We start from the raw sequence: 72,089 nt of genomic DNA, 5'->3' as shown, positions 1-72,089 counted from the left end.
GGGGAAAACAGGAAAAAGAGGAGGAGAAGATGTGAAGCAGCTGAGCGGGGGGCAGAGAGGGGGAGGCGCGAGCCTCATGGGCCTTGCAGGCCTCACCCTCTGGCCTCCCGCCGGGCAGCCGACTGGGCCCAACTCGGCCCGGCCTGGCTGCAAGAAGTGGAGAGGAGATGAGAAGTGAATAAGATGTAAAAAGGATCCTGAGAGGCGTCTGCCAGCCTGTTGTGAGGAACGGCTGCAGACGCCAAGGTCAGTGAAGAAGGAGGGGGAGGAGTAATACGGCTTCTGGCCAAGATTCCTCTGCAACTCGTGGTGAAGACCATGGTGGAGCGGGTTGTCCCCCTGCAGCCCATGGAGGTCCACGGAGGGGCAGAGATCCACCTGCAGCCCGTGGAGGACCCCACGCCGGAGCAGGTGGAGGCCTGAAGGAGGCTGTGGCCCGTGGAGGGCCCGCTGGGACAGCTGTTCTAGAGGGACTGCACCCCGTGGAAGAGATGACCCACGCCGGAGCAGTTTCCCAAAGGACTGTGGCCCGTGGGAGGGACCCCACGCTGGAGCAGAGGAGGAATGCGAGGAGTTCTTCCCCCGACGATGATACAGCGGCGTAAAACAACGCGTGATGAACTGACCGCGACCCCCATTCCCTTTTCCCCCCCTGTGCCGCTCGGGAGGGGAAGGTAGTATAGATAATGTTAAGCCCGGGAAGAGGGAGGGGTGGGGGGAGGTTATCTTGTTCCCTGTCTCATTCTCCTGCTAATTTTAGAAATAAATGAATAGTTTTCCCCAAGTCGAGTCTGTTTTGCCCGTGACGGTAACTTTAAGGATTTCTCCCCGTCCTTATCTCAAACCTTGAGCCGTTTTTCTTATATCATCTCCCCCTATTCTCTTGGAGGGTGGGGGGAGCGAGAGAGAGAGACTGCATAGTCTGGTCCCGATCGGGGCTGAACTACGACAGAAGGTCCTTGTACACATCCAGAGGAGGGCAGCAAAGCTGGTAACAGGGCTGGACGGCATGTTCTGTGAGGAGTGACTGAGGACTCTGGGTTTGTCTAGTTTGGAGAAAAGGAGGCTGAGGGGTGACCTCATTGCTCGCTGCAGCCTCCTGAGGAGGGGAAGTGAAGAGGGAGATGATGAGCTCTTCTCCCCGGGACACATGGGAATGGCTCAAAGCTGCACCAGAGGAGGTTCAGACTTGACGTTAGCAAACATTTCTTTAGAGACTGGGTGGTCAAATGCTGGAACAGACTTCCTGGAGAGGTGGTCGATGCCCCAAGCCTGATAGTGTTTAAGAGGCATTTGGACAACACCCTTAATAAAAGGCTTTAACTTTTGGTGAGCCCTGAAGTGGTCAGGCAGTTGGAACAGATGATCATTGCAGGTACCTTCCAACTGAAATACTTCTATTCTATTCTATTCTATTCTATTCTATTCTATTCTATTCTATTCTATTCTATTCTATTCTATTCTATTCTATCCTAGTCTAGTCTAGTCTAGTCTAGTCTAGTCTAATCTGCTCTACTCTACTCTACTGTACTCCACTCTACTGTATTATCCCAACATGGCCAGCAGCAGCATTCTTGATATATCATGCTTCTGGCCCTTAAATTAAATTTCAGAGACAGAATGTCTTTCTGAAAAGTAACTGGCCTTCACTTAAAGATTTTGTTTAGTATAAAATTCACATTTGCATCACAGAACACTAATTAATTATTGAGAGCAGCCCTGAGGAGAAGGACTTGGGGGTGATGGTGGATGAGAAGCTCAATATGAGCCAGTAATGTGTGCTTGCAGCCCAGAAAGCCAAGCACATCCTGGGCTGCATCAAAAGAAGTGTGGCCAGCAGGTCGAGGGAGGTGATTCTGCCCCTCTACTCCACTCTCGTGAGACCCCACCTGCAGTACTGTGTCCAGCTCTGGAGCCCCCAACATAAGAAGGACATGGACCAGTTGGAGAAGGTCCAGAGGAGGGCCACAAAGATGATCAGAGGGCTGGAGCACCTCTCCTATGAGGACAGACTGAGAGACTTTGGGCTATTTAGCTGGGAGAAGAGAAGGTTCCAGGGAGACCTTATAGCGGTCTTCCAGTACCTAAAGGAGGTTTATAGGAAAGATAGGGAATAACTCTTTAGGAGAGCCTGTTGTGATAGGACAAGGGGTAATGGTTTTAGAATAGAAAAAGGTAAATCCAGAATAGATATCAGGAATAAAATTTTAACGATGAGCGTGGTGGAACACTGGAACAGGTTGCCCAGAGAGGTGGTGGATGCCCCATCCCTGGAAACGTTCATGGCCAGGCTGGATGGGCCTCTGAGCAACCTGATCCAGTTGAAGATGTCTCTGTTCCTTGCAGGGGAGTCGGACTGGATGACCTTTAAAGGTCCCTTCCAACCCAAACTGTTCAAGATTCTAATTACCCTAATTCTTGGATGAAAATTTGCCCAGCTGCAGCCCATAGACCCTGGGTCATGGGATAAACATTTCTGGCTGGTCAAAGAGCCATCATGTGTTAGAAAGCTCTCTTTTTTTTTCCTTTTTGAGTTTTCTAGGTGGTGACTTCACATCTTAACCTTTTAGCAGACCCATCTCTCACCATCAAGCTGACAAGGTTACACGTGAAGCAATGATGTGCAAGATGTATTCAAGCCCCGAGCTTTATGTTCTCGCTAACACACTGATGTGTCGTGTTTGCCCTGGTACCACAGTTGGGCTTAAGTTCTCTTAGTTACTTATTCTTACCCTCAAGGTCTAACTAGCAAGGCACCGTTCCTGTCTTGGAAAAGGGATGGATAGTTGCTTTTAGACAACTTTTTTTTTCCCTACCAAATCCAAGCAGAAACTGTTGAAATGAGATAATCTTCCTGAACAAGCAGTCATATGCAACTTTCTGATTGCTTAACAGTCCTCTGTCATCCTAAAAATGTTGGTTTAACACATTTGCCTAGGCTTTTGTTGCTTTTTACTTTTTTTTTTACAAGTTTTACTTTTTCCACTTTTTTTTTTTTTTTTTTTTTACATTTGTTATGGTAATTCTCAGGGTGAGTCCCAATTCCAATTTATTTATTATCATCATCTGCATCAGTCAATATGGTACTAACTCATATTGAGTCTTTTAGAATAGTGGAGGAGGAGAGTAGTGGGGAATATGTCAACTCTCTTAGAAATTCAATATCATACCAATGATTTCTGTAGCATCTACATTTGAAATTTTGCCTTAGGAATCATAGGAATCATAGAAACTCACAAAATCACATTGCCTTAACATTAAACGATTCTCTATTAACTCTTTGCTGTATTAATTTTTTCATCAACTCATTTAGGAATGTAAAAATAATTTGACTATAGTTTTACACACTATTGAGTTAGTTATTTTTCCAAGTTAAAAAAAGAGTTTTTTTTTTCCCAGAAATCTTGGACTTACTGTGTTGTCCAAGTCAGACAACACAGTCAAATAGAATCAGCTGGAACCACTCTGACACATTAGAAAGTTGGCGTGAAAAATGAACAAAATTTGCAGAATTTGAAGCAGCTATTGGTGAGTTTTCTTTCAAAAATTCCTCTGTAAGTTGTTTCTTTGTGTTCTGACTGAGCAGTTCTTGCAAGTAGTAATGCTTTGCCAGTGTATGGGCCAGAAATCCTGTGCAAAATTCAGACATGGCATCTCTTTCTCATTCATTACTATTACCATTCTATTTGTTGTAAAGTGTTACAAAACTCTAAAGAAAAGTTACGTATTGGTGTCTAGAGGGACCCATCGTGACAGATTCTTTCATCTTCATCTGTACATTCACAGATTGTCTCAGGACTATGAAGTAATTACAAATCTGGCATGTATAGTTGCAATAAGAATATGTCATTGTACACACATAGTGAAGAAAATGCAAATTTCACTGAGGATAATGCAGGTCAGTTTGATTACCACTCTCTACCAACTGCTGTTCTTAAATCTACGTCTCTCCAATGCACAGAGACAACTAGAGAAGGAGATTCAACTGTTCTTCACAGCAATCATTTCATGTTTCCAGGCTTTTAATGTATTTGACGCATGCACTACGGGCATTGCCATGGGAATCCTGCTCCCCAGGTAACAGCCATCTAAACAAAGTGGAGATAAGAAAATGAAGGATCAGGGTAAATTAGGTTCCACAGAAGTGCCAGAAGTCTAAGATATAAGGTAGAGGACCTGGAATGACTAACTTGTAATGAGGACATCAATGCAATTTACATACTGGCAATTTAAAGACTGTAGATGGGGCATTGTGAGACCAGCGATATAAAGTGTGCAGGAAAGACTGAAAATGCAAGTGCAGTGCTCCGAGGAAAGGACAAGCAGATCAAGTGGGATTAGAAGCCTGTTTATACTGATGAGTAATGTGGAAATCCAGCGGGCTGAAGTTCTTGGCCTCAGCAGAGTGCTAGGTCATACATTACTAACAGGTCCTCCAGGATATGAAACTGATGTCAGTGTGCTAAGGAAGACCAAGAAAGCTACATGGCAGAAAATGCAAAAATAACAGATTCACATAGCTACCCCCAATTTATAGGCCAAGATCACCACTGAGCAAGATGTCAAAATTCTCGTGTCAGTGTCTCCCTCCCACCCGAGTGCTGGCAGCTCTGCTCTCCAGCTACCTATTTACTCCGACCATGTTTCCGGAGCAACAAAATAGTCCTTCCCCAGGGCTGTCCTTGTTGCAGCAGTTCTCATTCATTCCACAGCAAGCCATGGCTATAAATACTTGACTGTCCAACCCTGCTTTAGCACGATTATTGTACATACCATAAGCACTTTACATTTTTAGTGTACTGCCCACAGATTTGGTCAAGATGCTAGCTATAAAAAAAAGAACAAAAAAAAGAATCTTCCATCCTGCTCCCACTCATTACAAAACTTTTGAGAGAAGGAGTTAAAGAAATTTTAGTAGATATGGCATTGATTAATTATTGCTGTGCATCCTAAGGAATCAAGTTGATAAATAGTGCTTAATGTTTTGCTAACTACTTGCTTAATAATTTGCTAACCATTGTGCAAACTATTTGAAGCAGAAAGTCTTGCAATTCTTCAGGAAAGACAGTTCCTGGTAAGGACTAGGGGGGTCGCTTCAAGAACCGGCTAAAACCGACCCTGCAGCTTGAATGAAAGCCAAGGGATAACTGAGTTTGCGCAAGAACAGAAGGTTACTAGTGGTGGCGAAGAGGAGTCACCTGCCTTCATCCCCACGACCCCCAACGACCACCACCAGGAGGCACTGCGCAAGCCCAGATGGGAGGAGTTTATGAAAATGACCCCTTGGGACTAATTTTAATATGAAGCCGGGATAGGTCATGCATATGTATAGGCGTATTGCGAAACTTTATGTATATGTAACACTTGGCTGTATAAATTTAAAGTGAGTTACCGCGTCACGCGTGCATGGTTTTGGTGGGACTACCCCCCCGTGCTGCCCAGCGCTGAATAAACATACCTACTTTACAATCTTTATAGATTGTGGAGTCCGTTTTCCGCTCGCCACTTTTGAGTTGGCATCTAACTAGCCAGCATTTTGTTTATAGCTATGCTTAGTGGGGGAGAGGCAAAGTCCCAGTGAACGTATGTTTGAAGGTGTATTGATAGGTTAGAAATAGTTTTATGTTGGATAATGTATCTGTTTTGGATGGAGGTAAGCATACACTGATTTTCTTGGATTCACGGTCAAGTGATGGCTGGATGCTGGATGGCGGATGCCTCTTGACACAAGGGCTCGTGATGAGGAGATGTACAGCTGTCGGGAGCAGAATGCACAGCTATGTTCTGATGCTGGTGTGGTGCTGCAAAAAGTGCCGTGTGAGTAAGACGAAAATTAAATTATCTGCTCAGCTGAGGGCAACAGAGTAGCATGGCAAAACAGGTGCCTCAAACTCCCTTTGGAGCCAGTATCAGGATAATCAAGAACACAGAGACATAAAAGGAAGCTGTCACTACAACAAGCAGCAAAGTGGCTCTTCAGACACACTCTTTCTAAGCAGCTGAGAGCACAGAGATCATCTAAATTATGACCACAAGATAACTGCTTGCAAATTCATCCTTGCTCTTCACTTTACCTTAAAAGTCACCACTCTTAATTCTGCCTACTCCCTTGTGAAGTTTGGAGCCAGTCTTGACATGCAGGAGAAGTCAAATTGTGCATAAGAGACCAAAAAAGAGGGACATGAGATGCAGTTTGAGCAGATAGGTAGATCCAGGTAATGTCCCTATTAGGCAGCCAAGCACCCAGTTCATCAGTGGCCATTTTGAAGAGTGTGCATACTGAAATACAGCCTTCTCAGTATATTGAGGGGAGATGCAAAAAGATTGACCAGAAAAACCTCCAACGGACTTACCTCACGCCTGTGGTCTGAACTCACTCTTTTATCTATTAAAGGTAGCAGCACAAACAACACCATCTCTAGGAATCAAGCAGAGATCACAAAAGCAGACCACAATTTCCTAATGCAGTCAGGATTTTCCCAAAATGTTTTTTTTTTTTTCCTCCCAGAGTCAACCTGAGTCACAGTCTCTCCTCAGTTTCAGGACATCTGATAGGAAATTTGGCACCTGGCTCAAGTGGCAGCTTTTGCAGGGCCCTATGCAGGACTGTCCATGGACACATCTGTTGAGTCTAAAATTGATCATCGAACATAGTTTGCAACTGCAAAGAAATTTTGGGTATAACCAGGCTACAGGTAAGAATTTATATGAGAACACTGCCTTCTAGACATTATGGTGAAGATCATGATGACATAGGTTTACTCTCTGGAGTCCATGGAGGACCAACAGATATCCACAATGCAGCCTGTGGAGAAGGACCCCACACCAGAGTGGATGGAGATACTGTGAAGGAAGCCATGAGTTTGTGGAGAGTCAACAATGGAGCAGGCTCCCGGCAGGAGTTGTGGCCTGTGGAAAGGAGCCCACACTAGAGCAGGTTTGCTGGAAGGACCTGTCACCCTGTGGGGGACCCACGCTGGACTGAAGGAGTGCATCCCATGAAAATGTCCCATGCTGGAGCAATTTGTGAAGAACTGCAGCCCGTGGGAAGGACTCACACTGGAGAAGTTCATGAAGGACTGTCTCCCATGGGATGGACCCCACAATGGAGCAGGGGAAGAGGGTGAGGAGGAAGTAGCAGCAGAGACAACATGTAATGAACTGACTGCAACCCTCATTCCCTGTCCCCCTGTGCCACTTCAGCAGAGGAGGCAGAGAAATTGGGGGTGAAGCTGAGCTCAGGAAGAAAGGAGAGGTGTTGGGGAGGTATTTTCAGATTTGTCTTATTTCTCATTATCCTGCTCTGTTTAATTAGCAATAAATTAAATTAATATCCTCATGCTAAGTCTGTTTTGCCTGTGACAGTAATTGGTGAGTGATCTTCCCATCCTTATCTTGACACACGAGCCTTTTGTCATATTTTTTTTTGCCCATCCTATTGAGAAAGGGGAGAGATAGAACGGCCGGATGGGGACCTAGCAGCCAGCAAGGTCAACCCACCACAGAATGCCACACTATCCATACACACTCATCAGGTTTCCAGGCATTTCTATTAAACCTGAAGTCTAAACAAGTCTTGCCAGATTTAATGGTTTAGCCACTTTGTTACAAAACACAGAGGCTCACAAGATTAACAAATAATACTGTTTCCAAATCTTGATGACATGCACATACCCACCATTCTTCAGTGGAATTTTTTTTATTTTTTAATGTTATGATTCCAGTTCTGCAGATCTTAATGTAAGCTTTATTTTCTTTGAGTATGCATCTTGAAGCTCAGGAAACATCAAAGCTGGAAAGTGTATGTGCGTTTGTGCAAATAAAAACCTATTTCAAGTCATGTATCTTCTCCAGCATTATTCATACACAGAATACCAATAAGGGCTTTCCAGTTTTTTTTTTTTTTGGAGGAGGGGGCAGGGGGAGGGTGTGCTGTTAGAAATCTAAATGGAAACCAGACATTCTACTGTTCTTTTCATATCTCAAAGAATTAATGATTTTTAGGAACATCTGAAAAGTCAGTGATGTTTTGAACCACCTCAGCAGGTTTGTCAAAGAAATTACAGCTGGGATCTTCTTAAACTGCTGTCTTGTTTCAAAGCTCCCAATCCATACAACCCACAGGAACAGAATAAACAGGAGAGTGGAAGGGAAGAGGCCTTGGGAAGACGGAAGCATATCTGGAGAAGTGAGTAAGCAGTACCATGCAAACACTGGATGCACAGAAAACCTCAGGCTAGTGTCATAGGGCAGAACAGGAGGTACCTGAACAATACAACATTCTCCCCACAATGCAAAATCACCCTGTTGTACAGTTGTTGCATAAATATGGTTCTTTTTTATATCATTTTTTTAAAATGTATTCTAGGTTACTTAATTTCAGCATTAAAATTTGTTATGTAATCAATCACCAAGGCTACATTACTTTTAAATCAAATTACTACTAGCCATTTCATAATTAACCAGAAACAGTTGCACCCAAATTATCAGTGTAGCAGCATTATAAAGTTGCTTTGCTTGGCCTGGTTAGTCGATTTGATAATACAATTATAGGCCTTCTGGTAATTTTCCAGCAGTGATTTAGCGTGAACAAAATGCTCCGCTAATGGTGAAAGACTGCTTCTGGTGCTTGAAGAGCAGCCAGCTGCAAGGTGTTAAGCCAGAACTCCAGTGGGAAAAAGAGAAACGGACACAGAGGACAGAAAACTGCCTCAGCAAAGCCAAGAACAAAAGTCACCTGTGACCACACTGCAAGCAGCAGTAAGCCAAAAGAGACTCTGTACTAAATACAGTCATTAACAAAGATGCCCCTGCAAGAAAGTCTCATAGACCTCAAAAAGTAACTGGGAACCAAAAAAATTCTTAGCATTCTAGCTCTTCTCAACCACATGGTTGTCTTTCACAGGTGCAGTGACACAAGAAGTAACTGTTCATCCTTCTGTTGATCTTAGGAGTAAAATCTAAGTGCAATAACTTCCGGCAAATGAGAACTTTTATCTTCACCACTGAGAGCACAGTAAATATTGCTATGCCACAGCCAGTTTTTTTTCATAATCCCAGGTGTGAATCTCTTCCTGTGATGGCTACATGCCAGTTTTTGGAACGCTATTTCTCTTCCTAATTAGCAGTTCTTTTGCTCCAGCTACTAAAGTAAAAATGATTGCAGAGAAACACTGTAAATACAGAAAGTTAGGCACCTTTTAGAAAACTGCCTCAAGAACTACAAAGTATGAGAAATAAACTTTCTACGTTTCAACATCTACACACACTTACTACAGTTACTACACAGTTACTATATTTATACATATTTTCTGTTATAGTTCTAATGTATCTAGATATGTACATAAAAATATAACAAGAACTGCCAACAGAACATCATTTCAGAGAGAGTACACAGCAGGGACAAGGGAGAAAATGTAGGGTTTGTATAAACTCTAGGAAAGATATATTCTCCTTCCTGTAGTAGTTCTGCCTCACTGGGAGAGTCACCTCACCTCATCCTCCACATCACACAGCTCTGTTACATCATCAGGAAATCTCCCCAACTCTCCCAATGTCATTTTATTGATGACTATGAAACCTGTAACAATCCTGACCTGCTAATTCTCTACACAATCTGCACAGAGTTTGAAAATCTGAGAAGCAGATATTGACACTTTATTTGATAGAGGGGGGAAAAAACCTGATAGACGACTGAAAACTTGCAGCTACAGAGAGGACAGAGGAACGCACACGTCAGAGGAGAACCATCATGCTTTGTATACCCTTTTGCCTCCAGATAAAATAGGACTGCAATGCTTATGTCTGTCCTACTGTGGGAGCAGCAGCACTGGTTTCCTAAGCAGCGTCAGTTACAGAGCTCACCAGTTAGCCCCTAAGTATGATTCCAGCTTTTTATATTGCACTCTGTGAAGTTTTCCTGATAGTGTAGTTTTTAATAGAACAAGCTCACACAGATCAGTTTAGGAAGCTCAAAAATTTTTAACTTGTTACATGTCTGCAGTATGTTTCCTTGTGTCCTAAAACATCTGCTTAGCATTTCCATTGAGAAAAATGTTGAAATTGTATTTAAATACACATTTATTTTCCTTTTTATGGAGTAATTGGAACCATTTTTCAAGAGTAGTCTGTTTGTGAAGATTAAAGGGCATTATGTTGAGGAAACGTCATGATTAGAGAGCACTCATCACACACAAAAAGTATTAGAGGGAAAAAACACACAAGTGAGTTCCTATAGGATACATTATGTTGGTAAATCAATGAAATTAAATGTCCAAAGAGGACACGACCAATTCATTTTCTTGGTTAAAGCAGGCTTTATAAAGTGATTAGTAGCTGCTTTTTATTTTTTTTTTAAAAGCATTAGCCAAACTGAATGTAATTTTGTACATTTCAAAGCATCTCAGAATGCTTACGCAATAGTTATCTGCATCACAGCACCCTTTTTGCCAGGTATTTTTTTGTTTTTTTTTTTTTCGCTTGTAACGGAAAGAAAAAAAGTCCTTACCCCCTTACCCCCTATGCCACTATAGGCATTTTTAACCTCCTGAAACACATGCAGCTACATAAGAAATCACCCACTTCCCTCCACAGTGCTCAAATAGCTGTTAAAGTGATAGGTACCTCCTTGTCAAGGTGCTCACATTGGTAAGTGCATACTTAATTTCAAGAATCCTCTTCCCTATTGCCTTTGTTTGTTTTTTTCTCCTGCCTCATTTTGCATAGATAAAGTTAGGCCATGGGTAAGAATCTCTGAAAATCCTGCCTGATCTTGTATTTTGCAACAGGCTTAGACTGATACCTGTAGAGATCATAAAACACATCAGTGGTCCGTATGGACAACAAAGGTGTCACAGGCATTTTGAATGGTACCAGCTAGGAGTCAGGAATCAAGGCAACTCTGTGTATTATTGCTTCTTCCTACACAACGTGCTTGAAGGCTCACATATTACATAAATTCAGATTCCATTTCAGGGATCAAAAACTTCAGTGAGTTACACTCACTGTGCAGTAAAGGCAAACTTATTGTTTTTCTTTCCTGTAGGCAACTGAAAACCAAGAATCAGGAACATCAATTTATAAGCCTGTTGCCTCTAGAAATTCACTTCAGGCAAAGGCATGAATCGCCTATACAGAACAGAGTCAAGTCCTGTCCAACAAGTCGTTTTATTCTGGACTTGCCTTAGTGCCAAGCTCAAGGCTGTGAAATAAGAGCAAGACTCAGAATTTCAGGTAACAACTAAATTATCCCTTCTGATTACTTTGCTGGCCACAAGTCATATTCTGTCTGTACACTCCGACAACAAGAGAAGAGTGATACAGTATCTTACCCAGATCAAGCTGCGACAGGCAACCTATACTGCAGCCAACTCATTAGCAGTTTGAATAATAATAATAAAAAAAAAATCTGTAACTGCAGTATTAAACTGCTGTATGATGGTACTTATATCCATTGAAAGGGTGCCTTGATTTGAAGGAAAGATGTAGATGGGTTTTTTTCTTCCTATTGAAGAAGCTGAAAGAATAATTGGCTTTTTGGTTGAGTTAGTTTCCAAGGATGAGGGGAATAAAAGGCTTAAAACATTTTTTTTTATTTTAATTTATCTTTAAAAACACCTTTTGAAAGACAGAAACAGACTTCTAGATCAAACTCTCCATAAATACTAACAATTGGACATTTCTACTTTATTTTATTAATTTGTTGCAATTCAGAATATTAATAATTGACTTTTGTTTATCTGCATTTTTTGGCAATTTCTACATTCTATTTTCAATATTGCTTCTTTCCCACCCTCAAATTTTGTTCACAATTTGCTATACTGGCTGTGGAGAGGCTGGAGTGCTGAAAGTAAAGAGAAGTAAAGAGTAAATCATCTTTATTCCATCAAAAAAATCTGAAAATAGTTTTATCCAACTCCTTAAAATCAGATTGTTTTAAAAAGTTGAATATGACCAGTTTGTGATTAAAGACCTCACCTTCTTCTGCCTCTGTTGGAGATATGTATTATATCTTCTAAAACAAAACTAGACAAATGGTTTATTCGCATTTTGCTACCATCTCTCTTCCCATACAGGTGAGGAAATGCTGCTGTTACATGCTGCTCTCAAACCTCTCAGCAACAACCACTTAGTAAAAAAATTTAGTGTGTGAACCTCTTCTCCTCAGATATCACTGAAAGGGTGCACAGTTTGAAAGTGACCACTGCTAGCCCTGAATTATACCAACAAAAGTCTTAGAACACAGCAAGAACTTGTATATTAATGTAGAGACAGGACTCATTTACATCACATGCATTCAGTATTTTGTAGCTTTCAGTGGTACATCCGTGTGAAAACCACCTATTGACTTGAGAGAAAAAGTGAATACCTAGATTTAAGATCCAGATGAAAACCAAGCACATTAACAGTACACTTATGATTAAAAAGGTTAAAAAGGATTTTGTTCAGCTGACATTAATTCACTTACTTTTTTACATGGACAAAAAAAAGCAACTCTGGACAAAGTAGAGTACTACCTCTTTTGGAAGGTAAAGAAAGTATACATGAAGAATCAAAATATGTTCCTTCTAACTGATGGGAAGAGAATCTAAAAAGAACAGCCCAAAGCAAAGGGCTTTTCTACTGCAGAACAGTTGCTGTAAGTTGACAGTGTTCTTTCTGACCCTGCTTAAAGTTACAGATCTGACACTGTGGCATAGACTAGAACTGTAAAACACTCAGCAACAAAAGTAAGAGTTTTTGACACAAGCTAATATTCTAGCGCAATTATATAGTGCTGTTCCGAGAACTCACTATCTTCCCTCTTGCAGAATATATAAAGGCATGTTCTCCATTTTTGTGCGACAAAATGCCTTCCTTAAAATTTTATTCCTAGAAAAACATTATTGTCCAATTTCCCTGATACATCTGCAAGTGTTGGTCTCTAGTGTGCACTTAGCTACTGCTTCAAGGCAACTGTGATGGAGTAGTTCGCTTCAGCTGAATTCAACACCTTTGAAGAGGCTAGTTTTATCCATTAAAAGTTGGAATTAAAATCTTGACAGAACAAGGGCCTGTACAATCTGGTCTGAAGTCTATGCTGTCGCTGCTTAGAGCGGGAATTTGGACTAGATGACCTGCCAAGATCCTTTCCAATATGGATGATTCTCTGATATGGTTCTGTTCATACTCTTAGAAACTTAAAAAATATAAACCAGAAATTGAATATTTTACCCAAATTCTTGCATGTAGTTTAATCCAACATGTCTGGGCACTTAGGAAAGTTGAGGAACTTGAAAAAGCCCGTCTGAAGTCTATACAATATAACACAGAAATTGTTATTCTGATACCATGTTTCGATATCAAATCAAATATTTGATATCACAAATCCGATTCCTTTAACAATTCCTTCAGTGAATTACTTCAAAATATTTACAGTGAATTCTCATTTTATTTCATTGCTTCCATTCTATACACCATATTTGCAATTAACAATATCTCAAAATAAAACCAGTTCCCAAGTTCACTATACTTTTCATTTCAACATTTATGCATTTGTAATACAGGAAAGTTACATTAATAATAGCAAAGTAGACCTGCAAATGATTTAAAGTCAGAACTTATGAACAGCAACACCTTTTCATTATTTTGCCATGACTACATTCTGTGATAACTACTAAATAATAATTAATTATTAAAATCCACACTGATTTACAGTATTCACAAAGACAAACTTGCCACATGAAAGTGTGAAAAAGGCAGCAGCCTCTCATATAATTTAAAAGCAATTCTCCACATGCTTGTTTTACTTGCTAAAAATAATTGTGTCCCCCCCTTCATATTTACTGATGAAACCAAGCACTAAATTACTTAGAATGCACTAAATTACTTAGAATGATCAGAACTCATTTTCAGACTGAAAGTCTTGATTTAACAGGGGCAGAGAGCAAAAATGGTACATTGCAGTAGTTTGCTTGCGCATAAACAGACTTGATTCTGCTCCACAAAATATCTATCCAGCATAGATTTTAAATGAAGAACATCAGTGCTAAATAGTAAGTAGATAACTGTGTATATAACACTGATCTAGCAAAAGAGAAATTCTAGAAATATCCATTTATTTTTTTATGCTTTCTATACACTTTGAACACTGATACTACATGGAGTGGTAAGATTATTCTACTCTTCTATGAAGTGGTAGAGTAAAACTAAAGTCTGAAGTTATGAGTAGAAAGTCTACTAAAAATGGCACTTACACATGCACATTTCAGTGTCTAATTTGCTTTATTCACACACATTAGTTACTGTAAGCCTTGGAACAAACTGTAAGACAGCCAAATTTGCATTCTGTGCAACTTTGCCCAAATCCAAGTTTTTGTTATTTTGTACAAAGCAAAAGATTCCTCTTCGTCATAATCTGCCACACTGCAGCAAAGTAAGAAGTCTTCTATGTACCTGTAAATTATGACATTTATGTCTACAAGTTACTCTTACAGTTTCTATTTTGCTCAGAGCTCCATTAGCAGTGAAGTTGAAAACATTTTTAAAAGACCAATAAACCCATCAGTTTCCCACTTGCAAGTTCTTACAAGTTATGAAAATAAATTCCTTTGAACTGGCTAGCAGTCCAAATTAAATATCAAATGTGATGTTTATAAAGCAGATATTAAGAATTCATATCCATTCCTTAAGTCAGTTAACTGGTAAGAGGAAAGGCAAATCCTCGCTCCAAACACATTTGAAATCCTATTCCCTTCTGTATGACTGCACATTATATATTCAGCTTGTGTCTATAATTCTAAATTTCAACAGTACTTTTTAAATTACACTTAGGAAGCTATATCCCCATTTTTAAAACAAGTTATTTCACAGTGTAAGGAGAATCTACAGAGTAGATTCTTCAAACTTTATTTTCTAAGCCATTTTAAACAACTAGGTTAGTAAATCAATTATGTCCACTGTGATAAATCCACACCTGAACAGATTAAGAAACATTTTGAAGCAGTGTTGAGTAAATAATTTTGGTAAGCTGTAAAACTGCCACATGCAAGGTATATTGCACTACAACAGCTCCAAATCCTTTATAAAACCCCAGCATTCCTTCTTCCCGTTTTATAGTATTTATGCAGTCTCTCATTCCCTCATACTGAGTATTGATCGGAAGCACTTCATAGCCAAGGTCTGTATTGTCAATTATTGTGCGTGTCCCTTGAATATGAAGGCGGTGTAAAACTGTCTCCAGTGGGTAAAGCATGACATCAGCACAGAGGCTAGCAGCAAAGCTAGCAATAAGTTCTGGAAAATACGCATCCAGCATGCTCTGCACAGAAGTAGAGCTCTCAGTTGGAAGATTGTGGGAATTATCCCTTTTCAGAACAAACAAAACAAGCTTCTGGATGATGGAACTGATGATGTAGTGAAGAACTCCATGTAGAGCAGTAGGAAAAGTCAAGACCATCAGAGGAAGGAGACGCTTGCTATGTGGTACTCCCATGCCCACAACTCTGCCGATTCCTTCTTTCACGCAGTCCAGGATGCCAGGATTATCTCGAATTATTTCACTCTACAATCACAAAGGAATAGTTACATCTTGTGCCGTGCATTTTACAACCATGCTGACATCCACTTTGACACTTCATCACTGCTGAACTTTATGAGAGGTAAAGATTTGCAGGCTGTCATATCTATACAGGTATATTGATATAAATTTTTTGCTCTAACACTCTTGATAGCATTCAAGTAAACTTGCTTTTAAAAAATGAACCCATCTTAAAGAGTCTTTATTTAATGTACATTCCTGTTATTTGTGCTGCTACCAAAGAAATTCAACTTTCAGTCTACTGCTGAAAATATCAGTCTGCAAAACAGTCATGTACTGAAAACGCCTCATTCCAAAGCAAAATGCCAGGGACTATTTATCTGATTTTGAAGTCCTTTCCTTTAAGGACTATAACTATAGTCTTTGAACTTGAATGTGCATAATAAACACTTCCATAACTAAAGTTGAGTTGAAAGACAATTTTAACTTTTAATTTAATAGGTTCAGCTCTGAATGTTTCCATTCCCTTACGTGCATCTAAAGTAGCACTCTTTACCCATGCTGCTTCTTTGACAAGAAATAATTACTTTGCTCATGTAGTGAAAATAAAGAATTCACTCAGTAACTGTTTCCTCTGCTGTACTCCACCTGTGACTACAGGATTAAGCTAAAGACATTGTTTCCCCTCCTAATGCTTATTTAAACTCAGTGTTTTATAGTCTCTGTCACATCCAAAATTCAGGATTTGGGAGTTCTCCTCAATGCCCAAGTCTGAGTCCATGCTGGCTGTGTCCTGACTTCATGCCAGGATAAACCACCAGAACATTCCTCAGTACTCTGAGGAAAGCCTAACAGCCTGCAAAGCCTTCATCATCAGAAGAGAAACTTTACAGAAGAGAAACTAGTTCAAATACTTCAGAATATAACACTCCAGACTTTAAGTTAAGCATCATAACCCCTACTGAATCCCCTTCTCCCCCACATTATTATAGCCACTGCACTTCAAAAATGTGCTTGCTTTTGTCAAACACGCCACCGTGTGGTTTGAAAAGTTAAAGACAACAGCAGTAACGAGACAGCTACAAATTTGTACCATTTACAGTTATTTTGATTACATATATTTACTTGGAGAAGTGTGTCAAACTAATACTGGTTTATCAGAATTAAGACAACCAAAGTTAATGTAAAACTGTGAGTAACAAATCCCACAACCTTGAACTTTTATAGTTTGTTACTGGTCATTGTCCTCTTGCGGCACTGGAAGGTAACGTAAACCTGGTAAGCCAAGTTACCTCCCTGCATCAGTTAATATAGCATAAATAAAATCTTCACAAATGCTGCCACTATCTCTGTTGTGTTTCTAATGATAAAGCTCATGACAATATTTCTGGGAACTGGAGAATACATTTCGTACAGCATGTATACACCTATTCAGTAAAATACTTGCATACAGCTGAACCTACCAAATCTAAACTCCTCAGATCTCAGTGGAATTATTTTCATAAGCAACGCTTTATAGATATGATCACCAGTCTAAAAGGCTGGGGGAGATGCTCTTTTGGCTTTTTGTTTGTTTTCCTACTAAGTTGCTTTCTAGCAAAGAAATTTTATTACTTATTTTGCAAACAGAAGACAGGCTCTATATCATGTTCTATCATGTATGTTCCCATGTCCAACAACACAGATAACATCCTTTCAGACAAAAAATACAAGCAGTAAGATACTTTAATAAAACATTCCATTTTGTGGCCTGCTATAAACTCAAGAAACATGAACAGTGTTCTGCCACTGTTTCTAGTTCTAGGATTACGGCATGCTCAGGGTAAAGCTGTTCCCCAGGACATAAAAGAGGTTCCTAAGTCAGTTTCCCAGTATGTGTCCAGTTAAATCTTCCCAATCTTCCAGTTAAACTCAGAGATCCACTCAGCCTGGATTTATGGAACATTATTTTCAAAATAATTCAACAGGAGAAAGTAAGAGGGCTTCTTAAGTAGAGCAACTTTAAAGAATGTGAGTTTGTTGCTGGGAGTCTTAACTACGTACCCCCATGCATAGATGTTTAATCTCACCTCCTGTTAGTCCACAATATGGCCAGTTCACACAGAACAGCCTTCCCAGTACCTTCTGATTTCTTTAAGTCTGGATTCTCTGCACAGAGCAGAATCCTGTTCCTTGAGAGTACCTGCCTCTAAAGTACATGCTGAAACTAAGAAGTCAGTCTTGTTTCCCTCTTCTTCACAGAAAAAGCACCATTTTGTAGACACAGACCAGCAGTTGAACTGGATTTAAACAGCTGGATCTAAATCAGTCTTGACAGTACTTAAAAGTTGTCTATGTTATGAATGAAAATTATTATTTTTATGACTGAATGACATGAAAGTGACTATCATGCACCACCCTCCACACAAAAGCTCACTTTACCGTAAGAGTTCCATTAGCTGCACAAAGATACTTTCATGTTAATTAAGAGCAACTCATTATCTAGAGAGAGCTAGCAGAATTACCCTGGACTACCTCTGCTTAGCTAAACTACTTCTCTTTCCCCAGAAACAGATGCAACAACTAATGAAAATCTGCAATACAGTGCTATAAGTTACTCTGTTCAGCTGTAGAACAAGTTAAGCTATATCCTAAGTGACAGGTCCAAATATTTATTTTCATGGCTAAAGAAGAACTAGATTAAAATTTAAAAGCAAAAAGTTCATAGAATCACCGAATGGTTCGGGTCGGAAGGGACCTTAAAGATCACCTAGTTCCAACGTCCCTGCTCTGGGCAGGGACACCTTCCACTAGACCAGGTTGCTCAAAGAGGGAGAGAGAGAGAATCATCTCCCTCAACCTGCTGGTCATGCTTCTTCTGATGCAGCCCAGAACATGGCTGGCCTTCTGGGCTGCAAGCATACATTGTCGGCTCATGTTAAGATTCTCACCAATCAACACCCCTTAGTTTGTCTCCTCAGGGCTGCTCTCAATACATTCTCTACCCAGCCTGTATTTGTGCTTGGGACTACCCCAGCCCATGTGCAGGACCTTGCACTTGGCCTTATTGAACTTCATGAGGTTGGCACAGGCCCACCTCTCCAGCCTGTCAAGGTCACCCTGGATGGTATCCCATCCCTCCAGCATGTCAACTGCATCACACAGCTTGATGTCATTGACAAACTTGCTGAGGGTGCACTCAATCCCACTGTCCGTGTTGCTAACAAAGACGTGAAACAGGGCTGGTCCCAATACCAATCCCTGAGGAACACCACACTTGTCACCAGCCTCCACTTGGACATTGAGCTGTTGACCACTACTTTTTTCAGTGCCATTATCCAGTCAATTCCTTATCCACCAAGTGGTCCATCTATGAAGTCCATGTTTCTCCAGTTTAGAGACAAGGATGCCATGTGGGACAGTGTCAAATGCTTTGCACAAGTCCAAGTAGATGATGTCAGTTGCTCTTCCTCTATCCACCAATGCTGTAACCCCATTGTAGAAAGCCACCAAATTTGTCAGGCATGATTTGTTCTTATGAATCCATGTTGGCTGTCATCAATCACCTCCTTATTTTCCATGTGACTTATTATAGCTTCCAAGAGGATCTGCTCCATGATCTTGCTAGGTACAGAGGTGAGAATGACAGGCCTGCAGTCCCCTGGCTCTTCTTTCTTTCACCTTTTCAAAAATGGGGGTTCTGTTCCCCATTTCCAGTCACTGGGAACTTCATTGGACTGCCATGACTTCTCAAATGTGATGGATAGTGGCTTAGCAACTTCATCTACCAGTTTCCTCAGGACCCATGAAGCTGTGCACATTCAGGTTCCTTAAATGGTCTTGAACCTGATCTTCTCCTACAGTGGGTGGTTTTCCTTTCTGCCAGTCTCTGCCTTTGCCTTCTGTGACTTGGGTGGCATGGCTAGAACACTTGCAGTGAAGACTGAGGCAAAAAAGTTTTTGAGTACCTCAGCCTTCTCCATGTCCCAGGTAACCAGCTGTGCAGTTTCCTTCCAGAGAAGGCCCGCATTCTCCCTGGTATTCATTTTATCCCCAAGGTACCTACAGAAGCTTCCTTGTTGTCTTTGATGTCCTTGGCCAGATTTAATTCTATCAGGACTTTAGCTTTCCTACCCTGATCCCTAGCTGCTCAGACAATTCCCTTGTATTCCTCCCAGGCTACCTGTCCTTGCTTCCACCCTCTGTAGGCTTCTTTTTTGTCTTTGAGTTTGTCCAGGAGCTCCTTGTTCATCCCTGCAGGCATCCTGGTGTTTTTGCCTGACTTCCTCTATATTGGGATGCATCACTCCTGCGCTTGGAAAAGGTGATCCTTGATCACTAATAAGTTTTCTTGGGCCCCTCTTCCCTTCAGGGCTTTATCCCATGGTACACTACCAAGCAGATCCCTGAAGAGGCCAAAAGCTACTCTTCTGAAGTCCAGAGTCATAAGCTTGCTGTGCGCCCTCCTCACTGCCCTAAAGATCTCGAACTCCAACATTTCATGGTCACTGGGGCCAAGGCTGCCCTTCAGCCCCACATTCTCCACCAGCCCCTCCTAAGTTGAATTACTGAAAAAGCTTTATAGTTGTTATTGGGGAAGGGGTGACTGCAACAACTTGCTTAGCAAGCCTTTTAAAACCTTTATGTGGGAAAAACTTCTTTATGGTTTATCTAATAGAACATACAGTTGTAACTCGTCCTTATTTCATAGATAATATATTCCAACTATCTATATTAGATGTCTTTTCTAATCCTAGATCTAGACTTAAGATAGTACAACTGATATACCCATCATAGTAAATACTTTTTATCTCTGTTGATAAGTCATACAGCCTCAAACAAAACAAATGCAAATACTGCAACACAAACCTGAATCAAAAGCGAAAGACTCACTTCTCCACATAATCTAATCTATAAAGAGAATAACAATATCTTTTTAAACGTTGTAAATATATATAAGTTACCTGTACAGTTTCAATCAGGCTTGCAGAATAAAAAGGCATTGCTATCACATGTGTTAAACTGTAGAAATTAACAAGATAAGAATTAATATCATGATACTACTATAATCTTAGACAAATATGCACATCAAAGTTGATAGTTATATACCAAGACAAGCTGAAAGAAAAGTAACAAACCGTAACTCAATTATTAAAATGCACATCAACAAGTTTAGATGAACTTCAGTCTTAAGTTCTGTTAAATTCTATTTCCATGTGACTAGATTGATTCAGGTCTATCACATACCATAATTTAATCACAAAAAGAATAAAATCTTTTAAATTAGTCAAGTTCCATAGAGACAAAGGGATCTAGTATGATAAAATAGTCAAGATTGTATATGCAATTAAGATTGTCTAAAAAAAAAAAAAAAGCAAAATTTGAAAATTACTATTAGCACCCTGTCAAGTAACCATAGCTGCAGATTAAACTAATGTACATTTAGTAGTTTTATTACTGTTTAGATAGTAAGACACAAAGTAATAACACATGCTATACTTACCCTTTGAGTAGAAGGTGTCCACCTATCTGCTTGAAATTCCACTTACGTGAAAGCTCCCTAAAAACAAAAGTATTTACCTTAAAATGTATAAGAACATGTTATTCTCAAGCATTTCTTCCATGGGTGTCAACATCCAATTTTCATATTGGTGTCTGATTATCAGTTTACATTGCAGGATTTCCCTCGATGGAAAGAAAATCAGCTACACATTTAATAAATCATGCCTAACTTTTAGAACTTATTTGGGCCTATTAGATATTCTCTCAAAAAAGCTTTCTATTATTACTAAGGTGCCTGTCACTCTCACAGCTACTGGCTTTAGTGGTTTGCATTTATTTTGCATCCTTATGTACTAACTCTTAAATCTATTTTCAGGGAATATTGTATTATTTTAAAATCTCCATAGTTTTCCTTTATCAATATACTTTTAAAACTATGTTTTTGTTTAGTTACGCTTTTTCTGTTCTTTCAGGTTACGTTTATCCCATTTTTGTTTCTTTACTGAAAACCTAAATCACACTGACATAGTTAGACAAGACCAAATCAAGTACAATAGGTCAGACTAGGTCAGCTGCATAGTAATTCTGTACAGACTTAACTCATTTCTTTTGGCTTATGACCAGTCTTTAGCATATCCTGGTAAAACAAAAGAAAACCCATGTGTTTCACTCAAAGGTGACTTTAAAAAAATCTCCTTAAAGTAGTATTTTCTAATTACATACTTCAAAATATGAACAATAAGTGTTAACTACACTCCACTTGTCAGGAAATGTAATCCCACTTAGCTCAAGATAACATTCAAATACCAAATGTATTTACCATACATTTGGTACATACTCCAGCTATCAGGTAAAAGTATTTCTGTTTGAAACGTTGAACACAATAGACTATGCATTTTTAATAATAAGCTATAAAGTGTTCAACTTCAACTCTTGTCTGGGAATCACACTCACCCACTGCCTGTAGCTACAGCTCTAATCCAAGAAAGGAAACTCTTCACTATTTCTGAAGAATTGTGTGTTACTAGTAGCCATCACTTTTCTAAATACATAAGTCAGTCACTAAAGAGGAAGGAAGATCATTAACCATTATGTATTTTGCACACTTGGATCACATCCACTGAGCCATAATACTTAAAAGATATGGAAAATGAAACCAAACTGAGGTGTGAAGCCTAACCTGCCAATCCACTATGTGTAACTACTGTTGCAGTGGAAGAACAATTATGGAATGAGTTAGCGTGGTACGGAACCACATTCAACTTGCCACAAAAATGTTAACATCCATTTCTGGGCCCCTCTCCTAAAACAGGATGATTCTTTTATGATATGGTGATATAGAATTGGAACGGACATCTCACTTCCTTGTGTCCTTTGGAGCTTCACAATGTATTTAAACAACCTTTTAAATCAGATTCGCTGGCACTGCTGCTATAAGCAATAGCCTTCACCTCCCTGTGACAGCCCAAACATGCATGATGGCACTAAAAAGGAAAGGAGAGCATCCAGTAGAAAACTGCATGGGGTGGTGCATGTACAAGACCATCATTTTAGCCAGATCACTTCCTCAATTCAGTTCATTTTGTGACTGTTCACATACTGCGTTGGCACAAGGATGGGGGTAGCACCGAGGAAGGAATGAGCAGGTGCTAGTGGAAAGGATTGCTTCTCTTAGCAGCAGCACCAGCTCACTTTTCAAACTACTGAACAACTAGCCCACAAGAAGAAAATCCTTGCTCACGTTGGACAGAAATCAGAAATATGAACATATAAATTCTGTATCACATCTCACAAACTTAAGCATATCCTACAGCAGTATTTAAAAACAAGAACAAGTCACACTTGGGGGAAAGTGTACCCGGAAATTTCAGTTACATATGAGATAGAGTTGACCAAAAAGCTTAAATACACACTCAACACAATTTAAGTATGAAATGCTTTTGCTAATGCTTTTGACAAATGCCAGAACTTGCAAAGACTTACTTTTATTAGTATGCATGCATAATAACAGTAGTTTGATTCAGCCTGCCTACATTCTGTTCACACATTAAAAACAGGCACTTGTTTCTTCTGAAAGCTAATATGGTTCTCAAGCCTATTGGTTCATTCAAACTTAACCAGCCTGAAACCCAGCTCCTTGCCGGCCTCCTTAACATGTCTTCCAAGACAGGTCTTTATCACTTTACTGGCTTCAGTGTGTGCCGTGGAACAGTTAATACCTTTTGCTAACTTTTTATTATTCCACAATCTCGTTGCAATTCACTAAAGGTTATAATTACTTTATAGAATAAACTGTTCTATACAACCTGCTTACTCTTAAAATATCTGTAACAAAACTGACAATATATATTACAGTTGTCAGCCCTTACTGTTAGCTCCAGACCATTATCAAACAAAACACTGATAAAAACCCTTCAGACAAAAATTAGTTATCAGACTTGTATCTCAAAGCAGAAAGACATCACAACATTATACCATAATCCTAGAGTTATAGTTCAGCACAAAAAGTAGCCTGTCACAAATCAAAATAAAAAATTATTACTAAACTACTGCAGTCAAAAACGGACACAGTGAACTAAAATGGTGCATATCTCTTTAAATTAACTCACTTATTTTTAGTTGTAATCTCTTTATTATGAGAATACTGAACAATGTACCTATAGTTGTTGGTAAAGGAAGACAGAAGACAAAACTGACAGCCACATACAACTCTTATTTACCATGTCTTCTCATTTATTTATGCAGGCCATTCTGTTCTCTCACCTACCAAAGACAGCGAAAATGTTCAGCAAGATGTCAGTGCTGTCTCATCAGCCATGTAAATTTTCTGTATTTAGATTAACGAAATCAGGACTTTTTACTTTAGACACAGTATTTGCTAGTACCACACAATACAAACCAAAATACAAATGAAACTTATGAATTCTGTTGTTACAGCAGAACTATAAGAAGACCAATTTGCTACATTATTTCTATACTCAGACAAGTAGGCAGACATACCAAACATACAAAGAGACATCTGTCTGTCACTATTTATTAATTACAAGGTTGTCTTTGCCAAGACAATCATACTGTGCTGAAAACACCTATTAAATGTCTGACTGTTCTAATAAAGTGAATTTTTTCAGCCTTACATTTCTAACACTTTGAATATAAGACAACAACTGATGACCAATTTGCTAGAAGCAGTAAAAAACCCATATAATACCTTGGTAAAGGCGTAAATTCACTGATGATGCCTTCTGTTCCCAGGGTTATGCCCTGAACAATGAAAGTGCTGCCCATTCCTTTCCAGAGAGCTCTTGGACCCTGTGTTTTGAAATATGCAACATATTTTGATTCATGCAACATAAAACACAGAAATCTTTTAATCTTACTAATTTATATAAAAATTCAGCAAATTCGGAATGCACCCAGCTACAATTCTACCATTAAACTTCACTATCACTAAATTCAGGGGACAACTAACTTTTCAGCTCTGAAGAAACTTCTGTTCTTCAATAATTTCAAATAGTTGTCACAAATTTTGGAGGCGTATTTCCCACTGTTAATACTCTGTACTATAAATTCAACATCATTTTCTGTGGACAAAATGAACTTGAGATGTTAAAGCACATCTCCAAGAAATCCAGAAAGTCTTTCTTTACTGTCTTCTGATCTGAGTTGCAGGATTGCCATTCCCAGACAGACTGGAAATTCACACAATACTATCTTTGGAAGTAGCCACCTGGATAATCTCCTTATCCACATAAAGATTAATTATTTTTTAGAATCCTTTTGTTTTCTAACATTTGCAAATCCTCTTTACTAAATACTACACTACTTAAAAAAAACGCTTACAATTCTTCTTGAAACATTTCTGCAACTCTAAAAACAACAGACCCTTACACTGGCCATGTTTTTAATCACCAGTTAGGTAAGGAGTTAAATATGTCAATGTACAGAAGTGCTACAGTAACCTTCACTGCTCAGATACAGTCTGACACCAAATACTGACCTGTGTCTTATTGATGCTGTACATAATGTTGACAATAGTAAATGGAGTGAGATGGTAATTCCGAGCATGATAGTTAACCTGTTAAAAATACAAATAATGGCAGTTTTATAAACACACTCACAGAAGTTAAAACTCTAAAGGAAAAAGCACTTCCAAACCAAGGACTTTATCTTTGTAAAGGTCAGCTAAAGTGACAAAAATATGAATAAATTCTCACTAAAACTTATGGAAATAGGCAGAACTTAAGTATTTGTATGCTGCAGATGTAAGCACTAAAGCAAACATAAATCAGAAAATATTGGAAATAAAGCATCCTGTTCGTAAATGGGGACCTGGAAGTTGCTCTGCAGACTAAAACACTTGCTATAATTCACTTTCCACTGCCCAAACAAAAATGAGTAAGAATATTAAAGATAAGTTAAATTTCAGAATGGAAAATACGTATCCTACAAATAAAAATTTGTCAATGTAGCAGTGTCTCCCTAAGAATCGTAAAGCTTCCTTTACCCTACAGAGCATGAAAACACAGAAATACCAGGAGCTCTGACTGGAAGAAGTAATATAAAACACATACCTGACACTGACGGCGTAGAACAATGCAAGGATGTGCCAATACATTTTCTGTAAATAGGCTTTAAAAGAAAAGTGTATTTAAATCATGAGAAGTCACAGTAAATTTACTATAAAAGGTTCGTTATTTTTTTTCTAACAACATCAGATCAGTATTTGGAACAAACTATATCTTACCTAGTGAATTAACAAGGCATTTTGGATGGCTACTTGATAGCCATCCAATACTATAAAGGAACAAGTATGAAAAAACCTCACACATAAATTCACTAGAAATAAGCCCTACATACGTATTTTTATAGGCAAAACAGTGTACAGAATGTCTTAAACTTTCCCTCTGCAAAATATTAGGGAACAAAACAGGCCAGAGACAAAATTACAGAAGGATTAGTTTGCAGTTTTATGTTAATTCTATGTACCACACTATTAATCATGACTCTCCTTAGCAGGGCCAGAGCATTGGTACTAATGGCTGACATTTTTTTTTAATCAGAAAATGGCCCAAAACTAACTCTCCCTCCACCCCAAGAAATGTTATTTCAATAAAACCTTCATAGGAGAGTTCTCTCAGTTCTAACAGCCATGCAGAGAAGCTTTTCATTTTATCTCAAAGTGCCTGAGTGATCACAGTACTTACCTGTATGTGATTCAAACCTGGGATATGGATTAGAAAAGTAAAACCTCCAGGCCTCATCTAAGCATCCCAAGTAACAGCTCTGACCACCAACCTATAGGATCATTCGGGTTAAGTCTCTTACGGGGATTTTACTCTGGATAAATAAGTACCAAGTACTGTCTGGCACAGGAAAGTACTGAGCCTGCAGTTCAAAAACTATTAAGCTAATAAGTAGTTTGCTACTACCAAAAGAGGTGACACTTTCCCCGTACTGCAGTTGCTATCTATTAAGTCCTCCTGGTAGTCAACTCAACTAACTTCACAAAAACGAACCTTTTCTTTTGGGTATTTCCTACAAGATTTCTGACTTGAACCATGTGTATCTGACAAGTGACCTGGTACAAATGCAAAAGCAGAACCAGGAATTGCCCTCAGCAATGATAAAGTGTTGATCACTCTTTGCCAAAACCACATGCTCATTTTAGTCCTAGTGGCCATGGTGCTCAGGATGTGGAAAACTGTTATGCTTGATTAAATCAAAGCATATAAGTCAAAGAGCAACTGAGCCAAGCTAACATCTCTCTGTTCCTGAAAGAGATCAACATGTTCCTGCCATATGGCTCCACTCCTTTGCTAGTACTCTCCTGAGCTCATTCAGCTTGATAAGGTTGGAAAGAAATCAGATTATTCTTTACATGTCTGGGGGGGCCAGCTCTTTCCCCTCCCCCCATCAGCTCTATTGTAACAAACTGAACAGGCTCATCAAGGGGTCTGAATGAGCAACCTGAGCCACTGCAATGGAAGCAGTGGGAGAAGAAGGACAGGTAATTTCATGAGATGAGATGATCTAACTTAAGCAACTCAATACTTGCTTACTAGCTCATTACTAATCCTTTTTATTTTTCCCCTCTCTGGTCTAGTTAGCTGTTGTCTCCTGGGTTTCAAAGCTAGTCAACTCCTAGGTAAATCAACCTAACTGAAAGAATAAAAAATAATTCAGCTCTTTCATTGACTTTGTCTTCTGTTTTAGTGAGTCAAACTGTTAAAAGAGGGTTGGGTCAGCATTAAGGGTGATAACAACAGGGTAAGGAGTAGGACAGGCTGGTGGTCAAGCAAAAGGCCCTCCTCTAAGTAGAAGTACACTGTAAGAACCTCAACTGACATCTTCCCACATTGGTCTAACTGGGTAAGTGACACAAGTACTCTCATGTTGCAAAGAGAAAAGCACTCTTCTCTGAGAAGTCTCACATTCAGGTCAACAAGGAGTAAAAGAAGTTTTACTCCTAACTTTTCCAAGACAAAAAAAACACCTCCCACTCTTTCATAATTTACATCAGTACATTGACCAACAGAAACCTAACCAGTGGTGTGTGACTGAGCAGGCATCCTACAAAAAATGCCAAGTTTATAATGATCCTTACACTTGACAGTTTAAGCTCTGAAAATGCTATTAAGCATGTTAAAGTCCATCACTTTCTCAAAAATATTATCAATATTGGGCCACTTGTCTAGAGCAACATTACTAGTCCAAGATACTTTGGAAATATACTTGAAGACATTCCCACCTTCTTAGGAAACGTTCGCATTACCCAAAAATATTAACAAAAGTGGCAAATGTGAAAACAGCTTTCTAGTGTTATTTTCAGATTGCTCTGATAGGTTATGCATATCCTGAGCACACCGTATGAAACACTGGTTCTTATATTCACTGCTGATAAAGTAATTTTGATAAACATCTCGTTTAAAGAGAACGGAAACCCACATGGATTTCAGGCAGTAGGTTTCAAAAAGCATTTCAACTGTGTAAGTCTACCAGCATAAGAATACAACACAAAAGTGTACATAGGGATCATAAGACAACTATGGCTTTATGACCTCATTATCACTGAAAATTATTACATAACTCTTACCTTGCAAGGCCAATACCAAAGCCTGCAAATCTATTCAACTGCTCTGAAAAAAAATGAAAACAGATTATATAGCAGTGATAATCATACAGTGGGAGAAAATGCCACGCAGATGATCTGCAAAACTAGCTTTATACTGTACTTGCTTCAGAAAATTACAAGCATTTAACCACAATATTTGTGTCAACTCAGCAAGAGAGGATATAAAAACTTATTCCCCCAGAAATATTTGCACTTCAGACTGCATTTGAGTTTGCACATATTTTTATAAATAAAATTATTCTTCTCTTACAACAGCTATAGGGAAAAAACAAACAAAAAAAAGAGACAAAGTGAACAGTAAACCAGAGAGTATTTTAGTACTTAAAAACTCTAACTCAAACCATCCACTGAAAAAGTTAGTATGCATGACAGTTTACAGTAATTCTGAAACATAATTTAGATATCTGAGGTGAAATTAGTTTTAAAAACAGTAAAAAGAGATAAATTGGGGGAAAAGTAACACAAAACATCACTGATGATGTAACAAACATCAACATGATGTGAATTTTCAAGTCTATTGTTTATCTCTACTCCTTTGCAAGAATCTACTTGAGAAACGTTAAAACTGCAACAAGAGTAATGGGTTCAATTCTCCATTGTCTGCTACCAGGCAGACATCTACACCTTGGGAATTATCAGAAGAGATTTTAAGGAGAGTCTCAGAACTCTAAAGACAACTGAAAATTAATGCTCAGCCCTACAATCTAAAGGGTGCAAGCAGGCTGTAAGCACGGGCAATGCCAGTAACTTCAGTGGAGCTCTACAGAGATGTGGCAGCCCTCCTGATAGGAATAAGTCTTTCTCCACTTGCAGAAGCTGGACTCAGTGATACAGAAACTCCTTATGAGTTCTCCAAAATGCAGAAAAGACATACCCTCCATGAGTAGACAGGATGACAAAAACACCCCATGGAGTCCAAGCATCTATGAATATTTAAGTAGTACTTGCACGGATGAAAGTCTAACTAAGGGCTGTACTCATTATAAGACCTGAACAAAAACGCTGCACTACAGGTTAAAAAAAAGAAGACTCACCCATTAATTCAATTCAATTTGAAACAAATTAGTCTTTCATAAGACTCTGATAGGCCAGTGTGCACAAACTGCTCCAGAACATTCTTTTAATTAAAGGAGATAGTGTTTAGTAGCCTAGATGTAGCATGTTTCTCCTAATTCACCTCAATTTCCCAAAGATATAAAATGATTTGGTACTTCTGAGGGTTTCTGTTTAGTTTCCCAACATTACTAGAAAAGTTCCTTCCTCAAATCTACCAGTTCCACTGTTCCTTCACTATCACGCATGGAGGGAGGTTTTACTTCTGCAGCTAGTGCTGTACCCCTCCTACTTTTTCAACACAACAATAAAGCAATGCGAAGACACAGAGTGTGAAACATCAACACCAACTAAATAACAAATTAGATCGTAAGACCCAAAGGTACTTCCCGCCCTTACAGGAGACGGAGCACTTCTGCGGGATACCGTTTACGTGGGCAATGGGGAGCTGACCACAGGCTGCTTAACCAGAATCGCAGGGTGCGTTCTGGCACTCTCAGCCGTATTTGCGTGTAACTACGTGGTGCTACACAGCGGAACGGGCGCTGGAGCGCAACAGGCGGCGGAGCAAGTTCTCTCTCTTCTAAAGGACTTTTTTTTTTTTTTTTTTTTTTTCCGCTGGTGCTTCAGAACCGCCAGCCCATAGCTGCAACTCGTCCCCGGGCCCGGTTAGCGCCAGCAAACCCAGGCCGCGGCACACCCCTTGGCCACCGCCTGCCCGCCCTTGCCCGCCTCAGCGGGTCACCCGCTAACGGGCGGAGCCGGAGACAAGCCAGGGACAGGCGGAACGGCGAGAAGCCGGCTGCCCGGCTGGGCCGGGCCCTCCCTTACCGGCGCCGGGGCCGCCCGCCCCGAGGTTGGGCTCCTCGTTGAGGCCGGCGCCCCCCAGGGGGGTCCCTGCCCCGTATGGCGGCGTCTTCTCCCCCCAGTGCAGGTTGCGGCTGCCGGGGATGTCGGGCGGGCTGGTCACCCAGTGGCCCAGCTCCGAGGCGCTGCCAAATGGCCTGGCGCCGGGGCCCGGTTCCTCCCGGCCGTCCCCCCGGTAGCCCAGGCCGTCGAAGCCCTCGGGGCGCCGCGGGTGCATGGCGGCAGGCGAGAGGGCGAGTGGGGGCCGCGCACAGGCCGGTACCAACGGCAACGGAGCCCGCACTCAACCGTCCCTATCCCCGCTTCCGGTCGCGGAACGGGTGAGCCGCGCCCTGCTGAAGCCGAGGGCAAGGCCACGTGATAGGGAAGAAGGCGGGGCCGGCGGCCAGCTGGGCCAATAGCGTTCCTCCTTCTGCCCGGCTCGGGGCGGAGGGAGGTGGGCGGTGGGCTCAGAGCGGAAGGACGCGATCCCGGGCCGGCGGCAGAGGGCGGGGGAGGGCGCCCCCTGCCGCTCCGGCGGGCTGGCACCGGCCAGGGGGGCCGGGTGGAGTCGGGGAGCGGAGGGGGAAAGGAGCTGTGCTCGATCCGGGGCTGGGCTTGCCCTTTGCGGGGCGGGTGCGGCTCCGGAGAGCGTTGTACGCTCCTGGGTTGCAGAGGACGTGTCTGCCAGCACAGCTCTCAGCCCTTTTCCCTGGTCGACTCTCACCCCGGCTGAAATCGGTGACACCCAAGCACAGGGGCCACCCCACCCGGCTGCCTGCTTGCAAACTGGGTGGTGGGACTGGGAGCTGGGGCTGGTAATGGTGCTCACAATGCTGACGGGCCTGAGCAAACCCCGCAGGGGAGACAGGCCAGGATGGGTCAGAGTGCCATGTCTGCCTGGCGTGGTCCCACTGCTCCTGTTCCCTCTGCTTCCCCTTCTCTCTTTTAAGCTCCTTCCTCCTAAAATGCTGTTTGCTGCACAGCTGCCTGCCTGTGGAGAAGTGGGCACGACGCGGCTGGGACTGCAGGTATTTCCCCTTCACCAGCCAGAGAGGTGTTTGACGTGAGCCAATCCATGTCTGACACCAGCTGAACACCTTCCCTGTGGGCTTGGTGCTCTCTCAGCTCCTCCCTCTCTGAGAAGCCCCTCAAGGTGTCCCACAACTAGGTCTCGGTCTGACACAGAGCTTTTCCTTTTTTCACAGACCAGGTTAAGCTAGCATTAGTCCATTCGAGTCTAAATATAGCACAGGTGGCAGGAGTTATCCACTGCTTTGTGCTTTCCCACTCTTACAGCCCCATCTGGCTCCATACATTGTGCTTGGGGATGGTTTCTTCTTCTGCCCTCAACTGCTAGTGTCATTTTACCAGCAGAGCTTCAGGTGTTCTGCAGTAACCAGGTAAAGAGCCGGCATCCATATTTGATGTGGGAAGAGCAGAGCCTCAGACAGCAAAGAGCACTTTTGTCCAGTAAGGTAAAATCCACACAGAGCTTCTCTACTACCATTTTTAATTGGACCATGGCATTTTCCCTGTTAACTGAAAGTCCTTTGGGAATGTTGTGTTTTAATGTCATAATCTCAAAAATATGGGCAGAAGAAACCACTGCCTCTAGAGGCAGAGGTCAAAGCACTGCAGCTCTTTTTTTTTTTTTTTTTCCGGTAAAGATAATTGTACGTGTTAAAACCAACCAGGTTACTTTTGTTTCTAAAGCAGGTTCAACCTGAACCAGGTCAGCATATATTGGAATAAGCATGTCTTTAAGGATATGTGTGATCTGATCATGTAGCCTTACACATGACGGAGGTGGCTCTGGATCTTACAGAAATGATGGATTTGAGAGAAAATGCTGCCCATTAAAGAGCAGAGTAGTGTATTATAGGTAACACAGCTTGCAGTAGGAAGGTAACAGCATGAACAATGAAAATGTCTTACATACAGAAATAAAGGTACAACATAGCTGCACTCTTGTTTGTTACACACTTTTAGTACCCTGTAAAGCTGTGTAAATCATAGAATTGTAGAGTTGTTTGGGTTGGAAGGGACTTTTAAAGGTTATCTAGTCCAGCCCCCTGGCAAGGAGCAGGGATGTCTCAAACCAGAGACATGAGGCTCAGAGCCTCATCCTACCTGGCCTTGAATGTTTCCAGGGATGGGGCGTCCACCACCTCTCTGGGCAACCTGTTTCCCTGTTCCACCATCCTCAGTGTAAAAATTTCTTTCCTTATATCCAGTCTGAATCTCCTTCCTTCTATTTTAAAACCATTACCCCTCGTCCTATCATAACAGGCCCTACTAAAGAGTTTCTCCCCTTCTTTCCTGTAGGCCCCCTTCAGGTACTGGAAGGCCAGTATAATGTCTTCCTGGAGTCTTCTCTTCTCCAGACTGAACAGCCCCAGCTCTCTCAGCCTGTCCTCATAGGAGAGGTGCTCCAGCCCTCTCATCCTCTTTGTGGCCCTCCTCTGGACCCTCTCCAACAGGTCCATGTCCTTCTTATGGTGGGGGCTCCAGAGCCGGATGCAGTACTGCACATGGGGTCTCATGAGAACGGTTGGCTTTCTGGGCTGCGAGCACACATGTTGGCTCTTGTCCAGCTTGTCATCAACCAACATTGCTCAGGGCTGCTGTCAATCCATTCTCTGCCCAGCCTGTACTTGGGATTGCTCCAACCCATGTGCAGGATCTTGGACTTGGTCTTGTTGAACTTCATGAAGTTTACCTGATCCCATGTCTCAAGTTTGTTCACCTCCTTCTGGATGGGATCCCTTCCCTCCGGCATGTCAACTCCACCCCTCAGCTTGGTGTTGTCAGCAAACTTGCTGAGGGCACACTCTATCCCACTGTCTATGTCATTGATGAAGATATTACATACTATTGAGCAAGATATCAAACAGTACTATTAAGCAGAAAGGCAGCAGTGGGATCTATGCCTTCTACACCGCGTGGCCAGAACAGCCCTTGGTGTTCATCTGACCATGCTCCCATGGCACAGAACTTATTTTCAAATGATTCAGCAGAAATTTGGTCTGATTTCTTCTGTTTAAAATAAAACACAAAGAAAAGTGAACAATTAGGAGTTTTGCTTTTGCAGTAAGAACAAACTGGCAGCAGGCTAAGTGCATTGAGCGGTAATTACAGTAAGACACAGATCTTTTGTGCTAATGATCCCTTAAATTCCCATGTAACCTAATATAGGGCTAGGCGTGCAGCTTCTGTGCTTGTTTGCTGCCATCTCTTGGTGGCATGACTAGCCTCCAGGAGACAAAACAGAATGAAGATTGTCAGGAAGAGAAAACTACACTCACTCAAAGAATGTGGGAGAAAGAATGTTGTTCCAAAAGAAAATGCAATCTTTTTCCACATTGGAAAAATAAGCCAGATCTGCTGTGTTTTCTAAAACAAGGCTCATTGACTCAGCATATGTGTATCAGAGAGAGCTGATCAGGGTGAGGAAGCTATGTCATAGATAAATATCACCCATTCCTATACATTTGTTATATACACCTACCAACTACTGTATCCCTCCTTGCCCATAAAAGCAATTTTCTGAAAAAGAGTGATTTTTTGTTTTTCAGTGCCCACAAGAATACTTGAGCAGACTTCCAAGGTATTGTCTCACTTTCCTTCTATGAAGATCTCCATCTATAATGTTAGAAAGGCTGAAAGAGAACCGGATGCTGTGAGCTAAGGTAATTCTTTGTGGGAAATATGAGCTCCACTCTTCAGGACAAGTCTCCTTCTAGCTTTAACTTCAAGAAGAAGAGCCTGTGTCATTCAGGATGCCGTACACAAGGTACAGAAATGCATCTCACACAGCAGCTTACTATCAACTCTGTGTATACTTACATAGCATACTACAAGCCTGTGTGTTCACAGGCCATGCACGCAGGGCATCTGTTTACTCAATGGGGAATGCTTTTTCACTTACAAAACTTCAGCGTCTTATTCACCTACAACATATGAAAACACAAATTACCTTTTCTGCCTACACATGCCTAATATCTGGCTTACACTACTTGCTTATACAGGCGTGTGTCTTTGCACCAGTAGTCAGAGCTCATCTTTTGGGTACTTCTCACCACTATTTTTCCTTGAGTCCTTCCCTGCCTCTGTGCATGTGAATGCTCTCACACATGGTGACAGGCAGGAGCAAATTATGCCAGCAGAGAGAACTGCTCTAATGCTCTATGCTCAATCAGCAAAGTGGATGTTCTGAGCAGATTTTGCTTAGCTTTCTCTGGTAAGTCCTGCAGAACTAAAATCTACATTACCCTTGGAAAACAAGGTTGTTAGCTATTGCTCTGTTATCCAGTTATTATAGAACTAGACTGAAAGGCTGGTGACATAATTTGATTTACACCACGTGTTCGAGATCCATGCAGCTGGTTATCTGCCCTCTGGTTGATATAATGGAAGAGGGTATCTGTGCTCCAAGGCAGCCTGAGTTTTCCAGCAGCAGAGCTTGAAAGAGATTTGAGTTGAGTCTATGTATTGGGTTTACATGGCTCAGAAGTGGCTTCTGTGAGAAAACACCAGGAGCTACCTCTACATAGAACACGGACCGTTTCAGCTGGTTCCCAGGCAGACCTGCCACTGGCCAAAGCTGAGCCCATCAGCAAAGCTGGTAATGCCTCTGTAAGAATATGTTTAAGAAAGGGTGAAAAATGCTGCACAACAGTTGGATCAGAGGAGTGAGAATATATGAAAGAAACAGCCCTTCAGACACCAAGGACAGTCAAGGAAGAGGAGGTGCTCCAGGTTCCAAAGCAAAGATTCCCCTGCAGCCCGTGGAGGAGACGAAGATGAGGCAGGCTGCAGCCTCCCCTGCAGCCCATGGAGGCTATGGTAGAGCAGAGATCCACACTGCAGCCTGTGGAGAACCCAACACCACAGCAAGTGGAGATACCCCGAAGGAAGGTACAGCCCATGGAGACCCCATGCTGGAGCAGGTTTTCTGTTAGGAACTGCAGCCCATAGGGGTCCTGCAGTGGAGCGGGTTTATCCTGAAGGAGTGTACCTCATGGAAAGGATCCATGCTTGAGCAGTTCTTGAAGAACTGCAGTGTGTGGGAAGGACTCACATTGGAGCAGTTCATGAAGGACTGTCTCCCATGGGAGGGACCCTACGCTGGAGCAGGGAAACAGTATGAAGATGGAGGAGCAGCGCAGGAGAAGTGTTATGAACTGATCCTAATCCCCATTCTCCATTACTCTGGGCCACTCAGGGTGAGAAGGTAGAAGAGTCAGGAGTGAAATTGAGTCTGGAAAGAAAGGGGAGGGAGTGGGGGAAAGGTGATTTAAGTTTTGGGTTTTTTTTTTATTTTTCTCACTATCCCACTCTATTTTTAATTGGCAATAAATTAATTTTCCCCAAGGTGAGACTGTTTTGCCCATGACAGTAATTGGTGAGGAATCTTCATGTACTTCTCTCAACCCAAAAGCTCTTTTTTTCTTATTTTTCCCTCCTGCCTCATTGTGGATGGTGAGTGAGAGAGCAGTTGGGTGGGCATCTGGCAGCCAGCCAAGGCTAACACACCACAGTCCTTTCTGGTACCTAAAGTGGATCTGCCAAGGAATCCAAGATAAGGACAGTAACTGGGAGAGATAACGGGTAAAACTCTGACTGGACACTGCCAGAAAGTGGAATGATTGTGGGACATTTTTGTTGTTGTAACGTGGTGAAGGGACAAGGCGTGGAGTGTGTGTAAATTGTCCAACATTATTGGTGTGTGATGATGTTATTTTGACTTCCGTGTGGGGAATTCTTTTTGTCTATGTAACTGAAATTTATGAAGATTTTGTGATAAAGGGATGTTTTAATGGTAATTCTTAAATGTGTTTCACAGACGCGAAGGGTGGAATGTACTGGCTTTACATCAACAAGCCAGTAGGGCCCATGGGATTAAAACCCTGTTGAGGTGAAGCATGACACACTCATGTCATGACTTAACAACTATCAAAGATCTGACCCAAGTGGAGGTCATCTCCACTGCAGCTCTGTCTGTCCGGGCAGGCAGGTCCCTGGGGGTGTTTGGGAATGGCTGAACAGCCCACAGTTGTTACTGACACCTCTGCAGGTGCACCTTCTTTGCACAAAATGCCCTAGGTGGCAACAGAGGTCCCTATGTCTCAAAACATTTTGCAAGTGGAATAATTTTATTGGACAAGTTCTTGTGATAAAACCCACCTCAAAAAAGAAACTCCTCTTGTCACAACCAGTGCAGGACTTGTGTGATCTCAGGGAAATCTTGAGATGGAACTTTTCCCTCCTTTCTGATCTTTTTAGCCTATAATTTTGGAGAAGGTCAGCAAAAACTCAGTCAATTTTGTTGCTAAGTACAGGGCTTGGATTTGGAATATTGTGCCTCAGTTACTTTAGAAATTGAAATTCTTTTTACTCTAGGAAAGTAATTTTGTAAATTTTTTTTTTTTTAAAGAGCAGGTGAAGCAAAATTTGAAAGAATGTATCAGCAGCCACAAAACCACTGCCAGCTCTCTTTAAAACCAAAATGGACAAATTCACTCTTTAAAATGTCCAGTAAACAAAGCAAGCAGCCTGAAGTCCACATTGGTCTCAGCCCTGTAAAATGTTTGATGTTCAATTTTAATTTTGAATGGAGATAAACTTCAGGTGACCTTTAGTGAAATATTCAGGGAGGACCGTGGAGGTCCTCCCGTGGAGGATCCATTCCTCTTCATCTTGCTGGACAGTGGAGGCTCAACCTTGAGAACCTCTTCCAGAAGTCCTACTTTGTGTCAACAGGAACATGTAGATACTTGTCACTTTTGAATTAGGGGTATGTATTTCAGTGCCTAAGTGTAGATCTCTAGAAGCCCCATTTCAATCACTGCTTTTTTTAATCTCACTGTTTAGACTCTGCTGTCATCATGCAGATTCATGTGCATGAATCTGCATGGGTGGGGTCAGTGGAGTGCTATCCAGTCGCTCCATCTCAACTGTCCTCTGTTGGCAGAGAAACAGGATGACAGAAGTGGAAGTATACTTTTCCCTGGCAGGCTGTAAGAAACACTGGATGGAGAAGAGCCTGCTAAGCTGCCTGGAAGAGGGCAGCTCTTCAACCTGTGTGTGTGAACTCTGCTTTAGACAGGTCCTACTCAGTGTTGCTCCCTTCCTTTGGGCAGACTGTTCCACAAATGCGACTGAGATGTAAAGTGATGCTCCAGTATCATAAAGTCTGCATTGCCCCGCTGTCAGATCTTGCTAAACCTAGAGGAGGTGGGCGGGGCGGGGGGGGGGGGGGAGATGGTGGGGGAAGAGATTAGTGATAAGACTCACTGGAAGCAAAGGAAGCTCCCACATGAGCAGCAATTGGAGCAACATGGACAAGGAAAGTTGTAAATGAAATAGAAGATGAAGAGATGCAGAATAATAATTTATAAAGCAGAGGAAGCAGCTGCAGTTTTTACCCTGGCTGAAGAAGGAAATTAACATTTCATCACCAGTGGTACTCACTAGGTTCTTCTTTTTGGCTGAGATGACTTCTCCAATCTCTAAAATTTTGTTTCTCAATGGGGAATGTTTCTTATGTTCCCAGTGCAGTCTTTTACCCAGTATAGTCTTCCTGCTGGGCTATAAATGTCCCCATTTCTAAATATACTTCAGGCTACCTAGGAGACTTTTACTGCCCATTTCCTTTCCTTTAACATTTCCAAGGATGTTAAAATAATATTGCAGACAACATTGTCAGAAAAATACACTTGCTTTAGCCTTTTCTTTTTAATTTTTTTTTTTTTTCAGCTACAGCATGTTAGCCAAACTCTTAAAGAGAGTATTGCTTAAAAAGCTGAATTTAGAGAGCTGCACATCACCCCAGAAAGCATGACTTTCAGTCATGTCATGCAGTGCTTTTCTGGCATTGAGTACATCCTTTCAGCTACTCTTCCTGCTGAGCTACTGCATAAGCCTGCACCTTTTCTCCCTGTGCTGTGTGTCCTTGTGTATGTTCCCTTATGAGTGCATGTTTATGCCTGTCCATGTGTGTGTCTTGTGTGTCTGCACAGCACACTTCTTGCATGCTGTCCTCCAGGTGGGAACAATCTGCTCCTCGGCTTGCTGCAAATATTTTTGAAGTAGCACTTTTGAAGAAGTAACTCGGTAACTCATTTCCACTGAATCATAATGCCTGAGCATAATGTTGGTACTAAAACAACTTTCAAATAGATAGATTTATTACTAAGCACAGTTGACAGCCTGATTATGCTTCCAACGATCTGTCTTCACGGGACTAGATAGATGCCATGGTCTGTCTGGATCTCTCAGATTTACAGGACAATGTACTCTGCAAATGAAACTTTATTTTATAAGATCATTAAGAAAGAAAGAAAACAAACAAACATAACAAACAAGGAATCAATCCCCTTTACATAGACTAGTCTATCATATTAATTCACTAGTTCATCACTTAAGTCATGAGGTTTCTCACTCATAAGTTCTCTAGCTCATAACTCACAGATCACAACTTTTAACTTGTGACTCATGCACCTATAAATAAAATATTTACTTAGCCAATGGTGAAAGTGCTTATCCTGCCTCCTCTGTCATGATGTGGGCATCCCCTGTATCTTAGTGGGAAGCATGAAAGCCTCAGCAGTCCAGCTGCTGTTGGATCTGCTTCAAAAGCTTTTTTTTTTGTAAGCTAGTGTTTTCACACCTTCCAGCTTGGAAGTTTGATCTATAACATTTCCATGAGTTCACAGATTCTGAAGAAACAACCAATATGCAAAAACGATGACTGCATGAGACAATAAGCTTCAGGTGATAATGGTTATATAATGGCCTTTTAGCTTTTTTGGCCACCTGTCCTGCCACCTGTTGCTCTTGCTTTGACCTAATGGTGCTGCTCCCAGCACACATCAGGCCTTAGCATGAGCTGGATTAGCCAAAAACCTGAGCAGGAGTTGAGTGAACACTCGCAACTGGGAGCCCTTCTTCAGGAACGGACATGATGTGCTCCTGTGGAATTACAGATTGTCCTGAAAGAGAAACTCCAGATATCCACAACCCCACTTACAGCACAGCCAATGCAGTCATGGCCATAGAGCTATTAAGGAGTGTTGTATTAAAGGCCAGCTTAAAAGGTGAGAGTTGAGAGGAAGGATAGTAGCAAAAAAGTAGGGCCAAAGAAGCATGAGGAGGTCAAGAACTTGTGACACCAGCATCCCTCCAAAGAGCCAGAGAGTCTCTCTAAGTCGTGAAAGCACCGCATCCAGTGAAGTAAGCAGATCACAATCACATAGCAAAGGCTGCAGGAAAAGGAGACCGAGAAGCAAAGACAGGGACCATTATTATAGAGGAGAAAATTACCAAAGTTGGTACCTGCAGGTTACCGCTTTTTTTATATTTAAAAGATGGCCAGAATGGCTATGAATTCTCAACAAGGTGGACAGCTCAGACTAATGTTCATGATCCAAGGCAATCTATTAGGGCAGAATACAGGATACAAGCCTTTACTAAAAGGACAGGTCTGCAGAGCTAGAGGGACCCCGTGGGAGAGACTGTTGCTATTAAAAAAGACCGAGGTTAAGGAGTTGGTCAAGGGGTGAAGGATCCCTTTTGGAGGCACTGACTGAATGAGAAGAGAAAAACATAATGGAAAAGGGAAATACAAAATTTATGATGTGGAGAGCACAGTCGAAGAGCACAGAAATCCAGAAAAAGCGAGTGACCCCTCCCCCTCCCCAAACTATATCAAAATTCAGTGACTGCTACACAAGTGAAGATAGCCTTTCAGACAATCCAACAAGGAGTCAGACAGAGCATAAGAAAAAGAAAAAAACAAGAGGAGTCCAAGTGCAGAGAGAGTCTGTGAAGGAATAGTGACAGACACAGCAAGGCCTCCCAAAAAGCAAAAGCAGAAGCAGAAACACTAGCAACATAACGTGAGTAGCTCAGGCTGTGCTTCTCCAGCAGTGACGACAATTGACAGTGATCATGAGAAGGAGCCACAAAGGACTGAATGTGACAGCAGCATTACTTGAACAGGCACAGCTCAGAAAAATGAAAAGGAAAACAAATCTCCATCTTCTTTTCCAGGAATGACAGGATATTAAAGTGTTTTTAAAAGCAGCAAGAAAATGTGCTGCAGAGGACCAGCCAAAAATTACAGTATTAATAGCAGAAGAAGGGACTTATATGGTGACATTAGAAATGCTGATGTCGAGTTTTGAGAAACAGCAGCTCATCAGAGTCTATTTGTAGAGGTTACCAGCAGTAACACAGGACCTGTAACTAGTCTTGGTCAAGGAGCACAAGTGTAATCATTCAGTCAACTGCTTTTCCCAGGACATCCTTCCTAGAGCATCCAGAGAGACCACCGCTGACAGTTAGACTGCCAAAGAGGCTTGTCAACAGAGGCAAGTAGTTTGATTCACCAGGAAAAATAATGTGGCATGTTTTACACCCAACACTTCTAAAAAGTAAAGAAAGTAGAGTGTTGTTAGTACGCACCTTTTAATTTTTCTTAGAAGAGTGTTCGGGCGCTTGAGTTTCATAAAGCCATCCTATATTGTCATTATATCTTAAATATATCTGCAAAATATGTCAAAGTTGTGTTTTAAACAAAAATAAGTATAAAAACAAAAAGAAAATGTGTTACTTGCTCTTTTTGAAAGCTGTTTGTCTTCTGCCCCTACTTACAAATGGAATAACATTGTTCAGAGAGCCAAAGATGGGGAAAGGCTGTTTAGTAGGGCCTGTTGCGATAGGACGAGAGGTAATGGTTTTAAAATAGAGGGGGGTAGATTTAGATTAGAAATTAGGAAAAAATTTTTTACAATGCGAGTTATAGAACACTGGAACAGGTTGCCCAGAAAGGTGGTGGAGGCCCCATCTCTGGAAACGTTCAAGGCCAGGCTGGATGAGGCTCTGAGCAACCTGATCTAGTTGGAGATGTCCCTGCTCCTTGCAGGGGGGTTGGACTAGATGACCTTTGAAGATCCCTTCCAACCCTAACCATTCTATGATTCTATGATTCTATGAAAACTGACTCTTCTTCTCCCTGGAGATATGTAGTAGGGTGACATGTAGCACTACCTCTCCTTGTGCCTGCTTCCAGCTGCACAGGTGTGACTGTCTGGTTAATGTGGGGACAGGTTTGAATGTTAATTTGCTGTTGGCTTTAACAGGGCACTTACTAGCACTTCCATGATTTGGGGTCTTAACCCTGTGCTCATGTTTTGCATCCCATTGCAATTCAGGATGAGAGCACAGATGCTTGAGCACCAGGAGGAGGATTCTGCACCTGCAGGAGGTCTGCTAAGGAGGGAACAGCAAAATGGCCAGCTCTTCCCCAGGCCTCTGTAGGCCTGACCCCCACACCATCCTTCCTCGTGTCCCAGTGGTGGGAGTCCTGCCCAAAGAGCTCTTTCCCTCCAGCCGCTTCACTGTGAGTGTGCTCTCGCAAGAAAATCTTTGGTTTGCCTCAGCATTTTACATTTAGGCATGTGGGTAAGCCCTAAGGCAGGAGTCAGCCCAAAAGGGCCAGCAAAAGGGAGCCTGGGGTTTTCAGTGGCTGTTGGCAGTCTGGATTTGGATCTGTGACATCTTCCTGCTAATACCACCTGAGGGGGTAACTCATCTGATACAAATCACCTGAACTTTAGTCTTAATAACAGCAGCTTTTTGGCACCAGCTATCTGAAATGGAAAAAAGCTGTAAGAGAGGAGGAACCCCTATGCAGGAGGGTCCTGCTCAGTCCAATCCCTAAATGCTGTGTTTGTGTATCAGCTCTTAGGTGAGCTGGGATCTGCTTGGGGACTCCATCTCCACAGCTGCCCAAGTCACCAAAACGGGAAGTGGGAAGGTGACCTAGGCTCTTTTGTCTCTCTCTCACACAGAGAGCTGGCATCCAGTACGTTTGTGCCACTGCTGGTTGATGCTTACTCACCAATGCTCATCAAGAGTGACCTGGGCCATGAAGAAGAGGCTGCAAATCCCCTTCACAGGGGAATTTTCACTTCTAAGCTGAAAAAAAGCAAGTCTGGAAGTTAAAGGTTTTCTTTCTGGATGTTGTTTCTCCACACAGCTGGGAAGAGCAGAAGCCTGTGGCTCCTCTCCCTCAACCCACACAGACCTATCCCAGCTTATCCCCCCCACAGACTTCTTGAAGCTGGGGAAAAGCCTTCCTCTGTGGAAGCTTAGCACTGCTCCCTGAGCCTTGTGTCCTTTGGAACGTCTTGGTCAGCAGCAGAGCTTTTACCCACTGGCAGCTTTGCTCTCCTGCCCTCTTGAGCAGCAGCCACAGCACTGGCAGTGCTCAAGCTGTTGCCAGTGGGATCTGCAGTCTCTGGGAGGGGAACCACCCCATTCCTCTCCCTTGCTCACCCTGACACCAGCTGTGACATCCTGCCTGCCCCTTGCTCCACAGCACAAACGTGTGGTACTCACACAGCAGAGGTGTGGGTGTTGAGCAGATGTCTCTGGAGGCACACCAGGGCCTTTGCCAGTGAGATCTTGCTCCTGAGGTGTCTCCTTCTACAGAAGAAAAGTGACCTGTATGTGGCATCAATGAGATAACGCCATGGGGATTTTGAAGTTTAAGGAACAATATCAGTGTAGGGTCCAAGCAACAGACAGGAAAACTGTACATGGAAATACTGTTAGGCAGTCTTTAACACACCGCCTGTCTGTTAAGAAGAGAGTGCACACACTCTCCTGTATATCCACCCAGCTTGGAGCATGCCATCAGCAATCCATGAGTAAAAAATAGCAGTGGTAACAGCAAGTGTCGTAAGAAAATAGTGGTGTGACAGAAAGGAGGATGTAGGTGATGACAGAGGAAAGGGCAGAGACCTGTTGGTTGAAGTTACCTTTGACAAAATAATGAATCAAAGTGCAGGAGCCTGACGTCATTGGCAGTTTCTTGGGATTTCTACTCCTTTCAAAATGAAGCCAGCCTTCATGTTTGATAGGCTCTTGGGCCTGACACCAGCATCTACACAGATGAAAATAAAGACAACTGCTGCCATACTGCCTGTTACCATTAAGTCTCCAAAAGGTCATGTTTTCTGTCGCCACTTTCAGGATGGACTGTGAGGCAGAATGCAAATGCTCAAACATTGACAGGGAGTGCTAAAAATAGGTATGCAGTGTTAAACACTGATGCATTGGGTGCTTTGGGTGCCCCAGGGTACCCTGTTGGGCCCATCAGTTGAGAAGGGCATGGGTCCCACTGTAGGTTTTGTGTCACATCTGCTGGCCTCCTGTGAGTGGTTGGTCTCTGCAAAGGTGTCTGAGGTGTGCCAGCTGGGTGCAGTTCTGGGCCTTGGGATTTCTGGGGTTTCCTTGCTCAACCACAGTTCCCTGTGTTTCATCATCCTGTGTCGTTGTGTAGGACAAACAAAGGAGAGCTTCCTTACCTCATGGAGGTCCTGGGAGCAGGAGCACACTCAGATATTCAAAAAGATGTTCAGGTGTGAAAGTTGGTACACTTCTGATAGCCCTGACAAAGGTATTTCACAACATTATTTCCACTTGCTAGCATGCTCTAGTGACAGTGCTGAGGATAGACACAACTTCTCTTCCAAGGAGCTCACAATCTATGAAAACAAATGACAGATGGAAGAAAAGTATCCCAATACAGTCGCCAAGATGAATGAAGTACCTTAGGGAATCCTCTTTTCCATGTTATTTACTCAAGTAATTTATTTAGGTTGTTTTTTTCTATTAATTCATTCATCTTTCATACAGTGCTTAGTGTTTTATAGTTGTTAACTAGCTATCCTTGCAATATCATGCCAAGGCTGTTAAATGTGACCATCCCCATGCTAGGAACTGGAAAGCTGGCACACAGGTTAAATCTCAAAATCTCACAGTGAGACAATTCAAGATTCCTTGTAAGGTGAAAAGACAAGACTTTGTTTCTGCCCTGCTTTCAGGCTCCAAATACGCACAGCTTTTTGCAATAGCTGTCTCTATTTATCATGTGCTTTCACTTTCTTAAAATGTGTAGAATTGAAGCACTTACTTAATGTTAAACTATATATGTTTCTAGATCAGAGGTACCAAATCAGATTCTGATCTTGCCCAGCCACAGGCGCCCAGGACCGCCAGGGGAAAGATCAACAGGCAACACTGTTCCTGAACAAGATACTTCACACACCTACTACATACCCACCACCACCCTGCTCCCTGTAGCCATTCCCTACCCTTGCTATGGAGAGGGTAATCTCTGGTGCTACCTGCCATTGTGCCCTCTCACAGAATAGCCAACATCTGACGTAAAAAAAAAATTCCAATTTAAAGCAATCTGGGTCATACGGTGTTAACAGAGTTGCTTTTTTTTTGGGTTATGCAGAAAGGATGCTGGTGGCTCATAGCTGTCCCTTACAAAATTCCCGGTCCTCTACCTGCAGTTCCTGACACAGCCTTCTTCCACCTGTGTAACCCTTCTGCTCTGGTCACTTTGTTCAGGCAGCCTTATCCTATTTAGAGACACCCTGAAAGCACAAAATGTACAAGAAGGACATCAAACTATGGGAGTGTGTCGAAGAGGGCGACTGAGGTGGTAAAAGGTCTCGCGGGCAAGACTTATGAAGAGTGGCTGAGGTCACTTGGCCTGGAGAAGAGAAGGCTGAAAGAATGACCTCATTGCAGTCTACAGCTTCCTAAAGGGGGGTGTCATAGTTTAGCCCCGATTGGGACCAGACTATGCAGTCTTTCCCCCACACCCTCACCCTCTGAGAGAACAGGAAGAGACAACATAAGAAAAAGGCTCAAGGGTTGAGACAAGGACAAGGAGAAATCCCCAAAGTTACTGTTATGGGCAAAACAGACTTTACTTGGGGAAAACTATTCATTTATTACTAAAAACAAAGCAGAACAATGAGACAGAGAACAAGATAATCCCAAAAGAGAGCAGGGGGATGTAGCTCAGTGGGAGAGCGCTTGCTTCGCATGTAAGAGGCCCTGGGTTCAATCCCCAGCATCTCCAGCTTTTCCATTACGGCTCCCAATTAATATCCTTATCTCAAATTCCTTGAGCTCCACACTGGGTGCCAAAAAGACTGTGGTGGTTTAGCCTGAGTCACCGCACAGTTTATCATTCACCCTCCCCCTACCCAGTGGGATGATGGAGAGAAATGGGGAAGAAAGGAAAACTCTTGGGTTGAGACAAAGTTTACTAAAATAGCAAAGAGAACTACAATAATAACAGAATATAAGGATATTAATATATACAAAATGAACAATGTATGATTTTTCACCACCTGATGTCCAAATGACTGATACAGCCCATCCTGAGCAGTGATCACAGAAGTGGTACTGAGCAGCAAGCAAAGGAGCAAAAGCGAGCCAGCAAGGTAGAGAGGACAATGCCAGCAAGAAAGAGACAAGAAGTGCCCCCATGGGCAACCCCCACTTACATACTGAGCATGACGTTTATGGCATGGAATACTCTCTTTGGCCAGTTTGGGTCAATTATTCTGTCTGTCTTTTGCCCAGCTTCCTGCACCTGCACATTAGCGATACTTTAACGAGACTTGGAAAGCCAGTGTCCTTGGTCTCATTAACAACAACTCATATAATCAGAGTGTTTTTATCAACATTCTTCACATACAAAATCCAAAACACACTGGCTACTGAGAGAAGAATTAACTCCATCCCTCCCAAAACCAGGACAGGGGGTGACAGATGGGGAGGTGCTGATCTCCTCTCTCTGGTAACCAGCGATGGGACACGAGGAAATGGAATGAAGCTGCATCAGGGGAAGTTCAGACTAGACATTAGGAAAAGGTTGTTCACTGAGAGGGTGGTCGGTCACTGGAACAGTCTCCCCAGGGAAGTGGTCATGGCACCAAGACTGTCAGAGTTAAGAAACATCTGGACAATGCTCTTAGTCATATAGTCTAGTTTTAGGCAGTCCTGTGAGGAGCAGGGAGCTGGACTCAATGATCCTTATGCATCCCTTCTAGCTTGAGACATTCTATGATTCTATGATTACTTAAAGTACAAAGCAATTATTTATTGACTAATATATGGGAAAGATAGCTTTTAAAACAAGCTGTTAACAAGCTTTTGTAATGAGCTGTTAGATGAAGAATTAATATGCTCACCACCTTGAGCAGGTCTGAAAGGCTCTGTGAAAACCAGACTTCTTGGAGGTAGGAATTTGGCCTGTCAGTAGGAGGAAGCTCTTTCAGAAGAAAGACAGGTTAATGGAGACGGTTGTGTGTTTCATTGAAACTTACCTAGCTCCCTTCTCTGAGTTTACGTGAGGCTGCCTCCCAAGGCCAACATGGCTGACATGAAATCCAGTCTCCCTTTTCTGAGACCTGTGGAGTTTGTTGCATCCTATGCTTTCCTACCACTCAATCTGCATACTTACTAGACTATCTGAAGCATCTCCGTCAAAAGAATAAACCTGGTAGAGAAGACCAAACAGAGACTGGAAACTTGACCTTGGCTGGTAGAAGAACATGGAGAAACTTCTCTTTACAACCAGTCACTCAGAAGTACCTCTTCTGTGAAAGTCTGTTTCTTTTAGCTGTTTTCCATGTCTCCCTCTGACAAGTAGCAGGACACGGAGTCGTGTGAGTCCTTAGTATTAGAAACATGAGCTGTACAGAAAAGTGGTTCAGAGAAGTTAGAAAGCTTTGAGTAATGTTTGAGTGTGCTAACACAATCTCTTTTAGGGTTTGGGTGAGGAGGATAAGTACTGCTTTGTTCTGAACCCCAATGGAAGTTGCTGCGTAAAATGAGATGTCTCTTGATGCGGTGTCTTGGGAAGGTTTTGTAGCTGTCCTCTGTTTTTCTTCCCACATCCAAAGTCAGAAACAGTGACTCCCATCACAGCTTGTCCTCTCAACAGTCAGGACCAATCACGGCACAGCCTGGTTGATTTACATCAAGGTTGATGGGTTGACTGATAAGGCACTCCTAAGTGCACACTGTGGGTAAGAAGAATTTGATGAAAATAGATGTTATGGATGAAGGAAGAATTTGCAGGATGAGTGACATTCCTGAAAATTCTCCATACTTGGTGCCATGTGAAAACAATTGGTAATGCTTATCTGTCCTATTTAGGAGTTTTGAGGAGGTTGTATTGTTATTTCCTTTTTGTGAATGTTCTGGAGGAAAGTAACCATTGCCAAGCAGAGTCTACACACAGTTTAGATGGATTCCTGGATGATGGGGAGGAAGTCATCTTCAGAGAACTGCATGCCATTAAAGGTTGATTTTTTACAAGTGTATAGTAGGAGCACTGACTTATATGAGTCTACTGTGGTAGTTTGTGAGAAACACATTAATTAGTTTTAAAATATTTATAGTTTGTATGTCATTTAGGCTTACAATATTAAGAAAATGCAACTCAACCTGTGGACTCATATTGCAAAATATTCAGAAGCAGCACTGATGCAAAGTCTGGCCTCCTCCCCTCATCCACAGCCACTCGTTCTGGTCTCCAGGCTGAGGCAAGGTTCGTACTGCTTCTCAGTTGTATCAGTGCAACAGTTTGTGTGGTTGTGGTATGGACTAGAGCAGGGAACTTCATCTGAGGTGGAATAATCATTAACTTTGGCAGTAGCACTGAAGGCACAAATACAGCTTTTTACCATGGCTGAATATGAACATACTCTGTAGATGAGTGACAGAAGTGCCACCAAGAGACACAGGCACTGTCTTTGACCTCTTGTGAACTCCAGTTTCCAAACTATTGTTCAGAAAACTTCAAGCGCAGTGAGGGAAACACTAGTTTCTCCTTATTCAGAGCAAAAGGAGAGGAAATCTGGGTAACTTATGTGACAAAGCTGTGCACACTGTTATATTCTCCAGCTTGCAGTGTTTTTGTGGCAAGAAATTTTCTGAAGCTTTACAATGTTTGATGTTTATTTACAGTGAGGCCTGCACTGATTAGTGTGGACTTTTGCATTCAATCAACTGAAGTGCTAAAACTGTGCTCAAGCAAAATGCCTTTTGCTTTAGTTTAATAGCATTCCTGGTAGGGAAAAATCAATGCCAAACAAAGAAACTGTCTGTGTCAGCCGTATCTAAATTTGTTTGATCACACCATAACATATATTTGAAAAGCACTTTCAAGTTGTAGAAGGAGACTAAAGGTTAAGTAGCAGCAACAATGGGCAAATGCGGCTGGTAACGTCATACATAGCTAAGGATATTATACGAGTGTCATGCTCTTCCAAAGTTATTACTGCAGTTTTGTCTTCAAAACACTGTGGTGAATTTGCAATAGGCTTGACACAAAATGTCACTGAAAATGAAAAAGAGAAATTACAATTCCAAATGTGATGACGGAAGCACTTGTAGACTAGTATTGTCTGTCCGAATCAACAGAAGAAAGCAAATGATACATTTTTGCTGGCTTTTTTTCTTACTGAATTAGTCACAGGCAAGCCTGCAGCTAGGAAAAAAACCCAGCACACTGAAATGAAAGGAAATGAGCAGACAGCACTCTCAGAGAGACCAGTGGAGGGACCACTGGGAATTTTAAAATATCAGCCTTTTGCCATGGTGGTCACGCTGCTGAAATGGCAGATACAGACTAGCCTTTTCGGGCCCCAAGAAGGGCACTGAAGGCAAAGTGAAGCTTGTCACGTAATATGCCTGGTGCCTTTGTCATTGCCTTGTGTCATAACGTGAATGAGATTGCTGTATGAATCTTTGATTCATACATGATTTCAGATTCATTTTTACCCTAAGTGCCTTCCACATTTCCATAATCCACAACAAAACAGTCCTGAATAATAAGAGATTAAAGTAGTTCTCTGTGGAATAAGGGACATATTTCATCCCTCTCTAAGGACGGCTTCCCACGCGGAGGGGTGAAGGAATGCAGCTGAAATCTTTCCAGACTGCTGGCCATCCTTCTGCTTGGATTTTGTGTCATCCTCTGGGTCCCTGAAGAGGCTTCTGTTCCTATGAACACACTATGGAAGGAGGTCACACCTGGTGCTTTGCAATGGGAAAAACCACAGAAGGCAGAATATGCATGGAGCAGAAGGGATGCCCTGCAGATCTCCCCACTGCCTAAGCCTTTCCAGCCCTTTCCCCAATGCTTCAACACTTTCCACCCCAGCTGAGTCTTACTTTCTCACCAAGCTTATGATCTTACACAGGTCTCACCAGGACACCTGCTATACCCTGCCCACCTGGCCTCCACCCTGGCTGCATCCCTGGCCACCACCTCATCACAGTGAGCTTTGCCTCCACCGGAACCTTGGCCATGGTGACAAGCCCAATGGCTCACATCCATGGGAGAGAGGGCCCACTGTGGCTGCGTGTCTCCTGTAGGTGCTTGCTTCCCCCCCTTGGAGAGGTTTAGTGCAGTATACTGTAGCATAGTGTAACGTAGCATAGCACAACACAACCCCTGTGCCACCAGCTTTAGTGCTATTAGCTGCTTCTGTGATCATCTGTGTCCCAAAAGCATGCATGAGGGGAAATTCAGACCATGACTCTTCTGCCCCTCTCTTTATGCAAGGGGTGAGGGTGGACAATTGCTTCAGCACCTCTGGGTTTCATATTCAGGTTTTCTCCTCTTCCTCCTCCTGACTTCACTCCACAACTGGTAACTCCTGAGTTAGTCTTTGGCCAGTTCCCTTTCCGTTCCTTCACAGAAGCAGGACAGCCTCAATCCCCATGCTTTCTCATTCTGCCCCCTTTCCTTGGCTGCAGTTCAGCAGAAGCTTGTTCATACACTTTCTTTCATTTCTGGCATTGTGCTAAGCCCACCTGAAACCTTGGCTCCATGTTATGCCTCTGATCCTTTGGTGGCATTTAAGCATCGTTACCTCTACTTTTCCTACCATTAGTAATCTGATTTTTTAAAATCAATTTAGGATGAAACATTATTTGCTTTACATGTTAAATAGGTTTAAAATGCTATTATCATAACAAGAAACCTAAGTCTAGTGATTAAGGCAAATAAATTCCTTTGGTAGTTGCTTTTGATCTCACCAAGTTAAACTGTAACAGAGGGAAGATATCATGGGAAGATACTTGCCAGTTAATGTGAAATTACTTCAGAAAGAAACCCCAGATTTCACCAATACTCCATCTGACAACTCCTTGGTCTTCTCACATCATTTACAATGCTCTGTAAGTACAACTTTTCATTGCTCCCTCCCTCTGCTTAACAGTTGGACACCTGAACTCTTGCAAAAGTTGTTCCTCCAAAGACAGTGTAGGACAAACTTGTGAATATAAAGCTATACACATGTTCACAGACAGCTGTCTTGTACCTTTTTTTTTTACTACTAATAGGTCTTTTAATAGAAAAGTAATTGAAATAAGAGAGGAGAAACAAACTACAACAGTATGTGAAACAACCTTTGATCTTTCTGTAATGAAGAATTTTAAATGTATGGAGTGCCTTTAGTGCATCAGCTTGCAAATGCTGATTCCTATTAGCAAGGTTACAAATATAAGTGTATTGAAATGATTAGAGGATCAGAATCTATTTTAAAAAACTTTTATTCTAAAATAGAACACACATATTTTTAGCTTGTGTACAAGGTGCTCGGTGCACTTTAGAGTTAAGCTATGTGATTGCCTTTCTGAAAACTCTGTTAAAACACTGTAAAACAGTGTTAAAACACTGGCTGTAGAAAATTCTTATTTCACTGGCACTGCCTTGTCTGAACTTCGGAGAAATTACACTAACTTTGTCTTTACTGTACATGAGTGTTATTTGCTATCTATCAGAAATTACTTAAATGTCTTTAATGTAGCCCATTGTCACATTATAGTAATGCCGTTCTCATGATGTTGTTTCTATGCATTGCTCTAGTTCATTGAACCTAGACTTTGATGGGTCCTGCTCTCACCTGACTAAGAGCAGCAATTAAAGATCAAATATGTATCTGGTCCGTTTTTAGAGAACTAAAAGCACTGATGGAATTTAGGAAACTTGGATTTTGAGAGAACAACACTTCTTGAGGAGCAGAGTTGCTCTTCATTCTGCAATGTGACAATCTTGTAATTTTATTCTTTCCTTGTGAAAGAGAAAGACGAGGAGGCAAGTTTGTTGAGTTTTCTTTGACTTTTTCCATAGTGTTGCTGGTTGTTATTTTTAAAAAAACTGTAAACATTTAATCATGAAGAATCGTAATAATTAAGTGCAGGGTAGTATCCCAAGGAAAGTTTAAAAGTTATGTACAACACTGGAACATGTCCAGTGTGGAACAGTCCTAAGATGACTAAGAAATTAAATAAATTCCATAATAGCTATCTTTTTATGCTATGGTTTTCTTATTTTTTTTTGACAATTGACATTACTTTTATTTATTTCAATAAAAGCTTGAAGCAAAAGACATTCCACACAGAGATTAACTGAGCATAAGTCCTATTAGTGTCACTGGAGCTAAGCATGTAAACTCCACTGTTTTTCTTGAACTAAGAAAAAATATACGGGCACAAGACAGTAACACAAAGTGGCAGAACAAACAAAAATCATAGTTAAAACCTAAAATGGCACTTCTGCTACGACAAATTGAGCTTAGACTTAGGGATATAAAACTAATCAATACAACATTATCCCTACATGAAATAGGCATGAAAAGGAGAAAAGGAGAAAAAACCCAAACGAACCACAGAGTATCCTGACCTCTTTTATTAGCATGTTCAAATCTTGTAATTGTAGAGTTGATTTTCTTTACCAAGATTTAAAAAAAAAATTCCTTCCATGTATTCAACAGTATAGGTCATAAAGGCTTGACAGAGTCATTGCACAAGTAAAGAAACATAAACTTGTTTTGCTTTTACCTTATTAAAAGAGTGAAGATCTTAATTCTTTGGTAAGTAAATATCTATTCATCTATCTGTATATAAATGTAAATAAATGCTATAGACTTAGGATGTTTAAATTTTTGAATAAGAAAAGAGCCACATTTTAGTTTTGGCCATTTTAGGTTGATAGATCATTACGGTGCCTGAGGTGAAACAAAAGTACATTTAGCAATATAGTACGATCTTTTACAAGAAAAAAAAAACAACTTTTAACTAATTTGCTTTTAGCCTAAGTTATATATTTACTTAAAAAGTTTCTTTTTCCTTTTCCTTTTCCTTTTCGAGTTTAATTCTTCATGGGGACATTGAGAAAGTCAGAAAATGCAGGTCAAGTGTCCTCTTCTGTGTCATATTATTCCTCCTGCTTTTCTTCTAGCTGCAGCTAGGTAAGTTGGTAGTTTATATCCCAGAAATTTCTGCATTTCAGTATATTTATATTAAATTTATTAGCAGTAAGTCCTGCTAACAGGCACACAGTGCAGTCTTGTGCACACTGTGCAGTATTTATGCAGTGCATCAGTCAGAACTCTGTATTTGCTCCAATTATTTAAATTTTTATTTGTTTTCTCATCTAAAATCAAGAAGAAAATGAGAAGTGACTACAAAATACACATATTTGACCAAAGAACCTTACATTGGAAAACATGTGACTGAGTTACTTTTGTCTCCCCTGGCACTTAAGGTTTTTACTGTGATGTTAGCCACCTCTCTTATTCCTTTGTACCTTTCTAGTAACTTTATAACTGTTAACTTTTGATGATGGCTATCTATTTCCATGTTTCCCAAGTTGCATACTTAAGAAAATCCTAATTTCTGCTTTTATGCTCACTTGTAATTTCATTGGTCTTTTACTATTTTCCTCTTCTACATTTTTGGAGGAATAGAGGCAGTTAATTTTCTTTCCTTTGATGATCCTCAGATTCCCTCATGTTTTTCTGCCTAAATTTTTTCTTTCAGTCAATTCCACTCACTATTTTCCTTAGTGATTAAGATACATTTTCTAAGGACCAAGTATAGCCATTACCAGTTGAGTGTCTCCTTATTTATTCCCATTGAATGTAATGAAGTCCTTACTGCTTCTCCCTGTGCAACTACTGTCTTATAATCCTAGCCACCACAGGGAAATCCAGAATGTTTGAAAGCATCATCCTTTTTTTTTTTCCTTTCTCCCACTCCTCTGTATGTAATGATTTTTTTTTAAAAGGTTAACATTTTTAGAACTTTTACCATGTGCAGTAGGCCCCAGGTTAGGCTGTCTCTTTAAATTACTATTTTAATCATCAAATAGAGAAATTGGGATCAAGTCAAACAGGGTTCTTGTACACTCACTTCCAAAGGAATCCTGTCATACCAAGCAGAATCCTGAAAACAAACCCAAACAGCACTTAGTACAGCCCTGAGTAATGACCAGTGATCGCTTGCAGATACTCCCCATGTTATTGAAAACACTCATGCTCAAAGCACAGATGCATTTGTCAAGGACACACAGTGCAGAAGTGTGTATTACCAGTTTACTTCTCCTAGCACACGCATCACAGCAACTTGTCACCATCCTTGGAGGTTAATGGCCAAGTATTTTCTCCCACAGCTGGCTACCCCATAGCCAGTGAACAGGCTTTTGGACTGTACTACTCATGTGCAGCCTCTGGCCAGAACAGGATGGCCCTCGGATTCTGCGGCAACATTACAAAATGTTTATTAGTATGTGATAATTAAAGCTTCTGTAAGCCTACGTAGTTTAAACCCTTTGAAGTGCCAAAAGCTTGTATAGTGGTTATTTATATTATTATCTATTTCTATTTATTTTCTAATTTTAAAAGGGTGACCTTTGTACATTGACAGTTTCTTGACACTATAATGAGCTGCCTTGACATTGTACACCTTTATAATTAGCCCTAATAAATTGCCTCACTAGATGTGAACTGACAGATTCTCTTGGTTCCTGAAGCAATGTCATCCAAGTGCTTTAAGAATATTTCATGAAGTTAAGAGAGTATTGTTCAGAAAAGAAAAAAAACCACATCCCAAAATCAGACTGAGACATAGAGCCTGCACTTGTAGGACAATAATTGTACCTTCTCCTCAAACTGAAAATACTCAGCCATTGTCAAAAAAGAATACTAAAATACCAAGAGGTCTGTGTTAAAAGTCAGTTACTGTTAAATTTTTAAAAAGATTTAACTTTTAAAAATAGCTCGATCCCAAATGCTTTTCTATTTGGGAAAGGATAACCTTAAAGGGTAGCTCAAGGATACTTCTTAGGAATGGTCTTTTCAAAGTGTAAGAAGGAGCAAGAGACCTCCCATGTGATTCTCCTGGACAAGACCTACATCTGCTTCCCAAACAGACTTACCATCAATCATGAGGCTGGTCTGTTGCCCTCTCTCCAGTGCATAAAGTCCTGCAGCTATTATATCAACAGGTAATTCAGGTAGATCCTTGCCTGTTTGGTAGGAAGTACTGAAGGCACTGATCAGAACCTAACTGAGCTTGGCTGCAGTAGGTTAGCTTTATAAACAGAAAGATTAGCCATTTCCCATTTTGTGATAAGGAAGATTAATAGTTTTGTTGCAATTTAATCCCTAAATCCCCAAATCTCCCTTAGCCTGGAAAGATGTCTCTTAAAGTATGATACAGTATTCATTATAATTTTGTAAACCACTAAGCATTGATTGAGCCTTTCAGTTCTGTTTTAATACAGTATATTGTGGTGCAAAAGGCTATTTTAGCGAAACTTTTTTTTACATCAAAGCCTAAATAGTTCTGTGCTTTTTACTAGTATTAAACACAAAGCTCCATGCCTCAGAGAATACAATAGTTTCTTTATACTGATCCCTGAGATCACATTTAAAAATAATAATTTCTTAGGAAAGCTGTTCAGTGTACCGGGTTAACTGATGCTCTCAATTAAAGCCACCCCAGCATTATAGTAAATAATTGCCAGATTTTTAAATATATGTGTCAATATTTTTATTTGTTTGATCAGAAACAGTCTTACAGTATCTCTTATGATAAATTTTCAGTAATGCAAGCCAGTTTATATAATACATGGTATTCAAAACATTATGTAACTCCACTTGCTAATTTAGTTGCTGACCAGTTGTGAATAATATATTCTGAAAATTGCTCTTCCTTCAGGCTACTTGTAGCTTTGCTGTTAGTGACCTTATTTCTTCAAACTTAATGTGATATTAAAAATTTGTGTAAGATTGATTATGGCCAGGTGTAAACATGTACTGTAAAAAGTTTATGATTTGAGGTACAGGTTTTTCTGTTTCATATGTCAAGTTCACTTGAGTGTATGGTATTCATGACTACTATGTTGGAATGAGTGTATGACTGCCTCTGGACAAATATGCAGCTCTCTAAACCTTCAGGCCAACAAAACACTAGAAATCTCTTGTTATCTAAGTATGCTAAGTTCTAAATAGCTTGAGATCACTGACAATCATCGCACAAGGTATTTGGACTCTGAGATTCTTCTATCTGTGTCAACCGATTATTTTATTCACTCAATTCTGGCATCCCAGGACCCGCAGTCCTTTTATTTTGATCTGAACTCTTCAGCTCAAAATGGTTTCTTGGTCCAGTAAAGTTAATTTTTCAGAAATTTAAGATTTTAGGTTACCTATGCAAAGAGCCAAAGAGTATTTACAATTCTAGAGGATCGACTCACATCAGACATACAGTGAAAGTCAAGTAACTGGAGGGAGCTAAGAATTCTGTACAGAAACCCCCCAATCTGCCAGCCTGCTGGTCTAAATAATTTTTATTTCTGTTAACATAGAGAAATGACAAACCAGAACAACTCTTTTAAGACAGAACTGATATTAATGTGATATGATTTTTTTTCCCTCTCAAATCATAGCATGGCTCCTCATAACAATTCTGTGTAAAAAATTAACAAATTGGCAGCATGGCTGCTTGGGAACATAATGACCAGACAGCAGGGTTCCTCTTGTAGTTCATTTGTTACCAGTAGCACAACTGGCTCTGGAAGTTAAATCAGAAATAGAATAGTGCAGCAAGCCTTCAGAAAAGTGCTACACCAGGGATGACATCAATTTCACTCTCCAGCTGAATTTGCTTCTGAAGCATTTTATATGGAGTCATGGCATTATGGCTCCATCTCTGTGGGGACAACAGCCCAAACCGAACTAAAGAACTGCAGCTCTGGCTCTCTGCAGCTCATACTGCAGGTAGTATACATAGCAGAAAAAAAAGGGAAACTCTTCTATTTTAGTTTGGGAAAGACTGACTGACACCTTGTAGAAATATTTTTTTTTATGCTTCATTCTTGCATTACAATGATCCAAGAATCAATGAAAAATATAAAGAATTATTAGAAAGACAGATTAATGTCAACAGAATTAGTACAGATTTTTCAAGACAGTAAAATAGTAATACATATAATTTTAAAATTATATGTAAATAACTTTATTTCAATGAGCCTTCTTTGAACAATATATATATAATTTAAATCAATGATAAAATACAAAATAAAAGGGCTAACCTACTCCTATTTCTGCAGAGGAAAACCATACTTTTATACTCACAGATAATTGTTTTTGAGCCATCCAAACAGTGGACGGCAGAGAACTACCACCTATAATTATTGACTCAAAAACTTTTGATAAAAGTCTCTGGTAAGATCATATTCTGGAAACCGGCTGCTGACAGGATCAGAGGTGTGTGACTGGCCTGGATAAGAAAATGGCTAAGAGATTGTAAACAAAGCAATGATTCCTGAATCGTTTTCAGCATTGCAGAAGTCCTTTTGTGGCACACTAGAAGTCATGTTGCCTAATGTATTTATCAATCACTAGCTAAAAGCATATGAATGGTGAGAAGATATATTTTGCAGATAATACGTTATTATCTTAGTTAGGTAAATCAAAGAAAGCTGTGAAGCAACTCAGAGAGACCCAGTGGAGTTAGATGAGTAGTAAGAGATGATGGTAAAAGAAGGCATGCTGAAGATAGCAATCTGAAATAACATGAAAATGTGTTAAAATGCTAATGGAAAAAAAATAAATACTTTGAGATACAGTTTCAAATGCTGTTATTGTTTAGAAGACATATCCTTATAAAATCAACATGGAAAAATAGTTCTACCACTGTTTCAGTCTTGCGTTTTAAATTAATTTAATCAAGAAGGAAAAGATGTGTAGTTATTTATGAATGATTCAGTAGAAATAACCCCTTTGTACACAGCAGGATATGTAGAGAACTCCTCAGCTGAAAGGCCGTACTCAGTTCTGATAGTCCTTTCTCCAACTGAATGTTGAGGAATGTTAAGTGTCAGCAAACATAAAAGATCTGTTGGCTTAGATTAAAAAAAAAAAAGAAGTATAGAAAGTAGTAACTGTGATTGCATATTGTGCACTTTAAATTCTAATTTTTCTTAAGAAAGGATAAGGAGAGATAAAACAGATATAAAGGAATTACATTTAAATTAAGAAGTTTTAGAAGGTACAGAACACAGTTAATTCTGTGAAACTCGTTGGAAAGGTTTTCGCCTTGAGATGACATTCATCTTTGTATATAGGGCACATTACGCCAATCACTATAAACTAAAAGTTAGAAAAACATTGCCAGTGCATGAGTCATTTACTAACTGTCAAAATGTTTACACTTCTGATTGCAGTTTGCTGTTAGAGACATAACCTGGGGCCACATGTAATAGTAGAGTAGGATAGCAATTCCTGTGTTCAGAAAAGACTTGCCAGATCAACATTAACCTGTCTTCATCCCTGCCTGAAGTGATTAGGACAGAATTGGTTGCTTGACAACCATGTTAGTCCTAGGTCATTTTCACAATATTTATGAGCCAATGTTCTATTTGCATTACATTAATTAGCTACACCTTTCAGAAGGGAAGAAGGACGATATGGGGAGATGACTCCTGCTGACCACCACAGACGAATGAATCAAGACTGGCTTTAAAAAAAAGCAATGTGTGGGTGGGTGGGGGGGTGGAAAAATGGAGATTACAGTAGGTACAGAAATGAAGCAGAGGCATTTTAGGCACGCAGGGTAAAAGAATGACCAGCACAGACCAGCCTGGGATGCAGTAATCTCCTCCACACCTCACCTCCTCCTGGATGAGCTGCAGACTGTCTATCCATCATTTACTAATGGCATTTGGACTTGTGAGGCCACACGCTTTTCTGCAAACAGTCTGGAGCTTTTCAGTGGTCTGTCTTTCCAAGCCTTGGTTGAAAAAAGCAGCAGTCTTTAGCAGATAATGTAACCAAACTCAGTGAGAAAACAAAAAAAAGGAGTGGGCAATTTGGAAATAATGTCAAATATAGCAGGATGAGGAGAAGAAAACCAAATGAAGAGGATGCAGAAATAATACTCTAGTTGTTCTAATTTTGGTTACTGCCTCACTTCATTTTTTTTCTAAAAAACACATAGTTAAACAAGCGTGGTAATGGTACACGTCTGATAAACCATTAATTCATCACACCACTGGGTCATAAACATGTGATTCTTAATAAATCTTAATTTAAAATTGAGCTATTATAGAATTTTTGGTGCCATTAATATTTCTGTGGCTGGTCCTTATATTAAAAAAAAGAAAGTTATTTAATAGTAGTTTTAGGTGACTTTTCTTCCTTTGAAAATGCTTGCTTGTGTTTTCCATTATGTGACTTTTTTTTTTGTTGCAGTGCACTGTATTGGATTCCAATGTCTGTATTTGTGAGGCTTTCCTTTTTTTTTTTTTTTTTTTCAGCAGTCAGCTATTGATTAAAAATAGCCACATTATATTGTCATTAAATATTCATTAAATTGAGTTGTGGCAGCCGGTGAGAAGCATCCAATTAAGCAGTTCACTTTCTACACATAAGGCTACAAATGAGCAGTCTTCTTTCCTTTCAATAATGCATCACAGGCTGCTGTTAGTATCTGTAAAATAATTGATAAGGCAAAAGTTATTTGTAAAATACACACTAGAAATAGAAAAGTAGATTAGAGAGGATGATTTTGCCTTGGGACTTTCCTCTGACTGTGGGAAAAGTACAGCATACTTTGATTTAATTTTTACATAGCCTGGGGAAACCTGAAATGCCGTATCTAATAATTCAATATTTTCTGTTTCTGACATACATTATATACTACTAAATCTTGAAAGTCAGAGATGGAAAAGGCATCATAGACTTTACTCACCCTGAAGCCATTACAGGACAGTAAATATGGCTGGGTTACAGGAAAGGCTCCATGTCTTTTTGAATATACTCAGTTTATCTTATTTTGTTGGTAGCACATTGATAGACCCACAGACTTGTTTGAAGAATGTGCCTCGGCTGCAGTCAGCAGCATGACCGTGCTCCACGCAGGCAGAGCTGAGCTACTTTGAGCAGCAATGGCAGTGGAGCTGCGTTGGCTCAGGCTGCAGCACAGGACAGAACATCTTTCTGGTTTCCCAGAACCAGCCCATGCTGCTCACCGCTCACTGGCACACCAGCTAAAGACATTAAAGGTAGCCAGGTTTGCTGTATGTATTATCAAACCACTTCCTCATCTGCACTGCAGACCTGCCTCGAATTATAGTCTGGTTCTGACACAGCAGTGAACAGCTGTGTCAGATAAGGAGCTGCAGGGACCAGCTGAGCTGAGCTGCTCCTGATGTACCGCAGTGGTACCGTAAGGGGAGCGGCGTCAGCCTGGTGCCGGTCTCCTGCTTCCCCAGCCCTCAGCTTGTCCAGGGACTAAACTAGGTTTCTGTTCAAGTCACAGTATCCCAGGTTACATATTAAATGTCTCTTTTGTACCAGTTTTCCGTTTCCATTTTGCCTTGTACGTATCTCACCTTCTGCCACTTGCTGCTTATTTCTTGCCTGTCTTCACTTATTGATGTTAGTTTTAATTCACCACTTTATTTAATTGCTGATTCCAGTGCACTGCGTCAAAATGTACCTTCTAGTTACTGTCAAAGCCCTATGTACAAGCTGGGCCTAAACTCCATGGGATATTGGTTCCGCAGACTGGAAATTGTTTGACCATTACATTTACATTTAGAATGTAGCCTTTAATTGAATTAAATATGAAGCAAAGCACTAGAAGCTGTACAGTGCTTTTTTTTTTTTTTTTTTTTTAACCTGGGACGAAATTACAATTACTTTCATTGTCCCTGCAGTGTAATATTTAATGCAACAGAAAATCTTGTATTGACTATGCATTGATGCCAGAGGAGGAAACCTGTGGATGTGGCAGCTGGCAGTCCCCTTAAGCCACTTGGAGCCTTTCAAGACACAGGAAATAGCCTGGTAAAGGACTGCCTGCCACTGCAAAGCATTCTTGCCGCTCTTCTTTCTCCACCTCTCACCCGTGGTCCTGTCCTCCTGCTGCCTCCCCCTGCAGCAGCGTGAGCTTCTACCCAGCCTCACAGCAAGGCAAACGGGGAAGCTAAATGAGCAGATAACCAATCCCAGGAAAATGTGAAGAGTCTTCTGATAGCACATCTCCTGGGTACTTGTAAAGCATGAGGGAAGGGGCAGAGCATGCGGCTGGGAGATGTGGGGCAGACCTCTGGGTTCTGAGGTCTGCCGACAGGCATCCAGCAAAGTGAAGTTACAGTGCTATTACTTTAGTTAGGTCATTAGGTTTCAGAGTCAACGCCATAAAGCAAAATTTGAAGGACTACCAGTAGTGGTGTTTCTGACTGGCTGCAGACTCAAGAAGTCAGTGCTTTGAACTATGTTATCAATCTTATTTAAATACTGATGCAGTTTTAACTGCCCAACAAGAACACCCCACTATAAGGTGATTTTACAGGGGGAAGAGACAATTTACAAGTTTGTATACAACCAGTGCCATATCAAGAAAAAGAAGTGAAATCCTGGTTTATGAGAGCAGTGGTAAAATTCCTACCTGAGAAACAGGATTTCATGTATGATAGAAATGAGAATGTATCTAGGAACTCGGCAACAACCTAATTCTTTGCTAATTTTTCAGCTCTCCCTTGCAGCAGTTTACAAGCAAAACATTATGTGAAGCTTTAGATTGTTTAGTACAATATCATTATCGAAGTTGTATCTCAGTTAAAATTTTATTTTCAAATATGATAATACATTTTCTATCATGAGTGCAAAGCACCACAATTAATTCAATAAGAAATGAAAAGTAAAGCTGCAATTTTGTTTTCGTATTTTTTTCCATGCTTTCTATATTTCCTAGAGTATAACTTCGAAATCACAGACAAACTCATTCAGATGTCCAATCTGTCAGGAAGTCCAGAAAATAAGAACTTAGCAAGAAAAAAACTTGTCAGATGCACGATATGTACTGAAAGAAGAAAGCAACTTCTCTGCTATGTACTGCTATGTATAATAATATAAATTATGTATTTATTTTCTCATGTGGTTTTTCACATCCATCAACTCTTTCCACAGAAGTAGAAGCAAAAGTTTAAAGTTTTAATAATTAAAATACTGAGACAGTAAAAGCAGTGACATAACTGAAACTAAAGAAAATCAGGCTGTGTAAAGAAAATCATACTGGTACGTATGCAGACAGTGATATCGTTCCTTAAAAAAATTTTTTTACAGTTTTTCTTTTGTGAGGCTTGCTATTATTGTGCCTGGATATCAAAGGAAATCTTCCTGCCAGGCATAATTAGAATGGCTGGCTTTTGGAGTTTATCTTAGCGTTTACAGGGATCATCTAAAGCCCAATCAAATCAATGGAAAAGCTCCTGGGATACGTCTCCACTGTGCAGAGCACAACAATATTAAGCGATGCCTGACTTAGTGCTAGGTGAGCTGCATTGTGCAGAGCCATGCAAGAGGCAGTAACTAGGGGCGAGGAAGAAGCATAGCGACAGAGCAGGTTAAGCCCCAGACAGACTCTGGTTGCGGAGAGCACTTGCTCTCAACCAGTGTCACTTCCCTGCTGCTGTACAACGCATGGCATGGGCAAAACCCTATTATATTATGAAGCCATGTGTATCTTGACCTCAAACTGAAGCAAATTCAAGCTGTGCCTGATAATCAGGTGTCTTAGGGTTTTTGTGTTTCTCACCACATTATTCACCCAGTAACCTGCAGTAATATAACATCAAGCAGCAAGCAGAGGATGTTTTAAAATACAATTTACTGCTTTGTTGCTAAACTGTCATGTAATTTCTCCCCCTCAGCTCCATCAAGGCAGAACACTTCTTGCAACCACCAAAGAGGACTTGGGGATGGAGAGGAGGTGATGCTGATGGCAGTAGGGCCAGGAGTTTACACCAGGTCTTGAAAGCCATGTTTCTGCCCAAGGGCTTTAAGGGTGCAGTTGCACAGCCGCTTCAGTGGACACGTATGGTCAGCCCCACCCTTCCTTCAGCCAGTGTCCACCACCATTTGTGGGACCATGGCTTCAACTCATCAAAAGAGCTGATCTCTATGACAAGTAATCACTATTGTCCCCCTCCCCATTGGTAGAGCCAAGCTTCCTGAGCTGTTTTACCATAAAATCACATGTGCTCAGAGCTGTGGCGAGGCTGGGCCCACACCACTGTTTAGGAGCCCGATGCCATGTCAAGGTGGCTGCCTTAAATAGCTGTGAAACCACTGCTTCAGTAGTGTTTTCCTAAAAGCAGAGGGTTTTTAAATCTCACTGTTAGTGATGATGGAGTATGACATGGACTACTGGAAAGTGTAAGTGTAATGTAGTAGTGTTTATCTTATAAAGCATAGTAATGGGATGTCAAATCAGTAAATGGCTTACATCAAAAGGGTGATCTTGTGTCTGAGTCCCAATCCTAATGCTTCCATAATGCTTTAAAACATAGCAGGAAAACACACAAATTTTAAGTAGCTTATAGTTGTATAAACCTAAATTTGTGCAAGAGAATATTTAGCAATATTATGAGGAGCAGTTTAGCTGTAGTACTGCTTTGATGAGTTTTATGTTTTATTTTATTCTCTCCATTAAAATCTTTGCAACTGTTTTGAAAGGAGAAAACGGTAAACACCATATTCTGCAATCTCAAATGAATCCTTCTGGGCTTCCTAAGCCAAAAATAGATAATGCACAGAAACAGAGTGGTCATTCAAATTGGAAAGATACTATGAAAGCGATACATTTTGCATTTAGTAAGCCCCAAAGAGAAGGTTGTGGTGCTCATATAATTCCTATATTCCAAATGGAAAATGCAGATATTGTAAAACACACTTAAGGCCCTATTTCCAAATGACTGACTTTCATTTTGAGGGTTATCTTTTGTGCTGCAATTCTTAAACTTGGCAGAAAAAGAGCATTGGCTAAAAGAGCTCAGAAAGCTCTTAAAATTGGCACCCTTGAATGGGCATCATCGTGAGGTTTGGCTGCTTTTGGGCTTGAGCTTAGCAATCCATTTTTGTCCAAATTAAGCCTGGATTCATTTCAGTACTGTAAGAGTGCTTTACAACACATTCAGTAATAAAGAAGCAGCCCCCTTGAGCAAACCGAAATATACACATGAAAGCAACAGCCTCAGCTTAGTGCACTTACTGACAATCTTAATTCTGCAGCCTCCAGGCGGAAGTGGCTCACACTTTCTCAGTAGTGTAAGCAAAATTGAATTTTGTTGCCTTACAGATAAGAAAGAAATAAATAAGCTCTGGTTAACTATGCTTCTTGTTGCTGTGGAGAGACATGGAAATAAGATAGGGTGCAGCTGTGAAGCTGTTCTCCCCCAGCAATGACTCTAACGCCATGCTGTCAGGTCTCTTTCTTAGGATCAACAGCAAGAAAAGCTTCCTGAGAGTCTTGTGCAGACAAATTAGTTGGTAAGACCTTTTCCGCACCTTTCTGGGGTGATTTTGCCCAGGCTAGTTTGCCACCTCAGACAACTCCCTAGTTTTCCTAAGCTTGCAGCTGATCCTATCTTTTGTATCCAAAACTGCTGTCTTCCCATTAACTACGCCAATGTTGAGAAAGGAAAGGCTCATTTTAATTCCGTAATGGTGGAACTACTGGTGCCTGAGGCCAGCTGATGGTGTCAGCCCCCAGCATCACTTCTAGAAGGGTGGTAACAAGAGAAAGGAAAGAATGTTCTGGCTCTTCTGTTTTCCATTGGAATTGTTGAATATACAAAAAAATGTTAACAGATCTAATTATTATGTATTTTCCTCATTTAATGATCAGAATGTGACAACATTTTGGCTATTAAACACTCCAGGTGGTTATAAAACACTTCATAAGTGGATGTCTATTGAGAAAAAAGTGGTTTGATCTACAAAAATGTGAATGACAAAACCCCAAAGTAGAGCAGGGTAATGTGCTTTCAGATTTCCCAGGGATTTTATTGTTACATCAGTTGTCATAGTAGTATTCTTGCACTACCTTGACCGGAGTTGCAGATTTGTTAAGAGAGGTGGCAAATAATTGTTGTTGTTGGTACATGTTTAAAATGATAATAAGGCTATAATTATAGGTATGAATGCCTGTTCTTACTTAAGTGCAAACTCTAGAGATTTAACACTGAAACCTCATTAATTCCTGCTCTTGAGTTTAGCATCAGCAAGCTCATTTAATGTTGTCTCTAAAACATGCACTTTTCTTTTAAACAAAGCTGGGTTTCGCTTGTAATAAAGATGTTCCATCAGCTAAATGAACCAAAAATTTTTTAAACTTTTCTTTAGACTTTTTCCCTTTTCCTTTCAAACAGAGAAAATTAGGTTTTAGCACTTTTGGTTCTGGGGAACACATGAATCTTCCAGTAGCCTGGAATGAAGCAATTATGCTGTCTCAGTGCAAATGTGATATTCAAGAAAGTGCAATTTTCTTAAATTATATTTCTGGTAATTACTCTGAGCCTTTTTAACTAAGCTATGAAAGCTAACTTGATTGCTCTCAACTATGAAATCTGGAATAAAGCCAAAGCTTCTATTTCCTACTTGAAGCACAAAACTTTAGAAAAATACACGGATATTATCAATGAAGTAGCTACATTTTCTGTTTGAACAATCTCTTTTTAAGTTTAATTTGCAAAATGACAATATCATTTCCATTTAAGCACCTTTCATCTTACACTTTTGTGTGAATAATTTCTTTATATATTTGCCTCAGAAATAACAACTAATATTATTAAAATAGAACATAATTATCTCAAACTTAAAAGCTTTAAATAACTTCTTATTCTTACTTTTTCTTAGTTAGTCTTATTAACAAAACCACAGAATACTGATGGATCTCTTAAAAGAAAAATGTTAACTATTTTTTGACTTGGTTTTCCAAGCAATTAATTTTAATGTACTGATTGTGTCTGTCTCCTCAAAAACCCTCTGGTTGCAATGACCTACTGTAAATCAGACTTGATGTTTCTACTTACACATAGAGATTTAGGTAAAGTTTTTTTTTTTATGTGAAGCTTTATTAAGAAATTTAAAACAGGCTTCATATGTGCTTTAGCTTTTTTGGCAGCTGAAGTACAGACTAAAAGGTGTGATTTAGTCCTGTAGAAAAGAAACAGGAGTGATGGATGAACACTTATGCAATATCTATGATGTACAGTCCACAAGACTGATGTGTAGGACAGACCAAAGTCACTCATTTTTTATTTTGTAGGAGAAATAGTGCTTTGTGTTATTTTAGTCTCAGGTGCAGGGTCACTCCCGGGTAAAATGGAACTTCAAAGAGGTCTGCACAATGGTTTGCCATATTATACCTCATTCAAAAAGTACTGATGTTGACAACTAAAAATTTTCGGTATGAGAATGCAAAAACTAGGCTGCCAGTTTAACAAAGTAGTTATTATTGTTAGAATATCTGTTAGAATCTCTTTTGATTTGGAATAAAACCTAAGAATTTGAGAGATTTCTTTTTACGTAGCATTCCACTGCAGTATTGGTAGAAATTTGTGGACATTTTCATGGTACTGAAAAATAGACTTTTATGTAGGTCTCACATGTCTACTTTTAAAAATCTTGTTGAAGAGGAAAGGAGCTTTACGTTGATAATGCATGGATCATGTTACTTGCCAAGTCAATGCTCTACCCTTTTAAAATCAAATCAGTCCTCAAAACAAACAGATCTTATAACTTACCTACTAAGATATATTATATATTTTAAAAATAACAGTAATGCGCTATGGTATCACTGAACCATCAATCCCTGGTTTAGCCACTTGTTGACTGGGTAGGAACTGCATGAATGTCTCAGGCTACATGAATACAAAGAAACATGCAATTGTAAAATATCCTGCTATTCAAGAATCCTCTGAAGCAGAGAATGCTGATTTGGAGATGCAAGAGCTTGCTTTCATCTTCCAGTAAATAAATTAATATACCTTTCACTCGTTGTGGAAAGGGAAAGCATAAGAATAATTTTGAAATCAACAATAATTTTTTTTTCCCACACCAATATTTTGGAGAGGAAAGGACCATAAGAATCTTACGGATCATCTCCAAAGAGGTAATGCAATGTTCACAAGATGCTCAGGATTGTACTGTAAGTTTGCACTGTGATTCTAACTGAGGGTACAATTCACCTGACTAAGAGCAGTCATCCGTATTTAGGCTAAAAGTTTCTCCTAAAAATGTGCTTCCATAGAGTTGCAATTCATCTGTCCAATTTATGCAGTGGGGGAAATCTGGAGAACTGTGCTCTCTGCAGTGATTCATCTTCATTGTGCAGTATCAAGTACCTGTACACATACTCAGCCACTTGAAATATATCTAGCGAACACCTGGTACTCAGCAGCAGCTAATCTGCTTTACTGATCTATTCCTACTGGGCTAAATCCACTTACTAATATAGATACAGCCATAGAGCACTGTAGGTAGGAAGGGACCTAGGGTGTAGAGGACTTAGGTGAGGAAGGAACCAAGCAATGCCAAGAGCAAAGGACAGAGAGGGACTTAAATGCTGCAGCTAGGAGTACAAGAAATAAGAGCAGAGCTATCTACTTACATTCTCTCAGCTTTTCACAGTTTAAACAGAAAGGCTAGGAAAAGAAGTGGAGGGTCAGCAAATCTGCCAAGCCTCCCTCACCAATATACCATATGACAAATGTCCCATCCCCCATAGTGGAAGAAGCCTTTCCCTCCCATTCCAATGTTATGAAGAAGTACAGTATCAATCAAGCGACTTACTGGAAGATCGAGCCAATCTTGACACATTTCTGCTGTAATACAGAAATTTTCTTGGTCCTGACAGTGAAATCTTGTCTCACACCAGGAAATACCAGCATCTCTCTGCATTCCTAACGTCTCTTTCCTGGCTGTCCTTCTTCTTCAGCTCCTGAGTTGGCCCTTGGTGGATGGATGACACACTAGATCATAGTCCAGGTTATGTTTCAATGCAGGCAGCATTGTGCCACTCACAGCAGCTGTCACTGAATTGTCCTGTGCCAGAAAATGACCCTCCCCAAGGTCAGGCAGAAGCAGCTGGGAAACAGATTAATACCTCATCCACTTCAAAATATTGGGCTTTCTCCCCATCTTTCCTAGAATGGTATAGGGAGAGGTCAAGGATTCTCATCTCTGTCACAAACTCTTCCAGCTCTCAGCATCTCAGTCATCAAAGGCAGCAATGTGACGTGTGGGAATTCAGCATACCAGTACCCAATTTCTACAATTCTGTTCTCAGCCTAGGAACTCTCCTGAGCCATGTTTCCAGAACAGCCCTGTGGTCTATAGATTCCCAACCAAATTCTTCTCCCTCTTGCTCCGCTTGTCACCAGTGGAGCTCTGGGCACTTGACAAGAGCACAGCTGCAGAGCAACCTTGCTGCTCTGCATTTCCCAGGCCAGGTAATTAGATCAGCATGGGAAAGTCTTCCATGGAGGTGATTCAGTTTAATCATAATCTCTAGATGCCTGTCCCTTCCTAGACCAGTGTTCACCATATTGCATTTTCAGTACAGTGGTCACACTAAACAGAAACTCAAAGGTGTGTCCAAGCTCTTTACTCCATAGAATGATTTCCCAAGAGCTTGTTATTTCTTGCAGTTATTTAAATAGGAGTGCTGGCCTCACATGCCTTATGCTAGCCCAGCTCGGTCCACAGCTAAATAGAAACTTCCACTTTCCCTGAGTACTGTCTCCCGCCAGACTCTACACAGCCTTTCCTGCTTCTCTCTTTTTTTACCTGATTTGGAGTTTCCATGAAAGTTCAGTAGATTTCTCTGTTCTTTATTGTTGCTGCCTATACTGTTGCTGATAGAAGGCCAACAGCATCCTGGCTTGTATCAGAGACAGTGTGGCCAGTAGGAGTAGGGAAGTGACTGTGCCCCTGTATCCAGCACTGATGAGGCCACACCTTGAATACTGTGTTCAGTTTTGGGTCCCTCAGTACAAGAATGACATTGAGTTGCTGGAGCGTGTCCAGAGAAGGGCAGTGAGGCTGGTGAGGTGTCTGGAGAACAAGTCTTATGAGGAGTGGCTGACAGAACTGGGATTGTTTAGTCTGGAGAAGTGCAGGCTGAAGGCAGACCTCATCGCTCTCCACAGCTACATGAAAAGAGGTTGTAGGGAGGAGAGTGTTGGTCTCTTCTCTCAAGTAATAATTGATAGGACTAGGGGAAATGACCTTAAGTTGCGTTAGGGGAGGTTTAGATTGGATATTTGGAAAAATTTCTTTACTGAAAGAGTAGTCAAGCACTGGAAGAGGCTTCCCAGGGAAGTGGTGGAGTTGCTGTCCCTGGAAGCATTCAAAAAACGTGCAGGTGTGGCACTTTGAGACCTGGTTTAGTGGACATGGTGGTGTGAGGTTGATGGTTGGACTTGATGATCTTGGAGGTCTTTTCCAACATCAATGATTCTACGATTCTGTGATTCTGTGATCCAGACACCAAGCCAAGCGCATGAACAGTGTAATTTACGGATTGCTATCACCTTGACAGATTTCTTATTTAAGAGATGTCCACTTGATGGGTCCTGGCATTACAAAAATTAATGGCTATGTAAAGAGCAAAAAGCTCATTGCAGCTGCCAGTAAGGAGGAGCTGAATTACAAGAAGTTTCGGCAATGGTTTAAATGCCTGGAATAACATGTGGACAATCTATGCAGAGGAAGCAGTCCAGACCTGTATCTTCATGTGGTCATCTGAACACAGCTGCCTGCATAAGTGAAGACAGCAAATATGTTTCTTGATGGTAGATAAGGAGTTTAGGTGAGTAGCTTCCAAACAGAAAAACTTTTGAATCAGTTCTAATAATCTGCTTTTAGAGAGTAGAGACTTCTTGTCTCAGTTGAGATCTCTAGATGTTACTGCGCTATAAATAATAATAGCACTTCTCTCAATGAGTGAAGGAGGTTGAGAAATTGACTGGGAGAAAGACTTATTCTTTCATCATATAACATATGGATGATCAAGATATGGGAGAAGATGTGCTGAACTTGGAAGATTTGTGTGAGGCTGTGGTTCCACACTTCTTTGCAGAATTTGTGAGATTTCTTTTCCTACACAGAAGCTGGCATGTAAAGCAGATAAAGTAAAGATTAAAGTACAATGACAGACAAAATTGGAGAAATTTGCATAGTAACTGCCTGGGTAAATTTTGCCTATGAGATCTATAAATCTGTCACTTTCATGAACAGAAGATTCATACAAATCATTAGCCAAAAACTGAGAAAAGCCATCACTTATTTTCATAGAAAAAATAGTTGAAAGAACAATTTAACTATTTTTTTTTTTACCTGTGAAACTCAGTCCTACCTTTTCAGCCATAATTTTTTATGGCTGCTTTCACTGACATAGTGGAAAAATTAGTACATCTAGGAGAAATTCACATTACTCTTAAAAGATAAAGTTATCTTCAGAACTTTCCCAATAAACTCTTTGATGTTAATTTAGACAATTTTACATAAAACTCTGCAACACTTTTTTTAAAAAAATCAGTAATAGTTCAATGCAGTTTATCAGCGAGAGCACTTCACTTCTGAAATAGGCTGTTGCTTTATCCATTCATAATTCAGCTACTATATAATACATCTACTAAAAACTCATAAGACACTCAAGATTGAGTTTAATTAATTAAATTTCCATTTTGTTTCTACTGTAGAAGGCCTAGGCATCCTTTTAATTTCTTTGAACCATGCTCTGATGAATCCAAAACATGCCTCTGCTTTACTTTTTTTTTGTAGAGTCTATTTTGTTTAAACTTGCTGCCACGTAGCACAGAAATCACGCTTATATTCACGAAAACTCAAGGCAGCAAAGGCCATGCAATTTTTGTTGTTGATTTTTGACAACAATTGTTGACAACAATTAAAATTGCCATTAATTTTCCAGTATATGTTGTACTAATTGATATTGAAAAATGTATTACTGGTTTTATAAAAACTATGTAGATATTTTGGATTTACGCCTTTAGAAAGTGAGTAGAATCCAGTCAATTTGCTAAAGTACTTTCATTTCAGTACCTGAATTTTTTGCTCCTATTCACTCACATTATGTGTTTATAATGCTAAATACTTATATTCCAGGAATCCTAAATGAATACTGGAAAAAAAAATCCTCTTTGACAGAGAGTTTGGCAGAGCAATATAAAATGCATGCTACTGTTTACATGGGTTTTATCTTGCCTTTAATGATGGTATTTCTTGATAAATCATTTGAACTCTGTTCTCACACCTGCACTGTCTATAACCAAGACACAGAGTGCCAAGATATATTTTTTTAAATTAATCAACAAGAAAACCATTCATTCAGAAAAAAGAATAGTGCTGTGAATAGATGCACATCTAAGCATACATGGGATTAATACAAATTAGAGTTTCCTCCTCTAAAATTCTGAGTAAATCTTCCAACCTAATTTAAGACTTTCTTTGTGCTTATCTCTCTATCTTCTCATGAGTCTCAGAATCATTATTCTTTCTGTTTTCCCTGTTAAATCTTTCTCCAGGGTTCTTTTGGCAGATAACTGCAATACACAGAAACCACATAGTAAGGCTTGTGTCAATGGCTTGTATGAATACCTAAAAAAACAAACCACTTTTTTTTTTTTTTTTTTTTAATAGGACTCAGCATTTATGAAGTGCTACTGAATCTTATTTTTCCTATACCTCTTCACCCTCCTAAAAAGCATTTTGGCTGAAAGTGTGCTTGTACTTAAAATGAAATTAAGTTGTGAGATATTCTAGGAGGTTTAAGGAAGAGAAGTTCTGCTATTTCCTAATTGTCTTGTGGAATAAAAAGATATACTGTCGCCAGTCATCTCTGGAAGAACAATTTTCAGACCTGTAAAGTCTGAAGTTCAGACAATTCTGAGTAATCTATTTTTAGCAGTAAAATACGGAGAATAAAGTATTTCTCTCTGTATACTTACAGATACAGAAAGAAGTATTTGTAGCATGTGTTCATGCAGACTGAATTGATTTTGCTCAAATCTTTAAAAGGACTTTCACCTTTCATCATTGCTTATGCATGGAAAATTTCATCTTATAAGAAGGTTTACGTAGTATATGGACAGCTGCAGATAAACAGTTTTGCAGTCAAAATAGTAGGCAACGATTTATGTATTGAAATTTGCAGAATACATACATGCTGAATTCAATGGGAAACTTACTGTGGCAGGAGAAAAACATGTAAAAGTTCCAGTGGATCATGAAACTAGTAAACATTATGGAAAGACAGATAATTTCCAGGAAAGGTGAAAAATCACTCAGTGTATGTAGTTTCTTGTGGTATGTAGGTTTTGCGCATTTTGTGAAGTTTGAAGTTTCTTCCCTATAAAGTTTAGCTCAGGCTTGCAAGATCAACGCGTATTTTAGCACATATTTCCACTTTCTTATCTTTTAAAAATTATGTTAGAGGGGCCCATCAGGGCCAATAGCTGGTTATTTGATAAATTTTTCTTTATCCTATGAAAACTGTATTTACAATAAAAGGCATCTACTAGGGATTCTGCAAGAAGACTTACTTTTTAAATCATAGAATCATAGAATGGTTAGGGTTGGAAGGGACCTTCAAAGGTCATCTAGTCCTAGGAGCAGGGACATCCCGGACTAGATCAGGTTGCTCAGAGCCTCATCCAGCCTGGCCTTGAATGTTTCCAGGGATGGGGATGCTTGTTTTTTTTGTAGTATGAATCATTCTGCAGGCCAAACCAGTTTGGAGCTCTTCAGGTATTTCTTTTTTTTTTAAGATCACATAGGAAGTAACCTCTTTGAAGTGGTGCTTCCATTCTTCTGTTTACGATATGAAAGCAGGAAATTAATCTATTTTCTGAATTTTTGCATCAGATGAACGGCAAGAAAAGGGTCAGGAGAGCCCAGTCCCTATCATGCTGAAGCTGGTGAGAGTTTCTGTCACTGACACAAAGGTGAGCAAAACTGAAAGTTGCAGAGTATCTCCCATGACAGGCTTGAATTGACTCTC

General features: G+C 40.6%; 1 protein-coding gene and 1 non-coding gene across 2 annotated transcripts; one reads left to right on the top strand and one right to left on the bottom strand.

Annotated features, from left to right (window-relative positions):
- Positions 1-14,852: 14,852 nt before the first annotated feature.
- Positions 14,853-30,338, bottom strand: SLC25A46 (solute carrier family 25 member 46). The gene is made up of 8 exons (XM_086771212.1): positions 30,015-30,338; positions 28,092-28,134; positions 25,570-25,627; positions 24,996-25,073; positions 24,207-24,307; positions 21,000-21,056; positions 20,461-20,518; positions 14,853-15,541 (listed from the first exon to the last, which is right to left on the bottom strand). Exons 1-8 carry the CDS (start codon positions 30,265-30,267, stop codon positions 14,963-14,965), a joined length of 1,227 nt encoding a protein of 408 aa, XP_086627338.1. The 5' UTR covers positions 30,268-30,338; the 3' UTR covers positions 14,853-14,962.
- A 14,572-nt stretch (positions 30,339-44,910) lies between these two features.
- On the top strand, positions 44,911-44,982 carry TRNAA-CGC (transfer RNA alanine (anticodon CGC)). Its single transcript has one exon. It is a non-coding gene; the product is annotated as a tRNA-Ala (tRNA).
- The last annotated feature ends 27,107 nt before the right edge of the window (positions 44,983-72,089 follow it).

This window comes from Chlamydotis macqueenii, chromosome Z (assembly GCF_036417535.1).
Source record: "Chlamydotis macqueenii isolate bChlMac1 chromosome Z, bChlMac1.mat, whole genome shotgun sequence".
Taxonomy (NCBI): domain Eukaryota; kingdom Metazoa; phylum Chordata; class Aves; order Otidiformes; family Otididae; genus Chlamydotis; species Chlamydotis macqueenii.
Note: the sequence above shows the minus strand (reverse complement) of the source record. Positions and strands in the feature narration are given on the sequence as shown.

Coding starts and splice junctions, on each gene's coding strand:
- SLC25A46 (XM_086771212.1), bottom strand. CDS start 30,267: ATGCACCCGCGGCGCCCCGAGGGCTTCGACGGCCTGGGCTACCGGGGG. Junction 28,135..30,014: donor GGCGGGCGGCCCCGGCGCCG/GTAAGGGAGGGC, acceptor ATTTTTTTTCAG/AGCAGTTGAATAGATTTGCA. Junction 20,519..20,999: donor GGACACCTTCTACTCAAAGG/GTAAGTATAGCA, acceptor TAATTTCTACAG/TTTAACACATGTGATAGCAA.